The 72089-nt window shown below is 32.1% G+C and overlaps 2 protein-coding genes and 1 long non-coding RNA gene across 3 annotated transcripts; 2 read left to right on the top strand and 1 right to left on the bottom strand.

Annotated features, from left to right (window-relative positions):
• Positions 1-44528: 44528 nt before the first annotated feature.
• On the top strand, positions 44529-63219 carry LOC123655968 (synaptotagmin 1). The gene is made up of 11 exons (XM_045591702.1): positions 44529-44672; positions 51633-51743; positions 51862-51999; positions 52511-52653; positions 52909-53007; positions 53291-53485; positions 53576-53752; positions 57790-57907; positions 58618-58751; positions 59832-60037; positions 63028-63219. The coding sequence occupies exons 2-10, from the start codon at positions 51638-51640 to the stop codon at positions 60024-60026; spliced, it is 1305 nt and encodes a 434-aa protein (XP_045447658.1). The 5' UTR covers positions 44529-44672; positions 51633-51637; the 3' UTR covers positions 60027-60037; positions 63028-63219.
• Positions 54600-56253, top strand: LOC123655969. Its single transcript, XR_006743477.1, has 2 exons — positions 54600-54912; positions 56093-56253. It is a non-coding gene; the product is annotated as an uncharacterized LOC123655969 (long non-coding RNA).
• Positions 63220-64910: 1691 nt separating the features above from the next.
• LOC123655600 (electron transfer flavoprotein regulatory factor 1) lies at positions 64911-66690 on the bottom strand. Its single transcript, XM_045591366.1, has 2 exons — positions 66474-66690; positions 64911-66391 (listed from the first exon to the last, which is right to left on the bottom strand). The coding sequence occupies exons 1-2, from the start codon at positions 66516-66518 to the stop codon at positions 66182-66184; spliced, it is 255 nt and encodes an 84-aa protein (XP_045447322.1). The 5' UTR covers positions 66519-66690; the 3' UTR covers positions 64911-66181.
• Positions 66691-72089: the final 5399 nt, after the last annotated feature.

Here is a 72089-nt window from a genome sequence, read left to right as displayed (position 1 = left end):
AAATCGAACCTACTCAAAATATTTTACCGAAAACTCATTTCCCTAATAGTTTCAGTGTAGAAGTGTAGCCGAGCGAAAGACAGAAATGAACCAACATAATGTAATTTCTTCATTCATGTGTTATAACTATCGTATAGGAAAGGCTATTTATGTTTACGACAAGCATTGTAAACACTTTTACAATAGTAATGACATATACATATTTCAATTAAATTATTTTTCATTTTTATTTCATCATTTACGGAGTCTTCTTAGATATGGAATTATGATTCAAGCGTCTTTATTTTTCTATCTTTTTTTTCTACAACTAGGTTTGCAAACAAGTGTACGGCGCACCTATGGTAAGCGATTACCATAGTCTATAGACGCCCGCAACACCGAAAGCATCACAAGTGCGTTGCCGACCCTAACCCTATCCCGACTAGGAGCTCTGGTTACCTTACTCACCACAGGAACACAACACTGCTTGAAAGCAGTATTATTTAGCTGTGATCTACAATACTCAAACTGCTGAAAGATATTAAGAATTGGTTTACCCACACGCTTCCAGAATCTATGATATGATTCCTTTTTCATCCTTGTCAACTTGTCGGTCTCAAATGAATTTTCATAAAGTAAAGCGATATTTGGCTTCTATAATATGTATTAGATTGTATATTTGCCCATACCTGAATAGCTCTTTTGTAACTTCGTACTGTCGCGTTAGCTTAATCTTGTACCAGTAATTTTGCTTACGATTTCTATTCTTTCCGTTAGGTCTAAATGCATCTAAAAGCGTCTACATTTCCGATTAAAGTTTTATGGTAGTGCTACTAACTTTTCAAATACCAAACCAATAAGTTTGAAATATATAAAAGCCGTTAAACATGTTAATGAATCAATCTTGAAATACTTACAAAATTTAAATACCACTTTATACAAATAAAAATTATTTAAGTTCGAATTGAATTATTTATTTATTTTTTTCAAATATTAGTAAAGATTTTTTTTTTATTTGATTTATTAATCAAATATTTACTTAGAAATAATAATAAAAATTCTTTTTATATGATTACATTGTAATACATGTTTTATTTATAAGAACCGTATTAGAGGATATTAAAATGAAACAACGGTATGTTAAGCTCTTTTTATATCGACCACTCAAATGATAAGGAAATATTTCGTTTAAATAAATATGATTCATATCAAGACATGAACTAAGGGTCCCAACAATTCAGTTATTTGAAGTCAACAAAATTGTCGAAGTAGATATTTTGACTTTCATCCCGTCTCTCAAGGAAACTGTGCTCAATTTCGGAATAAAAGTATCCAATGTTCATGCTCGTAATGTGAACTCAAGTTGTGTAAGTTTTGTTCAAATTTATAAAAAAAAATTGTGCCACGATAAGTTTGCAAGATACAGATAAACAGGCAGACAGATTTAAAAAAAATATATGTCTTTGTTCAGTATCGACTACAGAGTATCCCTAAAGAAGCTTTTCAAAACTTTAATGTTTATAATCGAACCTGCTCCAGTCCAAGTATTCTTTCAAATTTTATATCGAATGAAACAATCCTAATTCGGTGCGTTTATATGTAAAATGAAGCTAATGTAATCAAAACAATACTTTACAGCAATTTTAAACTAAAACTAATTAGTTACTCGATTGACTTACAGCAATCGATAATTAATTATTGGGCAGTTACAACAATTACTGTCTTCAATACTTAGCAAACGATACTATAGAGAGTATTTTCTCTCTCTCTAGTCAAACAAGAGACGGCTTCAATCTATTTTTTAACGAAAAACACAACGAAGAACCGACATATTTTTCACATTCATTACGCAAAATGTCAGAGCTATCTGATGCGGTACCAAAAGTGAGATTTGAGCTCGGAATGGCCGTTACGGCGAGCAAATGCAAACATGGGTCCTCTACAGGAAGGTATTTGTCGTGCAACCTTGTCGTTCCTTTCTTTTGCCGTTATGATTAATGACACGTTATTTTTCATTGAAACAGCTGCCGCATATTTTTTCCCACTTTCAAGTCTCCTGTCCCATGACGTGCACCTATTAGTCAAGCTCTGAATAGGTTTTGATTCGTGATTTGACCTTGTTTTTCAAGTTTTAGCGCCAATCGCGACGGGGATTATTAATGTTTACGAGTAAACAAATTTATAGATTATTATATAATATGAAGAAACTTGTTCTTATTAACTTTTCGTTTTCAGATTTCAGTTTTCAAAAATAGGCTTTCATTATATTTGAGATAGTTGAAGTGTAATAAAAAGAAAGAAGATTGAAAGTTATTAGTTTGCTAATATAAATAATTCGTGATTGCTATATTACAATAAGTGTTATAAAAATTATGCATAAAAACCGTAAATTACCGATCGTAGAAGTAAAGGTGTCATTATGTTTATTTTTATAAGTACACATACTTCGAGTGTAGTCATGTTTTAAATATGAATTAAAACTACAAGTAGATGATTTGCATTACTGCACTCCTTGCCATCTGCTACGTCACTGCCATGTGGTATATACTATGTGACTTTTAGAAAAACAATTAAAAAAAAAGAAAAAATGTTCAATTTTTATTTAAAAAAGTTATTATTAAATTTTGACATTGACTGAGAGGCAGGCGGCTATCTAAAAATTTCATCCGTTTAAATAACTTTGAAAGCATGCTGAGAATATACGTAAAAATAAAATTGAAATTCGCTTTCTATTAGAATATTCGTATGCATACAAACGCATCGTATATTTGTAATTTGTGTATTCATTACGCATATGTCACTGATAGGTAGGTAGCAATAAAATACTATGCTACACCAAACCAACCACGTAATCAAATTACTTTGATAAGATATAATATAATCCGTAGTTCCTTTTTTATGAGATACCAGTTAGCCATTAGCGTAACTGGAGTTTCTTGCCAATTTTTCTCTGCGGGATCTACATTTCAAAGAAAGCTTCGCTTTTAACTATAGTTGATTAATTTAAACAAATGTTATTTAAATTTTTAAAATGACGCTTGAAAAGTGCTCAAAAGCCATAAATAATAATTAAAGTTATTTTTTACTTAGATTTTTAATTACCTATATCTGATGCCTAAGATACGAAGTCATCAAGTAATACATACATATTACAGTACATTCTTTAAGAGAAGCGTGATATTCTATAGTCTAAGCTTTTTATTTAAATTTATTACCATTATGACACAATAATAATAACATTAAAAGCTACAATACTTACTTCCAAACTACAACGAAACGACGTCCCAAGTTAAGTAAACTTTATCGGTCTTCGTAATTTAAATCACATTACGTGATTTCAGAGTAATTTAAGCTCTCTATTTTTTCGGACAGAAACACAGTTTTTTGGCCTTTTCCTAAGTAATCTTTCATAAGTAGATTGATGTTGATTGCTATGTTTTTTTTCAATTACAATGACTTCGTTAACGATTGCTATCACGTTCATTAAACCTGTAATATTTGCTTGCAGTTTGTCGCTAAAATGTATGAAAAATACAGGGTTTGTATTGGTAGCAATTATGTTAACGTTCAACTTACAAGGTAACATATTTTCTAAAGATATTTACCTGACTTTTGTGTTCATGTATCCATGTAATATCTTATACATGTTATTCATGTGTAAATAATGACTGACATTAATAATTGCTATAAACCTAACATTTTGATGGTAAAGAAATGAAATTTTGCATGTAAGATTCTTTTACTATGACATTGTAAGGAATAAAAAATTACGTCTAAGATCTACTTTCACCTGAGATAAAAAATCCGCATCTTTAAGTATGAAACTTAACTATTGCGAGTTTTTCATTTTAAATCTCGTTCATGAGGTGAATTATAGTTGGGCGATCGAGCTTAGTTCGGTATTTTTAGTAAATCAAAATAAGGTTTATAAAATATGAATAACATTTTTTTTACCGACAATGATAAAAAATATAAAGAAATATAAAAAATCAAAAATAATTAAAAAATAGTAATGATAAAATGAAAATAATATTTTTCGATTTTACATACATTATTAAATAAAAAATAACGAGTGCAATTAGAAAAAAAAAGAAAAAATAATAATCGATCGAGGATTTGAACCATGGACACTTCGGTCAAGCGCGACTGGCCGATTTCCCACCTGAGCTATAACAACTTAACTCACATTCGCAAAATTTACCTTAGTATTCTAACGATATTTTTCATTGTCTAAAAACTAGAATAAAACGACATTTTCTAAAAATGAATCTTAGCTAGATTTATTTGTCTCCTCCGAAATTCCTTGCATATTAAATTTCATGAAAATCGTTGGAACCGTTTCCAAGATTCAGATTCTATATAGTATCTTGTATACTATATAGAGAGTTAAATCAGAACGCTACTTAACGTAAACATATTAGTATAAATGTCTTAATAACCATAGAAATATATTTTACCAAAAGACATCAGAATCTAACTACTAGGTATACTCTTTGTTTTTTTCGCCCGCTCAGTAAAATATAATCTCAAATTTAAAGTATACTTTTTATTCGCTTTTAATTTTCGTAACTCATTAAGGAATGATAATTAGAATTTTTGACTTGCTTGAGTTTACTTGATTTTTTAAATGATAAGGTCATTATTTACTATATGAAAATGAAAAGCCGGGAAAAGCAAGTTATGTTGAATCTCTTCAATGCAGAAAAACAGCAAATTCTTGTATATAACTATATATACTAATACTTGATATATATATATATATATATATATATATATATATATATATATATATACAAGAATTGCTCGTTTAATAGTATAAGATAAAGGACTGTAAAAATTCAATTTATATCAAAAATATTTTTAAGAAGAAAACTGCTTAAAATTTATGTACATTATACATTTATAACAATTTATTTTAAACGATAAAATTAGAAAAACAAAAACATTTAAATACTTATACAAATTATATTAGTCATATTATATATTATCTTTTTAAATCATTTGTTTCGAAAACGCTGTTATTGTTCGATACGATTTTGTCCTGTCATTGTCGTGCCTTTTTAATATACTTAAAAAAAATAGTTATGAGTAATCTAATAAGACATTGTCAATGAATTAACAAAGCCGGTCATGATCTAACTATTCGATTAATTTCACTGTTGCAACGGTACCAACACAAATGAATTGACGCTCATTGTCGAAATGCAGCGAACTTTGTTTCATCAAATGGGATGCTTTTGTATCGAGACAGAGCTTAATCGCTTTTAATGTTCGTAATGAGACATCATCAGTATTATACTGATGTATAATAGTTTTCCTCTTTTCTACTAAAGTCATAAAATTTAAACATTATTTGTTACTTGTATAATTTAGACGAAGCGTTGTTGCCACAGTCATAACTCTGGCTCATGGTTTTTTCCGCCGGCGGTCGCGGGTTCGATCACACACGGTAAACATGTGTATTGGTCATACAGATATTTGCCACGATCTATATTCTATATCGTGTGTGTTCCCGGACCCTCAATACGGTAGTAAATCCTAGTGCTCTCACTACCGTTAAGTTCGTTTAAAAAAATGTACATAACTTGTATATAATGTAAGGATAGGAAACTTACCGCCGTGTTTATTTGTCAACACATTTCTGAGTGATGAATAGCTTTCAATTTGTGGTGACTTCTGTGTAATTGAAGAAGTTTTTGAAAAGCAATAAGATCTTGTCGCTGTTAGAACGCAGTATATCTTTGCTTGCCGTAAACGATTAAGAGTGCATAGCATCTACAGGATATTTATTTGATATCAAAAAATCAAATCTTACAGTGAAAAAAGTTACTTAAATAAATTAGGATTATCATTGTTTTATTATCACTACTAGCGCACGGGTGCAATGCTGATACTAAATATACTACAGAATGTCTTTATTTATAGTGTGAAGCTAGCTTATAGCATGGTTATTAACATAATAACAACATTCAAATATGCGTCGATAGATTACACGTTGTTACAGAATGCGTTGAAGAAATAAAGGTTCACTGCTCGTTCCCCGTAGGTGATAGCGTGATAATATGTAGCCTATATATTGACCCGACTTCTTGATAATATTCGTGCCAAATTTGAAATAAATCCATACAGTACTTTTTGAGTTTATCCCGGACATACATACAGACAAACAGACAGACAAAAATTCTAAAAACTATATTTTTGGCTTCGGTATCGATTGTAATTCACACCCCAAGTATTCTTTAAAAAAAATATTCAGTGTACAGTTTTTACTTTCCTACCATTTTATTATATGTATAGATTAGGGGCTTGAAACATATCATCCTTTGTATATCGTATGATATTTGGGGTAAATACGTCGCTCATTTATTTTTAAATATAAGTAGTCGACTGCGATAACAATCTTAAGTGAACTTGGTCCATTTACGATATTCTTTATTATCTTACAACCAGCACAATAAACAGTAACTACTTTAAAATGTAAGCGGTTCTAGAAAGCGTATTTAATGTTGGACATAAAATGTTTTTAACGTGTACATGGGCAAGGTTTTATTTATCAAACAAATATAAATAAAACAAAGGGTATTCATAGTCTCACAGAGTATAATATAATTGATTTCGAGGTTTTAAGCAAGAGTGGAATTTTGGAGGGTTTAAGGCTTGTTAATCCGATAATAAAATTGATTATTTTCAAGTTAATAAGAACTCCACTATTAACAGTTATTATTTCCTTTCTTACCCTTTTTCAACGTTTTGCTACTTCAGCACTCGCCAGTGCTCATAAGATTGCAACGATATTCATTTAACCTCTTATGAACCTTCCCAAACGTTAATGTTCCCGTAAAGCTTTCATCGTTCTTTTTAAGAAAATCATTGATATTTTACGAAATAGTAACGTTATAAAATGAAACATATTTCAGTTTAGTTATGTGTATACATTTTAGTGTACTTTAATTTCATCACTTCAGCCTAATGCAGTCCACTGCTTGACATAGGCCTCCCCAAGTTCACGCCATACATCCCGGTTTTCCGCAATCCTCATCTAGCCTACACCGGCAATCTTTAATGTTCTTATCTGCTTTGCCAAGACGCGGTCTCCACTCCAGGACCCGTCTACTCTAACGGCCATCGGTCCTGCATAGATGACCAGCCCACTGCCACTTCAATTTGCTAATTCTGTGGGCTATGTCGGGTACTTTCGTCCTCTCGCGGATAGTCTCATTTCTAATCCTATCTTTGAGAGAAACCCCAAGCATAGCCCGTTCCATTACACGTTGAGCGACTTTAAATTTGTGGACCAGTCCCTTTGTCAGTGTCCACGTCTCGACTCCGTATGTTAACACTGGCAGGACGCATTGCTCGAAGACTTTTGTCTTCAAGCATTGCGGAATCTTCGAAGTGAAAATTCGACGAAGCCTGCCAAACGCCGGCCAGCCCAACCGAATCCTCCTGTAAGCCTCCTTCTCGATGTTGTGGCGGCCTAGCTGGATGGTATGGGCTAGGTAAATATAATCCTGAACAACTTCGAAACTCTCGGTATGACTTGGTTGTTAAACATAACTTTCGTTTTGTCCAAGTTCATGCAGAGACCGACACGCTGGGAGGACTCGTTTAGACCGGCCAGCATGTGGCCTAACTCATCCAACGTCTCCGCAAAGATGACAATATCGTCGGCGAAACGAAGGTGAGAGATGAATTCACCACTGACGTTAATGCCTCGTTCTCCCCAATCTAAGGTCTTAAAGCCAGCCTCCAGCGCAGTAGTAAACAGTTTCGGTGATATTACATCTCCCTGTCTTACCCCACGCCGGAGGGAAATAGGTCCTGTTCACTGGCCCTGGACATGAACGGTCATCGTCGCCGCGTCGTACATACATTTCAGTATCTCGATATATCACCAGTCGATATGACATCTCCGCAGAGAGTCCAGGACAGCCCAGGTCTCGACAGAGTCGAAAGCTTTCTCGTAGTCCACAAATAAAAAAGCTATAGATTTGTATAAATATAAACGAGACGTAAAAATAAGTTTGCCAAAGAAGTTTCACTTCTGACATGTATACTTTGTACGCATGCACTTTTTTTACAAAATAAGAGACTCCAGGAAAGCTCAGTTCTCGACAGAGTCGAAGGCTTTCTCGTAGTCCACAAATGCCATACACAGCGGTTGATTATATTCTTCTGTCTTTGGAATAATCTGCCGAACAGTATGGATGTGGTCCACAGTGCTGTAGCCATTTCGAAACCCAGCCTGCTCTGGTAGTTGGAATTCGTCGAGTCTTCTGGCGAGACGATTCGTAACAACCCTCGAAAACAGCTTATAGACGTGGCTCAGAAGTGAGATCGGTCTGTAATTCTTCAACAGAGACTTATCGCCTCTCTTAAGAAAAGCACCTCGGTGGATGATGGCGTCAAAGAGTCTTGCCAAGGCTTTTAGGACAGGTTGCCCTGCGGCTTTAAGGAGCTCAGTGGTAACTCTGTCATCCCCCGGGGCCCTCCCGTTTTTAAGCTGCCCGAGCACTGCACTAATCTCGCCCTCTCTGAAGTCCAGGATACTCTCCGAATAATGGCTCAAAAATTGTGCCCGTGGATCTTCGGTGTCACAAATCGCAGGCTTGCGTGCGCTCGACGAGTACAGCTGTCCATAAAATTCTCAACCTTTTCTCGGATCTGAGGGCGAGAGCAGACGGTTCTGCCATCCGCTGTTTTGAGCTTTGCAAGAAGGCTTCTCTCCAATGGTCTTTGGAAAACTGTGGACCCCCCTATTCTACTCAATCAGAGTAGCAATCTCTCTCGTATTACGAGAGAAATACTACTCTGATTGAGCAGCGGATGATTGATGCAGCGGAGGTCTCGGCGTACAAGTTCCCGTATCCTCTTAGAAAGAGCCCTCTGTTCTGGCGAAGCAGCCGGCAACTCGCGTCTCTGCCGCATCAGATCCAAGGCTTCGGGAGAAAGTTTGGTCTGCTTCGTTGACTTTGTTGGTGGAAAGTGCCTGCGACCCAATGTCTTCACCACGTTGTCGGTTATCTCGTCCACGTCGCCAATAATTTCCAGAGAATCGAATCGGTTTTAGAGTTCAACTGCACGGAGCCACATAGTATTTGGAGCAGTGTAGGTCGGAGGATAGATCTCATCAAGCGGGCTCGCTCTTTTCGGAGGCATATATTCAGAGTGCCCCGTATTAGCCAGTGGTCACTGCCAGTGTTAAGACTGTTAACCACTGAGACATCTCTGAATATATGCCTTTTATCCGCTATGATGAAATCTATCTCGTTGCTCGTCACAGTATCGGGGCTTTGCCATGTCAACCTCCTTAAGTACAAGGTACGCTACCCGGGTCGACACACTGCTGACTTCCACAACGTTGCTAGTGAGAGCCTTGTGGACCAGGAAACCGACGCCACCTTGGGAAAGCCCATCACCTTCACGGAAGTAGAACAAGTGCCCGGAGTCCAGGATCATCGTGTCCTCACCCTCTCTTCGGACTTCAGACAACCCCAGTATGCTCGACTTAATGTGACTAAGTTCTACCTTAAGTTCGGTAAGTGATGGTCGAACCGTAGTGTGCGTCCATTATACGTAGCCAGGTATAGTTTTGTATGGCAGCCTCCCGTACCCCGGTGACTTTTAGCACCCTCTACCCCATTGTTACCGCGGGAGCTGCCGTAGCCGGATATAGTGGGGCTGCCGGGAACTAAGGGCCGAAACTTTAGGCTGATCTCATGGGGATTTTTGCCCATAGTCAGCACGCTGGGCAGGCGGGTTGGTGACCGCAGGGCTGACTTTGTCGCACCGAAGACGCTGCTGCCCGTCCTCGGTCTGTGCATTTAAAAAGCCAGCTGTAGGATGGCTATCTCGCCATCGGTCGGCTTTTAAAGGTTTTTTAGGTCAGTACTTTAATTTAAAATGTAGTTAGTAAATTTTTTGAAACATCACATTTTGTAATGATCCAAATGTACAAAAACATCCGACTTTAAACGCTTTTAGACAGTCAAACGGACGACAGACTTTCACATCTATTATATGAAAATGGGCATCTAGTATTAGAGTGATCAATCAAAAAAGCAAATTATTTAAAGTGATTAATTTTTCTTATATCACCGGAAGGAAAGAGAAGTTTAATTTTTAACTTTCTCTAATTAACCATTACCGCGCTAGCATTCAGAAATACTTTAGTAGCTGCTTCCGTGATAAAATTAAACAGTTCCTTGCAAAATTATGAAAAATTTTCCACGTTTATAAATTAAAAAACTTTTTTTCTCTTTGTTTTAATATATTCACTTTACACATAAATCCAATATTGACTAGCCGGTTGGCGCGGTTTGTAGAGACCCTGTTTTCTGCTCCGCGGGCTGAGGGTTCGATTTCCACCTGAGTCTGGGTGTAATATTTGTATTTATATATGTATTATTTCCATGTATATTTATAAAAAAAAATATTTAGCTATATCAGCCGGCTGTTACCTATAATACAAGTATTAAGTTGCTTACCTTAGGAACAAACGACTTTGTATATATATAGATATATATATTGACCCAATAATTATCTGCAAGCGTAAATAATCTCATTATTATATTCACTTGAAATAATTTACTATAACATAATGTATAGGTAGTTCGTCGGTAAAAATCTCTCTAAGCGAAATCCTCGTCTTCGATCAGGATGATAGATTGAAGCTTTATCCATCACGATACTCTACAGCTAATTAGCGGATATTACTTTTCTTTAAAATTCTTTAAAATATGTAGATTTTTCTCACGTTGTTTTTTTTTTGTTGTTGTTTTTCCTTTACCATCGAATACCGGATGTTTTTAAACCAACTAAGCATTTAAAATTATATATATTTTTTGTACACTATAAATACATTATGTAACTTAGTTTAAGATAGTTGCAAATATTGCAGATTATGTAGTACAATGGGTGGACTTATGGCTAGTAACCCATTTCTACCAGACGACCCAACATACCTCTTTTCCTTTTTAAAATAATGAAACACAGAAAAGCTTATATTTAAAAAACATCATTATTATTGGTTGCGGAACAGGCAGTCGAAAATAGGTTCGAAATGGCGTGATAGCGTTTATCATATTTGTTAATCAGACCATTGAAATGAAAACGATATAATACGAGACCAATCTAGATTACGATGTAATTGCACCAATTGTACAGCATGACGTTAAATTAACTTTGAATTATTGGCCAGACGCTTATTAATTTAGACCTTTCATTATTTATGGTAATTACAAATGTATAGCCGGTAATCATTTTGTTCGATTACCGAGCGGATGCGACTCTATTAGGTGTTTAACTAATATTGATTGCAACCGAATTTATTATGATATGAATAATACAAGCATTTATAATTGATTTCTGGGTTAACATAATATCATTCTTCGTATTGTAAAATTCCAATCGAATTGTATAATTTTAGAAAATAATTTAGATAATTCAGTTATAATACAGATTATTCATACAAATCATTAGCTTTTATATAAAATACATCTAACGCAGAGAGTCGTTTTCACCAGTACATACTTTTTTTTTATCAATGAACAGTAGATAGTGACAAAATATAATAATAATAACACGTTTATTTTTGTCATAAATATTTGTAAAATTGACACTTATTTAAAAATATATATATAAAAATTAAAAACATTTTAACTATTTTTAAAATAACAATATATCTGGTTGTATATTACTTATCGTGTATATGTACCGAATATCTTTAAAAACGCGAATGCAGCAATGTGCATTGTAGAATAATATGAATAAATAAAAATATTCGAAGACAACTGAACAATACACAAAGAACTTGAAGTCTGATGTTGTACTCTCGTATGGATAAAACATACAATAAGTAGCTTAGCTGTTCACTCGTAGTCCCGACATTTGCTTTTATGTAGCAATATATTATTTTGTTGTTTTAATACTATTATTAACACTTGAATCCAAATAGTAACTTTGTCCTGTATACAACAGTTCATGTTCTTGGTAATAAAATTGAAATAAACAAAATAAAAGTAAAAATTCAAAAAGTAAAGTAATTTTAAGTTTGAGATTGTAAAGAATTCTGATAGAAATATGTATAAGTAGTTGAATCCGAAAGCGATTTACAAAAAGTAGAGTATGTGTTATAGTAAATATTTTTTTTCAACAGACAATATACAAAGTAATAAGCACATAAAATTATAGTATAGATAATACAAAAAAAAAAACGACATCGAAGCATTTTTACAGAATGATTGGTTTTTCCATGTTTTGAACAATGTCTGTCGAAAAACTCCAAGATTGATTTGAATAGGTTGTTCGGCAAATATTTTTTCGTTAAACCAAATAATTTGTCAAACGTTAAAAATAATTTAGATTGGTTTATATATATAAAGGTCGGTAAACAAGCGTAGGATTCACCTGTTTGTAAGCTATTACCGTAGCTTATAGACGACTGCAGCACCAGAAGCATCGCAAGCGCTTAGCCGACCCTATCCCTAATTCCCTCCAAGAGCTCTGGCCATCTTACTCACCAACAGGAACACAACATTGCTTAAAAGCAGTATTATTAAGCTATGATCTTCTGTAAGGTAAAGGTACCACCTCAGTCGAGCTGCTCCATATTTTAAGTAGGAAATTTCCTGCTGTGCCCTACCTCAGTTATTATTATACTTTTTACATATTTAAATAAGAGCAAAAATTTTTTTTAATGAGATAACTCCTCGCCTTGTTGCCTCCACTGGTAACAAAAGAGCTGGTGCATTTTAAGCCCAGTGAATCGGCATAGCGATTCAACGGGGAAATGCTGCCAGCATTCTTGGCACAATTCCACGCGGACATGATTTGTACCAAAACTATCTGTAAATATTTAGTTCTTAAGTTGTGAATTGTAAATATGTATGTTTTTTTATAGAATAAATGCAATGTAATACAAGAAAAAAGTTGTTCCAAGCATTTTGTTGACTCTTAATAAAAAAATTAATTAAATGAAATTATTTTAGTAAAATATTATTTATTCAGACTCGTAACTCATTCGTATTCATTAAGTTAGTGTACCTTTTTTGGGGTAAAGTTATCTTATCTACATATCATAAAATGCCGCAGACCGTTTAACATTTACCACCCTCGAAGTTTGAAGATTACGTTAAAAATCTTAAATTAACAAAACTAATTACACTGTAAAGAATTATCTAATTAAATCTGTAACTTGTGTGCGTCGTTATGTTCTAAGAAAAGTTTGAAATATGATTCAAAGATCTTTAGAATATGAGTAGAGAAGATTTTTAATAAGTAACTGCAGAACTTCGAGCAGATACAATATAATAGAAATGAGCCTGAGAAATGTCTATTCAGAAGTGCTTTTTTGTATTTGAAAGTATATTTTGAGTTGTTTTTTTTGTTTTGTTCAATTTAGTCAATCAATCACAATCACAGCAGCCTTTCGCAGTCCACTACTAGACATAGGCCTGCACAAGTTCACGCCAAAAATGACGTTCAATTACTACATATTAATATAACATTCTTCTTGTACTTAGTTACATTAGGAGTCTGGTCAAAACATTATTGTTGAGCTGTACCACTTGTCGAAACAGGAATCATCAATTAACGAAAGGGACGTTTTGTCTAAAATACGAATATACCGTTGTATTTGGGATTTTAGTTATACAAATATTTCTTTATAAGTGTATGTTACACTCAATTTTTGCAATAAAAATATATGATATATTGTTATCATCAAATATTTTCCTTAATATGTTATAAATAAAAAATCACAAATTAGTTTAACACTAACGTAAGTATATATATATATATATATATATATATATATATATATATATATATACCTATACCCTATATATATATACGAGTATATATTTCAAAATTTTGAGTATGATAGGTTTTAAGTCTCTAACAGTTTCTCATATAAAATAGTGTCTATAAATAATTGACAGAAATCAAATAGCATATGCTATCATGTCGCTTCATGAAAACCGCGTTTCAATTGTCTTTATCGCTTGTATAATGAGGTATATATATTCAGTGAGATCTGACAGGATTCATGCTCCATTGTGATATACCTAATCACGTGTAGGTATCACTGCTGCGCTTAGATTATAAATATGTAAATGTTGATTAAACTAAATTATATAGTAACACTACTGTTACAACTCTTCGAAATGAGACAACTAATCTGAGATGTTAAAGATGAAATATTTATTATTATTTCGGCATACTTTCACTCAGTTTTTATTTATCAAAAACGAGTGTTGTATGTGTATCAAAAAAGTAGTTTTTACACACATATTGTTTACTTAATATGACTGCGACAAGTTAAACTATGGTGTATTTTAACAATATCGGAGTATTGTAAAGTGTTGTCGGAGAATTGTAAACAAATATGTTTACTTCTCTTTTTGAACAAATGTCTCATAGTTAAACGTTCTTGTTGATTATAAAAGAAAACATAATTTATCTGATGTAGGTAAGCTAGTGATCATTGAATGAGTGTAGGACTAACAAGCTATAATTCAAAAGAAGAGAGCATCTCGCGGGCCATAACATTCAATCGTCCGCACGAGGGGAGAATTTTGATGACCTGGACGGAAAGTTTGCGTCTGAACACTCTGTATAAATCCGTGCGAGTCATGTTGGGATTTTCTAAATCGCCTATTTTATTTATAGCACGGCTACTACTCCAGGCAGCCGTTTAGCAAAACGTCGTGTTATATGTACGTGATAGTTTTTCTCTGACGCATGAAATATGATTATTGTGCAAGTAATAATGGTAAAATTGAGAATAAAATAAAATAAATGTAATAGCTACATACAAGTTATACGTCTGCATGTAGATGTTGTTGTGTTTGTTATATACTACAAAGTTTTATTATCTATACAGATGAATAAAATAACAATGTCTGCTAGTAATTATATATAAAAATTATTTTATATTAGCTATTTGTATACGTTTGGACTCACTGTACTTATTCTACGTCTTGTTGTTAGTCTGTGATGCTTAGTGTGATGGGTCATGTATCTTTTATGTTACTATACTTTATGTGGCTATCCTATTAACTTAATTTTGTTTTGTTTTTCAAGTCATTTTAATATCGGCTCTTAATACTGCCCTTTTGTAACAGTACTAAGATGTATAGACAGGAAAACCTATTACTGGCCTTATTATTGTTAATATTATGTTAAATGTCATATATATACGAATTGTAACGCTGTTGGTTTTCGAATAAAAAAATAAATAAATGTTCCGTCATAATTTATTTATTATATTATATGATAATATTAATTTACGATCAAAAATAACGTTGGCGCAGTTTGCAGTGATACTACTTTCCGCTTCGGGGGTTCTGGGTTCGATTCCGCCACGAGTCTGGGTGTGATATATATGATGGCTGCTTGTACTCGTATAAAAGCCAGTTCCTGAGACCCCTACACTACTACTAACTACACCAATAAGTCGCCACACAAATTTGACTCACTAGATGTAATTTTTTTACGATCAAATATGATTTTCTAAATTTTTGCAACCGGAATCTAAAACAGAGTTTATCAGTGGATACATATGTATATCGATAACAAATCATAGTACTCGTATGAATTTCTCGGTACACAATCTAAGTAATTCTACTTTAGACTTTTGCTCTACAGGTTCAGAAACCAGGACTCATTTTGCGTAACAACATTCAGACTTTGTTACAGGAGACCAAGGGTCTTCTGAGACCCTTATAATAATAAAACTCCTGGGGTGTGACAAAAAAGTTTAAAATGTTGTCAGAACTTGATTATACTAATGTTTCTCATATAAAACCTTAGAGCATGTCGTTTCATACTAATACAACATCCATACATACTATTCAACACTAAACATCTGATTGTAAATTTAAATTTTTACATGCAAAATCTGTAATTTACTAATTTACGACTGGATTTACCGATCTACATTTACTAAGTCATTACGTTTTACGTCGTGTTTCTGACGATTATTATATGTATATAATGAATATACACGATTATGGATTTAATAGTTTATTTGAAATTTTGTCAAAATGAATAAGTTTACGTAAATAATCATTAAATAGAGTTCTATCAAGTAATATAGTAAATAGTAACTATAAAAATATATACATATCTTTTTTTTCGTCAATTATTTTTCTAGCGAATATAACTGAGAAAATCGTATTGAAAATGCGTTCGAACTTCTGCTTTTGCCTTGTGAAAGTTTCATAAACGATTGAAACTGTCAAATGCAAATATGCGTCGCTGTTTCAGACATTCTGATAAAAATTTATTTATAAGAAATACAATATACTACAGTAATGAAAATGTAGAATTTTTGAACATAATTTAAAATATTTAAAGCATAATATATTATTTATTTATATTTTAATTACTAGTGGTCACAATTTAATTTTCGCTGTGTGGCTACGGTAGTAAAGAATATAGCCACCCTCATGGGTGTTGTAAGAGGCGACTAAGGGATAACACAGTTTCACTGCCACCTTGGAACTTAAAAAGCCGACCGATGGCGGGATAACCATCCAACTGCTGGCTTTGAAATACACAGGCCGAAGACGGGCAGCAGCGTCTTCGGTGCGACAAAGTCGGTGCAAAAAAGCTACAAGCACTGGTCCTATACATGATTTCATTATGAATAACACACAAGCAGTTTCACTTATCGTAACGATAAGACACGTTGGCGCAACGGTCACAGCACTGGCTGTTGCGCTGGCGGTTGCGGGTTCGATCCCTGCACATGACAAACATTTGTATTGGCCATACAGATGTTTGTCGTGGTCTGGGTGTCTGTGGAGTCCTTATGAGTCTCCCTCTCCGCTCTGGAGAGCACGTTAAGCCATCAGTCCTGGTTATTATCATGTACACCTGATAGCGATCGTTACTCATAATAGGTAATATATCCGTCCATTCGTATTGGAGCAGCCTGGTGGATTAAGCTCTGATCCTTCTCCTACAATGCGAAATAGGCCTATGCCCAGCTGTGCGATATTACAAGCTGAAGCGAAGTGAAACTAAATGTAAGCTTACACGATTATACGAGCATATACGTATCGTGCGTATGACGACCATGTCCATGTGCTAAACCCTTATATGACCTCTAATCCTTCAAAAATAAATTGTAAGAGTAGCCTTAAAAACCCGGTGTGTGCTACACTTACTGTCAAGCTCAGTCTTATCCACTTTTAACCATAAAAAGAAGCTTTATTACGAGTTAAAACTTTAAGAGCTCCACTTAAATAAAGCTCTTGCTTGCGCGATGCGCTTACCTACAAAATGTGAAGCTACAGATACAATCTTATATTTTTTTTATTTTTTAATGGAGCTTTCTAGTATCAAAGTTTTAAGTAAAGTGGTTACCGTCAAATAGTCGTACTATTTATCATTTCTTCAGATTACGTAGACCAGAAATAAAATTTGTGAAAGATATTTATTTGTTTATTTAATACTACCTAGACAAAATATATCGTTATTTAGTACATTTCTTTGAAAAGACGTACCTTTGTATAAGATCAATCTTCCCGTAGCTGTTTAAAACATCCAGTATTTAGTTACGCAATTCTTGTTTTTTTTTATTATGAAAAACTCAACTTATATAACTCGTGAACTCACAAACTGCGAATAGATATATCTGTCAAGTGCAGTTTCATGACGGAAAGAAATATATCATAAACGTTTATTAATTGGGTATCATCAAACTATATCAAGCAGCGGCTGCGCTTATATTCTTAATTCTTACATCGAACTTCCTGTCACATGTCCTAAACTTATTTTTTACTAGCTGATCCGACAAACGTTGTCTTACCGCTAAACGCTATTAAAAATAGGGGTTGGTAGTAAAAGGGTGAAAATTTTGGATTATATGTATATTTAATGGAGAATCATAATATCATTATCATTACAGCCTATACAGTCCACTGCTGGACATAGGCCTCCACAAGTTTACGCCAAAAATAACGTGAACTCATGTGTTTTGCCCATAGTCACCACGCTGGGCAGGCGGGTTGGTGACCGCAGTACTGGCTTTTTTCGCACCGAAGACGCTGCTGCCCGTCTTCGGCCTGTGTATTTCAAAGCCAGCAGTTGGATGGTTATCCCGCCATCGGTCGGCTTCTTAAGTTCCAAGGTGGTTGTGGAACCTTGTTATCCCTTAGTTGCCTCTTACGACACCCACGGGAAGAGAGGGGGTGGCTAAATTCTTTAGTGCCGTAGCCACACACAATCATAATAAAATAAAATTAAAAATTTTGTCAAAAAATTAAAAAATATTAACCCTTATCATTTAGATGTATGAAAAACAGATGTTGGCCGATTCTCAAACCTACCCAATGTAAACACAAAATTTCATAAAAATCGATCCAGCCGCTTCGGAGGAGTTTGGAAGACCGGGAGGGTCAGACCTTCGTCATTTCAAAAAAGCTGAAAATTTCTCAACGTATGCTCCCAACACTGGTAGAAGCAACGGCTAAATATGAAGTTTTTTAGACTATAGACGGCTGCAAACACCAGAAGCATCGCAAGCGCTGTGCCGACCCTACACAAATTCATGGATATTAAAGTATTGAAAAAAAATCTAATTAATTAAAATTTGTGATTCACAGATAAACTGGCAAGTAAATTACGGGTTTGTTTATCATTTGGTTGCTACTCGAACAAATGTTGATATTCGCATGTCTTTAGTGGTGATTTAAGTACCTAGTTATTACTTTAAGTGACACTACGCTAGGTTGGTGAGAAATCAATTTAATATTACAGTAACTTACATGGAAAAATACTGTACTCTTTTACTTTCTTTAAAACACATAGTAATTTATATGATCCACTATCATTACTAACAAGAACGTTTCATGATTCATATTAAGATCGCATGTGAGATAGTACGATCTCTCAAATCACATAATGGATGAAAATGACATTTCGAACATAAACCGGCGTTTGTCACATCACTAATGGTGCGGAAAATCGGAAAACTCTCGCTTAACAACAAAAGCACGAAAACGATTCATATAACGCATGTTTAAGCTCTTGCAAAATCACGGAAAGGATAAGATCAACAAACCTTAACTCTTACTCATATTTTATTATTTTGTTTATAAGGAGAGTTGCTACTTTGTTTAATTTATGGTAAACATAAATGTAAACGTCTTTTTAAACATTTTAAATATTGGATTTTTATATGACAATTATAATGAAGTATCTAAAATCCAAAGCATTTTCGTAAAATCCCATTTTTTTTATCCTATTTATAGTTTTTAATAATTTATCCTCGTAATTAGTTATTTAAAATTTATACCTTAGACATTAATGGATCAAATTTATTGTACATAGAGTATACATAACTGCTGTCGCGTTTTCAGTTTAAAGAAATACTTTTTTAAAAGACCAATAATAACTTTTTTTTGAAAGGGTAATAAACAATGTATATTGTGACTTAAGTCATCGAAAATTATTCTCTATTAAATTTGTGATTAGATTCAATTACGAACAAATACCATTGTAAGTACAATTGGGAGTATATGTAGGTACGAATATTCTGAAGAACTTCAAATAAAAATTACTATTCGACAAATGGTATAGCCAACAAAACTGTTAGTGGAAAAGTTTATCAGGATGCGCAAACAGAGAGATGTTTATTTCAACTTTTTGCCAAAACAGTAAAATAATTTAGATGAAACCTTACAGCAATAAATTATGAGCAGCATTTTTTCAGAATATTTAATATACATAGGTTAATGGTTAGTATGAATTGTTTGTGTTTCTACGAGATCTTAAATTAAGCACTATAAATACCACCATTTACGTTCTAACATATTATATATGTAACCCATAACAATCCCTATTTAAGTCATAAAATTATATTTAATACTTGCCTAATAACATTTTAACCCTACTAAATATAGTGATTTTATTAACATTAACGCTTTAGAAACATTTTTCTTTACACTACTTACATTATTTACATTTTTACTTACACTATATTTTTAACACATCTATATCATAAGGGTGTATATTTTTCACACACAAACCAACATAAAATTCACAGAACCTTGACGAAAACGTATACATTCATACCACAAAGGCGTAGGGAAACGCTAAGATTATACGCCTGATTAAATATTTTCGCTCCAATGCAAATAAAGGCTTTTGGAGAAAATTTTCTTCCCGCGAATATTTCGATTCTATATTTATGTGTGTACCTACTATATGTGTTGCGTAGTCTGTGCGTGTGTTTGCCCACGCTTTGTACAAACACACCTCTCCTATAATATTATTGTTTACTTATAGTTTGATGTTTCACATTGTAATAACAATGCATATTTAATGAATTCACGTATGTATTTATAAAGTTTTTGGATTTATTAATTTATTTGAAGTTAAAATAAGTACTGCGGTCACCAACCCGCCTGCCCAGCGTGGTGACTATGGGCAAAACACATGAGTTCACGTTATTTTTGGCGTAAACTTGTGGAGGCCTATGTCCAGCAGTGGACTGTATAGGCTGTAATGATAAAATAACTTGAAAATGTATTATGTTTATTGCAATGAATATCTATCTACTCTACTCGTATAAAAGTTGTGTGATACAAATAAGGTAAGGGTTGTTATTGGTCATCACAGAAGAGTAACGGGAGAGTTATATGTATCGCTAACTTATCTAATCGTTATGTACATAGAAAAGTGATGAAGTATATAATAATTCCATATAACAACATCCTTGTTTTACTATAGAAAAAATTATATTCAAAATTGTCAGATCTATTTACAAAATTTTCTCATAGCAACACTTTTTGACATTTAAGTTATATCTTAACGTAAAGAGCTCGTGATTCTTTTAGACAACTATCGTAAGCTAAACTAAAATTATTTTTAAGAATGAGTGTACAAAGTACATAATTTCTCCACTGAGACCTTGCTGAAAATAGTTTAGTACATCATCAGAGCTTATGTTTTTATAAAGCATTAACACACTTAAAAAGATAAAACCTCACTTTGATTTAGAAATTTTATGACATATTAAAAATAGGTATCTAAACTCAATAGATATAACAGCCAGTCATTGAGCTCACGTTACGACTCCACTCACGCTCTTAAACCATCCTTCCTCTCGCCTGTCAAGTACTTACGTTATCCAGAACCCCTGTCATTATATCTGAATCGCTCACTCAAATAAAAATAAATTTGAACATTACAGAAGAAAGTTTCAACTTATCTGTCGGCTAATTACTTTATCCAATATTTTTTTTCTACAATCATAACGAATAGGTAAATTATATACATATATTTACAAACTTATGTCGAGACCGTTTAGAATATTACATAAAATATATTTAATACTCAATACAAAAAATCAATAATTTAAGGATACTAGGTATAAATCAAGTCCGCGTGGATTACACTAATCTTAGGAATTATGAAACCGATTTATCCAAAGTTTTTTTTTTAATTAGAAAACCTGTTTTGAATCCCTACGTAATAAAGCAATGCGGCTATGTCTCAAAGTACTTTTTATTAAAATAAAATAAAATTATAAAACTAATTTTATTGGTACCTAATTATAAATGTGGCACACGCATCACTTAATTCTTTAATAAGTGCCGTCATCATAAAAAGGGTAGACGAGGGTCACAAATGTCATATTACTTTAGCATGAAAAGTAGCAGGAAAAAAATTAACTTTCGTACCGTCCAAATGACAAATTAAAAGCGCTACAGTAAAACTCCATACTTGTGTCTCTCTCTATCCCCCTGTGTGTGCGCAAAAAATGCTTGTCACCTAGATAACGTTTGCTGTTTTTCAGTATCTTTCATGGTGAAATTAACGCTACTTAATTACCTTTCGTTACAAAAAAGTAAAGTTAAATATATCTAAGACATAATGACGTGTACGATTTAATATAGCTGTATGATATAGTTGAAGTTGATTTTAGGCCAAATTAGGGTATAGTAGTCAGAGATATTTTTAATCCTTAAAATGCCAAATACATTGACAAGGCACATTCATCAGTATCCTTTATATTTTTTATACCATCCTACGGTTTGATAATGTAAGATAACGCTGTAAATATTGAAAGTACATATATCATTCTACAAAACTACTTGATTCCTAGAGGGGGGAAACCCTATTATTCTGAGATACAGTTATCTTACTAGTTCAGATAACAGGTGCACTTTAATTGTGAATACATTTATTGATATCACCTTAATTGTAAAAGTGTCAATTGTACTTTTATTTGTTACGAATAAAATACTTTTTTTTAAAGAACTATTCGCAGCATTACTAATATTGGAGCTTGACTTTGCCTTCATGATGTATTCTATAAATTATGTATAATGGACGTATATCGCATGTGTTACGTGGATGCACAATAAAGTTCTACTTATTAATTATTTTGACGATAACGAAAGCAACCACATTATTTTTTGAAATACAATAAAATTCCTGGAGCATACATACGGTTATCGATGTATCAATTAAACTATGATAAACATTATTCGGTTGAGAAATAAAAAACTATGAGTACATTTCAATAAGATTGGCTTTGTGAGATATTTTTATAGATCTATAATTCGTAAAAAGTTGTTTTGATAACTACTGAGATACTCGCCAATTCTTCTAAACACTTTATGTACACTAACTTTAGTATAACTAATATTGTTATTAAATTCACTACAAAGATAACTTTTTAGCGTAGGCTTAAAAGTTATCAAGATATCTTTTATTATAGTTGTATAGTAAAATGTTTTAAATTGGCTCGGACACAAATGTAAGAATGTAGAGACATTTTAGTTTATTTATAACAATATCCTTGAAGTAAAAGTAAATTGAGGTAACTAAACGGTTTTACAATAATTCAATGAATATTTCATGAATCAATCAATTTTATTAACTTTATTAAGATTCAATACTCAATTAATACCTACTCATTTTTTTTTTATTTAAAACTACGAATGTTTAATACCATACCAGTAGTAGGGTAAGGTATCCCATACTTACCACGAGATAGTAAAAACTTCTTACATAGCAACAAATACAATAATTTTGTTAGTGAGGAAATCACGACATAAAGGAAAAAGGACGTGACAGATCAATACAGAACACATGAACACTTCAATTTACTCAGTTATGATGTTGTCATGTGTCATAATAATATGACATTCGTTATTTGATAACAGCGTGGCTGTGCAGTAATCCCGGAAGAACTTGCCGTATAAGAGATGTACCTATATGAAAATATATTTTTACTAATTAATTACCTTATTATTATTACTTACTATTTACTTAATATATATTATTTAAGAATGTCTTTATTTATAGTGAGAAGCTAGTTTATAGCATGGTTATTAACATAATAACAATATATAATATAATAATATGCGTCGTTAGATTACACGTTGTTACAGAATGCGTTGAAGAAATAACCTGTGTGAGTGAACCTTTCACTGCTCGTTCCCCGTAGGTGATAGCGTGATAATAAGTAGCCTATACGTTGACCTCACTTCTTAAAAATATTCGTGCCAAATCTGAAGTAAATCCATGGAGTACTTTTTGAGTTTATCCCGAACATACATACAGACAAACAGACAAAAATTCTAAGAACTATATTTTTGGCTTCGGTATCGATTGTAGATCACACCCCAAGTATTCTTATTAAAAAATTTTCAATGAACAGTTTTGACTTTTCTACCATTTTATTATATGTATAGATAACTCAAAAAGTTTTTGTCAGATCTAAATTAAATTTAAATATGACCACATGGCACGCAACACCTTTCGATAAAAAAAAAATTGTCGATATCAGTCCATCTGGTCAAAAGTCTGAGTTAAAAAATACAATCGAATTGAGAACTCCTTCCTTTTTTGGAAGTTAGTTAGTTGGTTGGTCGTTGTATTCGTATTTTTTAGAGTATACTCGCTGTAAAAAAATTAGGAGTGAAATTGTGTTAAACAGCGAAACAACAGTGACGCTGAGAGTGATGCTTTACAACGCTTTTAGTTACAGCAAGATTTTGATTTTCAGTCAATTTATGTTTCAATTTGAGACTTTTAGTTAATTTTAATTTGAATCGTTTCATTAGAACATTAGCATTCTGCCCCGGCTTCGCGGAGTTATTTAAAAAAATCTATTTTTTTTTTTTTTTTTTGTATAATATAGCCTATGTCACCCGCGGACAGTGTAGCTTCCCAACAGTAAAAGAATTTTTCAAATCGATTCAGTAGTTTAGGAGCCTATTTAATGCAAACAAACAATCAAATCTTTCCTCTTTATAATCTAACTAGCTTCTGCGCGCGACTTCGTCCGCGCGGAACAGAGGCGGCCGCAATACTTGATCATTGTTTTGCTAAAAACATTAGGTTTAGGTTAGCATAAAAAAGGTTATAGTGAGCCAGCCTTAAAAGATAGATATATGCTGTCGCGGACTTTTTTTTAGAACTTTTAAAGATGATCAATTCTTTCATACATGATTTTTGCGAAACTTTAACTGTTTTAACAGCGCACGCAGCGGAAGCTCTCAAAAGGAAAAAAGAACCCCCGATTTTAAAACATTATTCATTGGTGCTCCGCTCCTTTTGGTTTGAGGGTGATGAAACATATACTCGTAGCTTATAAACCTTCCCCGATAAATGGGCTATCTAACAGTAAAAAAATTTTTCAAATGGGACCAGAAGTTTCTGAGATTAGCGCGTTCAAACAAACAAACAAACAAACAAATAAACAAACTCTTCCGCTTTATAATATTAGTATAGATATATAAAATTCTCGTGTCGCGGTGTTTGTAGTTAAAGTCCTCAGAAACGGCTTGACCAATTCTCATGAAATTTTGTATGCATATTGGGTAGGTCTGAGAATCGAACAACATCTATTTTTCATCCCCCTAAATGTTAAGGGTAGTCCACCCCATTTTTTTTTTTAATTTTTACATATATTTTTTTTATGATACAACATTAAAAAATCCATACAACCCTAAATTTTCACCCTTCTACCACCAACCCCTATTTTTAAATAGCGTTTAGCGGCAAGACAACGTTTACCGAGTTAGTTAGTATTAGTATAGAATTTAATTGTTTTAAATCACAATTCGGTCTAAGTATTTAACTGCAGTCGCGTGACGGAGCTGACACGCACACATTTTACAATTATTTTCTTACATAAATAGAGTAATTTTTTATTTTATAATATACTGTTACAAACATTTTGCTAATGAACTCCTATATAAAGTAAGTTGTCAAAGAATTATGTCACATAAAATGTGATAATTAAGATACAGGAAATTAGATTTTCCGTTTGAAAGTCATTGATCATTTTATTAAATAACTTTTGGGAATAATAAATTAAAATCCTATTAAAATTAGTTTTCTAAAAGTGACATATACATATATTAGAATATCATCGTTGTATGTATATCTACAAATAAATGTTATATTTATCGGTAAAACATTATCAGAATAACGGCGTAATACAGAGAATAACCATAGATAAACAGGAAGGAAGCTATGACGTAACTACTCTGCTGTACAAAATTGCTCACTCGATAGTAAAGGGTTGCGAAAAGAAAAATAAAAATAAAAAAGAAATGCCTGCAAATAATTATTTTTCAATTGCCAATACACTTATATATCTTAGGTGTGACAAAGCCAGCCCCGCGGTCACCAACCCGCCTGCCCAGCGTGATGACTATGGGCAACACACATGAATTCACGCATTTTTGGCGTGAACTTGTGGAGGCGTATGTCCAGCAGTGGACTGCAATAGGCTGGAATGATTAATGATGGTGATGACATTTATATTATATATACAAATATATGCAATACACCCAGATTCGAGTTGGGAATCGAATTCAAAAGCCCCGGAGCAGAAAGCAGAATCACTGCACACTCCGCTAACGGGCAACTCAAAGAATAACTTGGTCGGATTTAATATATCTTTTATACATCCCTTTATAATATTTTTATAGTTATAGGTAAAGGATTATAAACTAAATTACTGCTATTTGTATCTTTAAAATTTGACTAAGGTTGTAATCTCGACCGCACCGATCAATCTCCTTCGTTTATTTTCCATTATTCATATCACGTACATTGGCAAAATCATCTGTGCTCTTTTAGTACCATTGGAACCCATTCAACCAAATTAATGAATAAATTAAAAGTTAAAACTCGTAATCTTTATTTTTGATTGATATTGTACCCACACGTATTATCGTTTTCAAATACCGTTGTTGAAAAGTTGGCAAAGAGGAACTTATCTCAAATAAAGATTTGTTCTCAACTCATAAATTATTAATTAGTATAATATTACGTCGTGTCCACTATTACAAACTATGATCACAAATATATTCAATTTTATGGCTATTGTTTAAAATAAGGCAAAGAAAACAAGAAAAAAACTCATTTATAATTGACTATTTGATTTATAAATTATTTTGCACTCTATATACTTTATATACATACATTGTTCACCTGACTTCATCAAAGTATTCCATCGAATGTCTTAATAATTGAATCTTGAAAAACTTGTTACACTATATCGTCAACCCTACGTGGCGTCTCAGATATTACGTCATAAATCTGCGCTGCGCGTTGGATCGCTGTCGCCTGTCGATTATCACGGAGGAAACGGTTTTTACCTCTGAACGGTTCACAACAGAAATAAGAAAAAGCTGGAACAAATATTACGATATAATGTATATAGCATAAAATATAATTTGTGCGTGTTTTTATCCGCGTAAGTCCCCATCCCGAAGGAAATTCAGGATACAAATGTAAGGCTTAAGTGTTAAATCCGGCGTTCAAATCTTTACATAACAAGTATCACTGCAAATGGTTCAGTAGTTTTAGCATAAACGAGTAAAAACGTATTGATTATTATTATTATTTATTTTAAACGTATTTTGATGTACACATTTTAACAGACTTTCGCATTTATAAATTGTAAATAAATTCAAATAATGTAAAAATATTGTACATTAAATAACAAAATTAAATTGCTTAACCACGTTATAAATATTTTTTTAATTATAATAGATGCAAAAAACACATATTTAACTCAAATGCTATTATTTAGGTATAACGTACATTGTTCATTAGTTAATGCCATTTCTGATATATTGCTTATCCTGTGGAACAGTTCCACTGCGACGCCATTTGCAAATGACAAAAGATTGCGATCGCCGTGTCAGCAGTGCTCCAATACAAGACATTATAGCTACAGGCACCATGAGATCACACCTAAAACAAATTTACATAGAGTCTAGTGTGATATTCGAATATACTCGTATTTTCCTCGTTTCACTATACTAGTTACTACTTCTATATATGTAAATAAAAATGAACCGACAAAAATGTACGTAAGCTATGCAACTTCCGAACGACAGAACAAAATTGTATAATTATTTTTCTTGTGTTCATTAATGTCAGGACAAAGGTTGTTCAAAAAAAGATAAAAATACAAATCATAAGAATATCTGAGTAAGGGAGCAGGAGGAAATATCCTGTTTAAAATCTGGAGCAGCATGACTGGGGAAATACCTAAACTTTACAGAAGATCAGAGCTAAATAATACTGCTTTCAGCGGTATTGTGTTCCTGTGGTGAGTATGGTGGCCAAAACTTCTTGTGGGGGATTACGAAAAGGGTTAGCAACGCACTTCCGATGCTTCTGGTGTTGTCTTTATAGCTTAGGTAATCGCTTACCATCAGGTGAGCCGTACGCTTGTTTGCCGACCTGGTTGTGTTAAAAATGTCGAAATATTCACGAAGTTCACTTTCAATAATAGTGGTAGAAATAAAATAAAAGTTGAAGATTTTCGCGTCATTAGAAGCGATTCCAAGATGAAGAGGCAATGGAGATAAATTATGTTTTGCCACTTTTAGATTTTTTTTATTCATTAGTTTATACCACTTATATTAATTTTAACGACACTACGTAGTTTGTAAAATTAGTACAAAGTTGTTTAGAAAAAATATCATAAAAAAAACACAAACTTCCCGTTAATACTGCGTTATATTAAACGCGTATGACTAAAGGTAATTAAATTAACAAATTGTACCACACCCTAAAGCTTTTAGAACAGTACAGTTGATAATCAGATAGCAGCTTTGAACAAAAATTTCACACTCTCCTTAATATTACTTTGATCACAGAATCTAATTATAATTTCAAGTATTTTTAAAGAAAATTATCGCGCGTTTTATATTCAAATAACATACATTGCTATAATCAAGAGCCGAAATGATGTAAGTAGATGATATGTCAAATTATCAAAATCTTTGATCACGCCATAAAAACCTAGCTGTTTTTATGTTAATTGAAGGTAGCAAAGAGAAACATTTTATTGTAATCGTCAAAGTCTAGGAGAAATTTTGATATCTGCATCAGAGCAGTAAAATGATCGTAAAAATTCATCATATATCAACTACCTTATTTATTCGATGAGACTAGCCGACTACTTAGCGTATCGCGTTTGTTGTTGTTATTAGCTTACGTCTGAAAACTAAATGATTTCTATTAAATACTAAAACATTTAATTTTTTATTTAGGAATCAAACTTGAATTATATTTAAAGTGTACTTAATTGCAAAAACAAGAGGTTGATAATTTTCTGTAGTGCATTTACACCGTACCGATCTACTAACAATATTACTTCCATCACAAGTTAAGCAAATTCTCTGAAAGCTTATTATGCTGTCACGTTTGACAAATTCACTTAGATTTTGTTCATCGCTCGCTGCCGGCGAGTGGCAACTTTATAACTCTGTTAGTACTAAATCAACTTTAGAAGGCTGGATGTAGGTTGTAAACATCCCATGTACTTCGAGATGAAGATTCAACAATTCATCGGAGATTTCCATTACTTGAGTGTCATTAATGGACTTAAATATATTTATTAGGCTAATAATGACTAAGTTTATGTTGACGATTAACAACGACGTTTTATTAAACTATAATAACATATGTAAGACAACTCGGCCATCACATTTTTAAACTACTAAAAGCTGGTATCAATTTGATTTGTGTACCTGTGTGTCCGTCTGTCGGTGTCGTATCTCTTAAACGGACGAACTTGTTTAGATTTATTTAATACTTTACTAACTTTAAAAAAATATAAGTAAAAATATAATAAATATAATATTTTAAAGTGCTACTCCAATAAATTATTTCCAAAAATTGTAAAAAAAAACCTGATGGTGGAGTAGAAAAGAAAAATGAGGAAAGTTTTGCTAGCGATTCCTAGTCACTTTGAGTCATTTAATCGACTTGAAGTTTAGAGTGGAATGTTGAGTTTTTAGCTGACTCTTCTCAGTAGAATCTGCATTCTGAGCTGGTGGTAGCTTCACATATTCATGAATTACTAATCAAGTGACGATAGAAGAGTATCAACACGAACCTTACTTGTTTAAATAAAGTTATTTAGAGTGCAAATGTAAATTTGAGTATACAATGTATCACATTTTGTAGCGAATTAGCTTAGGAATAAGTGAAGTGACGAAAGGATAAATCCAAGAGTGAATAGCTTTATTTTATTATGTTACGTGCGAAATCATATTCACAATTTTATGTTTTGTTCCGAAAATATAGGTACGAATGAGATGGTAAAGTGTAAATTAGTTTTAAAAAAAATGCTATACTTATACTAAAATAAAAAATTTATTGACTTGAAAAATTGTCTGTTTGTTATTATAAATATAAATAGAAACATAATGCCAATTTTATCCCTTAATAATGCTTTATCAAGTCACAGTCAAAAGTAACCGAACTTGCAGAGGTTTCTCTTTTAGACTAAACAGAGAGCTTTGTTAGGTTAGGTTAGGTATGTATATACCTAGTATTTTTGTCGTAGATACCTGTATTAAGCAATGCGGCAAATGCATATTTTGCCACAATTAGCAAATAGATTCATACGTTGATGATACCATCATTTACCTTCATCTAAATTTCGTCTAGATAACATTTATTATAGGGCAAAGTTCCGCTCGTTACGGGCCTCTATTCAAGCAGACCTATTTGAAGCGAGCTTGATTACATATTTCACATGGTAATATTACAATTTAAACGAATGCAAAATCTCAATACCACTGATTATTTAAAAATAATGAGAATATTTCAGAACAAACACAAGTTACAAATATAAAATAAATGGTCCAATCGCTGGAGACGTTAATAGAAGAGTATAAATGCTTAAAGCTGCGTGAAAATCCTTTTTTAATGCAAATCCCTTCTCAATATGATTGCAATGAAATCCAGCTCAGTTAAATGCCGTTGAAGATATCGCTACTATGACCATGTTTTAATTACGAATGCGAATAGAGTTGTAATTCAAATGAATTCATTTAATAAAAAAGTAGTACTTTCATTTCACAGAAGAAATTGATAAATACTTTATCACGGAGAAGTGAAAACATAAGGCTAAAAGGTATTTTAAATATTTAAGCAATCATCATCATGGCCCGTGACGCGCCAGTGAAATTTTTATCGCAATAATTGATTTTATTTACTTAGATAACATTATTTAAACTTTGATAAATCAAGTCTAATCTCATTCTGTATTCAAAACACTACTGACATAATTTAATGTAATGTATATGTAATGAATAATTAAAAACTTTTTGGATTTAAATTTGATTTTAAATTATAATATTAAAATATAGAATTCTTTGTAACGATACTTCAATAATTTGAGTGTCATGCCCAAGTAAGTACCTTAACATAATTATGTTGATTGCTTGATTGATTTGCTCATCATTGCATTGATTGATTGATTTGATCATAATTTCTACTAAGATGAACCTTTGTCGCATTTAGATTTTTAGCGTCTTACAATAATTTAATTTTAAGGCCTGTGAAGTTTCATCCTGACACAAAATCAATGATATTTTGGTTGATATGTATACGCGTATTAGTGTGTTTAAATATGTGTGTATGTTTCTATTTTTGTTTGTTTGTGGGCAACTCAAAGTTTATTAGAGTAAGATCGCAAAGTATCTTAAATCCCACATTTAGCCAGACGCAAGCTTAAGAAACCGAATGGTGTTCTGGTAAAATCCGGGATCACAATTAATCTTAGCGCCTTATCTTAAAAGTATGGTGTTTTAATTTGAATTTGATATTTAATAAACATTCGTATTCAAATTAATAATATTCAACTGAGAATTTTCTTAAAATATATAATATCAAAGTATGCTTACCGGATTTCAACGTTACCTCAGTTAAATACAAATGCATACAATCTATTTTTGGTCTTCTGTTAAATAGGTGCTTTGTGCGTTTGTGAAAATTCTACCCTTACAGGGGTAAAAGAGTAATAAAAATTTGTAGAGTAATTCATCAGTGTTAAAAGTATAAAATTTTGTTTCAATGATTTGTCATCAAAGATTAATGTATACAAGTATCAGTATTTTCGGTAATTCAACCGTTAATGGGAGTGAATTAATGATTGAAGATTTTATAGAAGTACATTCGATTGTTTTAATGTTAGTGTATAAAACTTTTTTTCGGGCTACTGCTTCAAAGTTAGTAAAAATGTGTTTCAAGCTTTGTGAAAATTCCACCCCTAAGGAAGTATATAACAATTGTAGATTTATATAATATAGGTTGATTATTAGTATAAAGGTTAATGTGAAAGTGCAGTCGGCAGTTAAACGTATGAAAATTTATCGGCAGGCGTAAGTAGGATGACAAATACATTAAAATGTATTTCAGTATTTTCAATCTCTAACGGAATAAAATAAGGCTTGACTTGTAGTACTGGTTAGTAAACAAATGAATGTTCCAGCCTTAATAGAGTTTTACCGCCTGATATCTAAAAGCATTTCCGTCATACCGTAAGTTAGAAGCTAGAATTTTGTTTAGGATTTTGATTGCATTTTAAATAAATTAGTATTCCAGATTTTGCAAAAATTCGGGATGATAAAATATTCGATTAGTTCGCGTCACTCGAATTACCTAAAAATGGCCGAAATAGATGTAAGGGGAGACGATTTTTCATACAACTCCTTTGTGGAACCTGATCGAGATTGAGCTCTGCGAGCAGTCTGGTATTTCTAGTACACGAAAGTCAAACCACAAATGTGGTATAGAAAGAAGTTTCAAAATATTGCAGGATAATATTTAGGTACTAGTTTAGCACATTTTAGTAAATATAATAAATTTCTACATTTAACAGCTAATATATGACATAAATAGCTAATATAAATTACCAAAAGACAGTTATAAAAATAATTTATAAATAATAATTTGTCTTAATAAAACCTTAACTATTTTCGGCTACCATTGTTACTGTATTCGATCACGGCAAATGTAAACCAATTTCTCTCTATGCCGCAAGAAACAATCACGAAAGCAATATACAGAATACAGTTTTGCCATACGTTTTGAATGGGCGCTCGTAACAAAGGAATCACAAGACGCGTGTCAAAATCGCCGACAATTGATCGGCCTGATGTTTATTTCGTTCGAGGAGATCAGATTCCCTTACGGGCACTATGATAAAGTGAGGTGCTCCTTATTATTAGCAATGATTTTACAAATCGAATAAAAATACTTTTTATTTATTTTTCGTCAAGTCGAATGTATTTATTGATAACTATGCTATATAACTATGTTGGATAAATAAATTATTTATTACAGACTAACTGAATTGGCAAACTTCGAACTGGCATTTTTTGCGTGAATATTTGTACTGTGTAGACTTTTAATTAATTGTATTTTTTAACCGACAAAAAAGGAAGAGATTACTCAATTAGATGATTTTTTTATGTATGTTCGGGGATAACTTAGTCGTTTATGAACCGACTTTGATAATTCAATGAAATTTAAATTTTTTGTCGGAGAGGAGATATCCCAAGTGTAGTACCATGATAAAGAAACCAGGATCTGATGATGGAATCCCAGAGAAATCGAGGGAAGCCCTCGAATATCGTAGTGACGACTAATGCGTTTGTTAATTTTTTTCGTCTATTTGCGTTGTATTACTTGTCGATCTAATTGAAGTCGGTTTTTTTTTTCATTTGCGAACAAACACAATGATAAACAAACCTTATTCTGACAATAACGAATACAAATAATGGTGTTGATTCTTAAACTGAAAAATCCGACGTCAATTTAAACATTACCTAAATGAATATAAGCACATAATTACACGCAGCCTTGGGGGAAAATGTAGTTTTGTTTCGATCTTTCTTTACCTTTCAGGTCTACGCATCATAACGCCACTGCATATATACAAATAAATAAAATGGGTGTGACTGTTTGAAATATTAAAATAACCCCTTTTACAAAATGCATATGGATGTGTACACGATACATATACAAAAATAATATTTTTTTTACAATTTTTATCTGCCTGTCTGTCTACTTGTTCTGGCTAATCGTTGAAACGGCTGGACCGATTTTGATGGGACTTTCACTGGAGTAACATAAGCTTTTATTTTTTATTTTATTTTTTTATTTTATAACTGTGCTATTCCGTTCTGTTCAATTCTGTTAGTTTCTGTTAAATTCTGTTCCGTTTTGTTCCATTCTAATCTGCTCTGTTCCGCTCTGTTCTGCTCTGTTCCGCTCTGTTCTGCTCTGTTCCGCTTTGCTCCGCTCTGTTCCTCTCTGTTCCATTCTGTCCCGTTCTATTCCATTCTATTCTTTTCTATTCTGTTCTACTCGGTTCTATTATGTTCTATTATTCTTTATTCTATTCTATTCTTAACTAAATAGCAAAATTATTATTTAATCTGATTTTTGATGGGAATTTCACTGGTAGATAGCTGTATGTAATAAGGAGTATTTTAAGCTACTTTTATTTTAGAAACGGGCACAGCTAGCTATCAAATGACGTACAATTTTAAATATAAAACTACTGTAACATTCATCCGATCATAACCGAAGATTGCAGAATACGATTATTATTTTTTTCCAATTTTTACAAGATTGGTCAAAAATTTATCTCATACTCAATGGTGAAAAAAGACATCATGAGAAAACATTCATGATTTGGATTCTTGGAATCCTATAACGTACACTCGATCACTAAAGATCAAACTGACTTTTACTGTATGATATTCTGTAGAATTTTCTATGTAAATATTTTTTTCAATTTATCATGTTCTCATAATATACAATGTTGTTGTAATAAAAATAAGTTTGTAATTAATTATTCAAATTTAGAAATATTTATTTCATCTTTGTAGCATTTAAATAAAGAAGTGGTCACCCAGTGATCGAAATTTGACCTTTCTGACTTTGACTAGCCCGTTGGTGCAGTTTGTAGTGATCCTGCTTTCTGCTTCGGGGGTTGTGGGTTCGATGCCCACCCCAAGTCTAGGTGTTATAATATATATATATATATATATATATATATATATATATGCGTGTGTGTGTGTTTAAGTGTGTGTGTGTGTGTGAATTATTTATAAGTATGTTTATCGAAAAAAATATAAGTAGCTATACCATATTCATAGAAAAAATAAAAAAAATTTAGTTACATTGTAAGTTTGAACATTATTAAGGTTATGTTGTCAAAGATTATAAATAATAAACAAAAGAGTATAATGCGTGTGTGTGTCTAATACATGGTAGTGTGTGAATTGTGAATGTAAGTTGTGTGTGTGTGAATTTTTTTTTATTGATTTAATTTAAAAAATATATTTATATAATTTATAAGAGTGCAAAATTTCATACTCCTTCGTCCGCGCAACTTTCGTAAAAAGAGGCACAATGTTTGTTTTGCATTATACTATCTTTTTCTATATTAATATATAAAAAAATTGATTTCATAAAATTCTTGTAATGTTATTGTTTTCATAAGATATAAAGTAATGTAACTAAGATTTTAATATTTATATTTTCTGAAAAGAAAATGTCAAAAATTATATGAAATGTTTTATATGGCAAATTAGGTTACTCATAAATCACTTAATCTTCTTTACAACTACGTTCGCTCTGTACTTGAGTATGTCTCTATGGTCTGGAATCCTCACTATGGCGTTTATAAGAATCGTATTGAGAATATTCAGAATAAGTTTCTGAAGTATTTGTCGTATAAATTTACTGACTTACCAAACAATCCATTGAGTCTGTCTAGACGCCGTTCTGTTCGAGACAAAATATTTTTATTTAAAGTTGCTAATAATCATATAGGTTCTTCATTTATACTTAGTAATGTACTTTTGAACTGTCCACGGTCTGGTTCACGTCATCCGAGGGGTTTTCATAATCCAACTTGTCGTACTTCCTATAACGCTAATTCGTTTTTAATCAGAGCTTGTCGTGAATAGAATGAGCATTTTGAGAATTTAGATTTATTTCATTTATCTTTAGCTGAATATAAAAAGCAGTTATCGAATTTCATTGAGACAATTTAATGTGGAATGAATTTTATTGATGATTTGTGCTTTTTTTTTGAGATCTTGATGTTTATTCATTTATTATCATTACTTTGGAGTGCTTTTATGAAATAATAATTCGTGGAAACTTTGCTGGATTTTGTTAAATTAATTTACTCTGATCTGTTTGTTTCCCAAATATTAAATAAATGAATAAATAAAAATAAATTTTACGAAATTTCTGTTGCTAATTAAGTTTTGTTAAAATATACAAAATATTTCAGCATGTGCTTATCAAATTATTTTTATATTCTGTAGCGCCATCTTTCGAAGCATCTCTTTAAATACTGAAAACCTGAAAGAGATAAGAAGGAAAACTTACCGAGATACAGTTTTCCCAAATTGTTGATAGAGGTCAGTTTATTCAAAGAAAAGCAAATGTGCATAGGTGTCTGAATGAAATTCTGGAAACTAATGGCAGAGGGCACTTTAACGTACTTTCATATGGGCCTCCATTAACTTTAAGCCAATGTTGTTATGATAAAAATAAATCGTATTAATACAAATTATTTACTTAAAACTTTGCGTAGCTTTCGTATAATATAGATATAGATCTTAATAGGCTATTATATATATTACTATTACTTATTACTATATATACTATATTAGATGAGAACGATAGGTGTGTCTTTTTCGGAGCATAAAAAACATTTTTTCGTAAAGGGGCTTTTAAGGTCGCTCTATATAATGAATGGCAACTTGCCAATAGTTTCACTTAAGAGAATCTATAACCCAGTCAAAGACTTCAGGAACAAAGCTACAAAAAATCAATGAGGTTTGGCAACATCTAGAGACTTGGGTCAACATAAAGGGATTGCAGCGCTACTTTATATTAATCAATGCTGCGATTTTTTATACAAAATGACATATTTTAAGAAAACGTAAGGTATCCAATCATTTACGTGTTTCGATTCATTTCATTTTGAAATTTTAGGTACAACTAACATGTGTTACTTTACACATAAATTCTGAAAGCTTAAACTATCATTTGTAGAAGTCAAGATAGCATTTCAAAAAGCTTTCAGAAGTATATATTACAAAGTAAAACAGTTTAAATATTAAGACGATCATAATATACATAATGCCTGATCATCTGAATTACAAAAATATTTATGTAATTTTGCTAAGCTCTTTAACGTATGAAACTTTTTTATTCATTACATATTTTTATGGTATCAGTTCTGCGTATATCGTAATATCTGTTTAGTTCGACATGAAAACGTTTTTACTCTGCAGCGCCACTGTCACTTTTAGTTAGAGGCGTATCCTACGCTACAACGGCTGTATGTTGTAGAGCCTTTGCATTTTTTCGGTGATTTTTTATGATGGAGTATCTAAACAAGAAGGTTAAATTATTTTAACTGAGTCGTAAAAATCAGGTAAGTTTTGTACTGTATGCTTTTGTTTGAGAATATCATTTTAATTGTACCTATACGATATAGATATTATAGTTTGTACAATTATTATTAAAACTATTTTATATCATAATTAATTAAAATACATATAAGTAAATATATAATATATATAATATTTTAAGAACTTATTTATAAATTAAATTATTTCTTGTTTTTATTTCACATAAATTAATAATTTTTAAACCAAAAATAAAATAAACATTAAAAAAAATTAAAAGAACATTTCCTAAAAATTTTAAAGCAAATTGTTTCGAACGGAGGCAATTTTTTGGAGAGTATTGATTTGTTTTATGTCTAACTCGAGTTAAAATATTTCTGCCAAATAAAATAGAATGCTAAATATTCAATATTTATTTTATTTAATTATTTATGTACTTCAAGCATTATCAAATACGCTTCCGTCAAATAAACATGTTTATCGCTACCAACGCCACAAATAAATCCACAATAAACACAGTTCGTTGTTCTAAGACCCTATATTATTTATTTAACGATTCGGAATGTATGATATATGTATATGATAATAAAGTTTTAAACTGGTAAATAATTAAATACCAGGTATGAAAAAATAGTCCTAATGATATGAAATTTTCAATTATTTTAATTTCCAAAAATTATTTTTCATTTATTTCTTGATATTAAACGCAAATTAACATTGCCTACGTTCACTAGACTATATTCTTCTTCTGCTTGACGCTATTAATCCCAATTATTGTTGCCAAGGTCTACCTTCCAAATAGCGCTCCTCCTTTTCGTGAACTTTTGCATCATTCTCGGTTAGACCATTGGGTTAGACTATATATGCTAAGGAATAAGTAAATAATATGTCATTAAATGCCTAGATGAGTTGCTAACATTAATAGTTTTTTAATAAATCTTGATTGTAATTTTAATGCCTCATACTCAATTGCCCCCTGTATATAAATCGCTTTCTCCTACAAACAATGACCTGCGGGGCCAGCTAGTCTAATATATAAAATTCTCGTGTCGCGGTGTTTGTAGTTAAACTCCTCCGAAACGGCTTGACCGATTCTCATGAAATTTTGTGTGCATGGGTAGGTCTGAGAATCGAACAACATCTATTTTTCATACCCCGAAGTTATAGGGGGGGGGAATAAGAAGATTAATAACATACATGGCAAAACAACGTTTGCGGGGTCAACTAGTTTCGCACTAAAAATTAAAAATAAAAAAACTAATAAATAAAATAAATAAATAAATTTAATTGGAATCGCCCTCAGTATTAAGGTAATGCTTTTTAACTAATTTTTTGAACGTTGGGAGTGATTTGGCTTCTTTTATATATAATGGTAAATTATTCTATAGCTGAATTGCCCGAATGGTGAAAGATTGACTGAAAATTTTTGTTTTATGAACAGGCAATTTTAACATTAATCTCCTAGAAGATCTTTTAATTTTTTTTTTTTATTAATATGCCTCTGTTAACTCGATCTTTGCATCAACGCAATAAAATATTATAATTTAATGTGGTTTCATTGATTTTACTCCAGATTTTAATAAAACATTACACATTATATTTAATGAACATATGATAAAACATTAAACATTGTATTTAATGAACATATGAATATTATGTGTAATATGCTGTGTCGAGAACGATTTCTGGAAACCACTTTGAGAATAGGATACTATATAGTAAGAGCGGATTGAAAATGTACAAATATTAATAAAATAGAAGAACAAATATTATAACTAGGTCGGCAAACCAGCCTGCGGCTCATCTGATGGTATGCGATTACTACAGCTTATAGACGCCTGCAATAGCAAAAACATCACAAGTGTGTTGCTAACCTACTCCCTATCCCTCCAGGAGTTCTGATCACCTTACTCACCAAAGGAACACAACACTGCTTATAAGCAGTATTATTTAGCTGTGATCTTCTATAATATCGAGGTACTTACCCAGTCGGGCTGATCCAGATTTTGAGCAGGATTTTTCCTGCTATGCCCTCAGCTATATACTATTTTAGACTTTACTGATTTCTACAAAATCGTTTTTTTAACCTATTTTTGAATATCAAAGTAACTAAGAATCTAACAAGAAACGGAAAACTTATAACTCATTCACAGTTTTATTTAGTAACTAGCTGTGCCCGCGGCTTCGCCCACGTTGAAATCAGTGTGTCACAAAATTTTCCCGACAACTTCCAGTGAAACTCTCATCAAAATCGGCTTAGTCGTTTCGTAAACCTTCCTCTTGAAGCCCTCTCTCTATTGGTGAAACCGCATGAAAATCCGTTCAGTAGCTTTTGAGGGAATCGATCATATACACTTTTGGGGACTTTGTTTTATAATACACTAACTGTTGCCCACGACTACGTCCGCGTGGTTATGAAGATATGCAGTCACTTGAAATGCTTATCATATTGAGTAACTTTTCAAAAGGCACAATTTAATATAATTAAATATTTTTTTTATAAAACCTCCCTATACACCACAATCTTAGTTTTATTCGCGTCGCGTCGAACAAAACGGTTCGTTGAATTCGTCAGAGTTGTGGTATGAAATAATGTAGTAATAATTAAATAATAGTATTGTATTGTAAATATGTTTAAAATATACTGCATGAAATTTAGTTTTTAATATGGTTCTACGTAAATATATGCCACGGAATAGCGTAACGCACGATCCTCCGTGACTCCGTGACGACACAGGTAAATAAAAAAGTATTTTCGTAACGTAAAAGTTAGATATTGTAGATTTTTTTTTGTACTACTTATAAGTGATCAATATAAATGTTTCTTGAACACATAGGGTTGTAAACGCCGTTATTTTCCTTTAAACCGACCCTGCTGTATATGTTTCATCAACCCCAATTAAACCCCCGTTAATTAAAGCGGTGGAATATCACAAAATCCGTTCTTAGCGGACGTCTACTAACTATAATCTATCTCCCTGCCAAATTTCATCTTTGTCAATCCTGGATGGATGGACCTTCCAGCGGTTTTTGAGTTCTCGTGATGAGTGAGTCCACCGACCTTTCCCTTTTATATTTCTAGATTACGATGCATTATTTGGACACCTCTTCACCGTCTATAGAGCATACATTTTAAATTTCAAGTCTCTTACATCAAAAACATAGAACTTTAATACAACCTACCATCCCCCGTTTTAACCCCAAAAGGGAGTTGATTTCTAAAGATGCATTATTTGGATACCTCCTCACCATCTATAGAGCATACATTTTAAATTTCAAGTCTGTTACTTCAAAAATATAGGACTTTTATACAAACTTCCAACCCCCGTTGGGGTGAAGGGGTAGAGTTTCGTAAAATCCGTTCTTAGCGGATGTCTATGTCCTATAAGAAGCCTACCTGCCAAATTTCAAGTTTGTAGGTGTTATAGTTCCGGAGATTTCGTGATGAGTGACCTTTCGCTTTTATATATATAAGATAGATAGATTAGAATGGTATTACTCTATACGATTGCATTTATACAAATACATTTTAGTATTTCTGAAATCCAGAGGAATATCTTCTAAAACTAAAAGAAGCTTTTACACCCACTTACAAACTAAGTAACCAATTATATAATGATATATTATAACAGGTTTCGACGCCATTCAACTGCGGTTTGATGGGGATGTTTATTATTAGACCCCAATTTTTCGTACTAAATAGATATTTTCAAATATACTATAATAGAGCCACACTTTAGGTACGTAACTATAGCTACTATAGTCAGATTTTGCACTATGAACGGTAGAACCAAAACTTTAAATTTCTTTTGCCGTTAAAACATTTTTGACCCTTTTATATTGCAAATTTTTGAAATTTTCTATTAGTTTTTATAGTTAGTAAGTAATTAATTTGCATGTGTCCTTGGAACTCAAGCCTGGTTATCAATAAAGTTTTTAATTGAAGTACCAGACTTATAATTAGGATTTTATATAATCATAACGACACCGTTATGTTTACACTTCCTATTAATCTCCTCATTTATGTAATGGAATCTTGTAACGCAATTTTTACCCACTTCCAGATCTCTAAATAATTTAAAATTATGTAGACATTATTAACTACATCTGTGTTATATATTTATTATATAGCGCCTGAATTCTTGTAACTTCGTTTTAACAAAGTATCCTAACCTCTCTCTCTCTCTCTCTCTTCTAGTTCTTAGTTATTTATATTTTTGCTTAAAGTATTTGTGTGAGTTTTGTTTCGTAATTTCTTATATTTCATAATACCTACTATGAATACAAGTAAATCAAAGTGAAGCCTTAACCCTATCAAATAACAACATCTTATTAGTGGACATATTACTAAAAGAGATTTCTCCCCAGACTTATTCTATGCAAAATGAGTACTTACTTGAAATAGTCTGTTTTTTAATCATCGATGTTGATATTTTAAAACATATCATTCTAACATTAAAGGGCCATCTTTGTGCCAAAATGTAATAAACAATTACAAGTAATAATTTCACTCAAACCATTTTTGCAAACCATGTACCTACTCAGTTTATCCATCCTTTACAAGCTTTGTCGGCTCGATACTTATTAGATTACTATGTATTCAAAGTTTTTTATTCACAGTAATTCTACTTTTTACTATCTGACCCCGCGAACGTTGTTTTACCATACATGTTATGAACTCCCGTAATCCCCCGCCCTTATAACTTAGAGTTATGAAAAATAGATGTTGGCTGATTCTCAAACTTTCCCGATATGTACACAAAATTTCATAGAAATCGGTCCAGCCGTTTCGGAGGAGTTTTTTAACTAACATTGTGACACGAAAATTTTATATATAAGAATATCAAGATGAAATCTATACCACACTACCACACATTTAGCCTCATTATAGCCTACAATTTATTCGGTTCGTTTTTGGGTGTAAAATGTGTTAATTTGAAAACTATATAAATAAACAGATTAGTTGAATTATTGTCAAACAAAAGCTATTTCTTTACCCATCGTATCAACTATTTATACAAGGTCCTCAAATACGAGAGAGAGAAAGTAAAATAAGTAAGTTTTCATCATAATAATAAAAATATCCAAATTAAATTAAACAGTTTTCTTTCGTAATGAAAAATAGCAAATTAATATAATTACTATTAGTAGTAGTAAGTAAACTTCACAAAAAAATTATTGGGCATACTAACAATTTCGAAAGAAATCTTTAGGGGTTTCATGTAACTGCTTCATTTTATATTATTTCGTATAATTGTTGTACTTTATTTTGAATGTTAATTTGTTTTTCGTTTGTTTTTAGTCAGCACGATTTAAAAAGCGTTGCTTTGATTTTTCTAAGAGTATGTTTACTTTATAGATTTTAAGTCTCTTTTTAAAAAAATTTTTTCTGATTTACGTAGTTTCGTAACATTTATTAATATTTGTTATACAAGCTGTATTCGTCAGAACGTTCCTATTCAGTATTTCAGCTCGTATAGACTTAAAATTACGTGACGCTTTATTAGTCACATCATTAATTATTATAGGAGTTTTACCGTTATGCAAGGTCATAATACAGCCAGACGGACGAAATTAAGAAAAAAAAACAAATACAGCTTTTGGCTTCTGTATTAATAATATGGATGGGATCCTTAGAGTCATCAAAGTAAAAATGTCATAAGATTTGCATCATTTGTAATAAACTGTTAAATTGGTATAAACGTGAAATATATAATTGACGTGATTCCCTAAATTTTTAACATAATTATAAGCACATTTTCAATATTCTTATGTAAGAAAATGATTTCTTGCTTGATTAACAATCCTAAGGAGAGGCCATCCACACATTACGTCACACCTTATCGGTCGGGGGTGGGGTCAAAAAATCTTACAATTCGTGTGACGTAATTTATGGATAATCTAATACCTGACATAAATAACTACTATTTAGCCTTGTTTGGATTATTATTCACAACATTAAAAATAAAAAATTAATACGAAATTTTAAAAAGTAACGGGACATTTTAAATTATAAGAATATCATTTATCGCAGGTCCGGCCAGATCCGTTTCTTTAGAATTGTAGATAAACGACTATTCTACGGCGGCTATAATGAAAATTATGGAAACTATTTTTTTTCGATTATTCTAAAAAAATAGGCCAATGGCAAAGATCCTGTGACTGCGTTCCGACTACGACAGACATGTAAATGATGTATAGTAGTAGTATAGTTTTCATAAATGTGAATCGAACCCACGACCGAAAGTGCAACAGTCACTGCTGTGATCATTGCGTAAACACATTATCATTTTTTTTTATGTCACTAGGTCGGCAAACAAGCGTACGGCTCACCTGATGGTAAATGATTACCGTAGCTTATAGACGCCTGCAACACCAGAAGCATCGCAAGCGCGTTGCCGACCCAATCCCCAATCCCCCCCAGGAGCTCTGGTCACCTTACTCACCAACAGGAACACAATACTGCTTGAAAACAGTATTATTTTGCTGTGATCTTCTGTAAGGTCGAGGTACTACCCCAGTCGGGCTGCTCCATATTTTGAGCAGGAAATTCCTGCTGTGCCCTACCTCAGTTAAAAATCAATGAATTAATGTCTATGGATGTAGACTTGAAAGATTTTACATCCATGCGTATTTCTGAATTGTTGATTCTGAAGAATAATTTAAATGCAAACGAAACATAACAATGTTGTTAAACAAGATAAACGAAACCTGAAACTCAGCTGAAGTAAAACCTCGAAATTATGACAATGACTCTACATCTCCACTAAGATTTGCATGATACATTTTTTGAGTAATATAACATAAACTTCGAAATATTTGCGTAAAATTATAAATAAACCGTCATACATTTTTATGTCCTATAGAAAACGACTTGTGTATTATATTTTATGCTTTACCTTTGAATTTGACGCTTATATGAACTCTTGTAATTTGTTAACTTCCTAATGTAATTATTTATCTTTATCAAAGATAACTAAGTCTATAAACTTTTTTTGCTAACCCAAAATCCGTTGTTTTGTCATACAAAACATAAAAGGTTACAAAACTTTGGAATAAAAATACGCTTGTAGTGGCAACATTAGTAGTTTTCGACAGTATTTGTAAAGTTATATTTTTCTATAACAACAACTTAGCTATTTTTGTTCTAATAGTATTGATATTTTTTAGGATTAGTAAAACAAGTACTCGAAAATACAACGTAAGTGATATTTTAGAATATCTATTGCTGCCCTTTGATTCCCGATGGACGACGCGTTAGCGCAGCGGTCACAGCACTGGTTGTTGCGCTGGCGGTCGCATTTGCGATCCCCGCTCACGACAGACGTTTGTATTGTCCATATAGATATTTGTTGTGGTCTGAGCATTTGTAGTTTGTAGTGCTTTTGTAGTGTGTTTTTCCGGACCCCCGACACAGGAGAAAATCCTACTGGGACTATAATTTTAAGCAATTTTAATAGCTTGTGATTTAAAAAATTTGAATTAATTTCTAATCTTACGATTGAACAAATTTATTTCATATAACATTTTAATCATCTTACTATAAAATGCAAAGAAACGTTGAAACCTTAAAAATATATACTTCATTGGGCATATGAAATTTCAGTATGTACTTAAATTCATACATTGTACGTTCTTTTGTTTATTTAGCTACCGTCGATGTCGATTTCCTCTCTTTGCCCATTCAATGCTTTAGCTTGCATTGCGAACTCGTCAATGTACGCAATTTGTGACGTAAACGTCATGACTTGCCCAGAAACAAACGATGAGGCATCGCAGCGCGCAGCGACAATCGATCGTTTGCGCGCGCATCTCTGCCATCCTAGCTTCAATACAGAGCCGAACCTCCATTCCAATGTTTAATTCGACAGAAATGAAGCAAAGTCGTGCTAAGTGACTGCCGATTTAGGACTTAATAGTTACAACTTGGGAGCAATTCGCTAGGGAGCAAAGAAGGTCAGTGGTAATGGAACATTGTAGCATATATCTTACGGTGTCGTTTTAGTTTTATATTCAGTCATTTTATTATACGAGGTTGATGTAAGAGGAACTAGGCCGTATGTAGGTAAGCACGTACTTGAGTAGCCTCTTGTGAGAGTGGAAGACATTGACTGTACTTAAGCGATGAATGAAGTTTTAACATTATTGCAATTAATCTGATCCATTTTAGTAACATCCATAATAATTGGGGTGCGAAACTATACAGGAGGTGGAAGCGTCTAAGTCCTTAGTTATTTATTCTAATTCAAATGTCAGTATTCATATTGCTTTTCTTTACACCAATTCTCATAATCTTCTTAAAAATTTAATTGCATATTTTTATACATAAAAATGAGTTCAATCTATTCGAGATATGTATGATATAATCACTTTTCATCTTAACATTTTCTGTCATGACATTTTCTTATGTATGTAGATTATACCTATTCATTCATATACGTACCAATTGGTACCTGTTCGATGACAAATTATATTTATAATATAAATAAACTATAATCTATAAATTGCATATCTTGCATATATTTATTATTAATGAATTTTATATAATAATTTAAATTATCTATTTATTTATTTATTTATACTTTATTGTACACCACGACTACATTTTAAACAATAAACACGTTTAAAAAAAACATTTACAGACTGTGAAGTACAATGGACGGACTTATGGCTATTTAGCCATTTCTTTCAGACAACCCAATTTCTTTCCAACAAACCCTATATCATGAGTCAAATATTGACATAATAAAATGTTTTAATGATTAAATGATCTATTATTAGGGCGTGTCTTTTTTTTGTTTCTGTCTATAGAAATTAATGAAACATGAAATTAAAATGTGCAACAGCCTTAACGTTTTCGATTACGTTTTAAAAACATATAAATATATTATATTGCACGTATCCATCAAATAAAATATTTTATTTATATATGAGTTTATTCTATTTATATATAAGTTCATGTAGACAAATAAAATATTAACCTAAATATTTTTATAATGCTTTAATAATCAAAGAATAATGACAATAATTGTGTTTGCTCGCAAACGAAAAAAAAACCGACTTCAGTTACATCGAAGAGTAATACAACGTAGATCGACGAAAAAATAGTAATACTTTGTTCGTATTCCATATAACGCGACATTATAAAATTGTAGAATTATATAATGTTCTACTGTTATTTCTAACATTTTGTTAGCGATTGTAGGCAGAAATTTCATAAAAGGCCCGTCGTCGATTCGCGCGAAGCGCTGACATCGCTTAATACGGCGGGTTTTTTAGTTGAAGCGGATTTATATTGAATTACGGTTTATGTCTTTTTTATTAAAAATATGTAATGTTCATGTTTTCACACAGCTCCGATGCACGACTGGAGTTTACCCCTTCAGATCAACTGTCTAAATAGGCACAAAAAGGCTTACTAGTCTAAGAAATATATTATTACTATATCAAATTGTAAATAAATGAATGCAATAACGCCACCTATCGGAACCTAATTGCGTTATTAGAAAACGTCTGAACGCCATCTCTAACAAGGTCATTCGTTCAGTAGATTTTACTGTTCAATTTTTTCATTCCGGGGCCTTAAATGAAAATCGATTCTTAAGGAGAAAACTCCAAAAACAGTCAAGTAAATACGCCATATCAGATATAGCTCAAAAAGTTCGAGTCAAATCTCAATTATATTTAAATGGGACCACATGACAAGCACCACCTATCGATTAAAAAAAGAATCATCGATATCGGTCCACCCAGTAAAATAGTAATGAGGTTAATATAACGTTGGTCGACGTAAAATAGCCAAGTAAATACCCAGTATTAGCGATAACTCAAAAATTAAAAGCTCAAATATATTTATAACGAATAAACTGCTACTCTCTACTCTAGTGGAATATTGTAATTTGATCGATAGTGAACGAAGTAATTTCATTACATTTTGATAGATGGCGTTGTGGCAAAGTATTGAACATGACCACAGTCGTCTTAACATCGTCATGTAAATACGTGTCATCAAAGATTACTCAAAAATTGCTCATTATATCTCAATCATATTTAAAACGGACGACATGACAAGTATTAGCTTTTGATTTATACAAAAAAGATCAAAATCAGTGCACCCAGTAAAAAGATATAACGTATAATACAACGTAGGGTGACGAAAAAACCGTCAAGTAAATACGCAATATTAGATATAACTCACAAATTACGAATCAAATCTCAATTAAATTTGAATGGGACCACGTGACGAATAGTAGCTTTTAATTTATATAAGAAACGTCAAAATCGGTGCACCCAGTAAAAAGTTATGAGGTATAATACAACGTAAGGTGACGAAAATAATGTCAAGTAAATACGCGTTATCAAAGATTAATCAAAAAGTAGTTATCAGATCTCGATAAAATTTATATGTGACCACATGATAAACATCAGCTTTCGATTAAAGTAAAAATTATCAAAATCGATACACCTAGTAAAAAGTTATTGCGGATTTTCAAGAGTTTCTCTCGATTTCTTTGGGATCCCATTATCAGATCCTGGTTTCCTTATCATGGTACCAAACTAGGGATATCCCCTTTCCAACAAAAAAAGAATTATCAAAATCGGTACACCCAGTAGAAAGTTATGTGGTATAATACAACGTAGGTCGACGAAAAAAGCGTCAAGTAAAAACGCATTATTAGATATAATTAGAAAAGTAGTTGTTAGATCTCAAATAAATTTAAATGGGACCAATCGGCACACACCACCTTTCGATTAAAACAAAATTTGTCGAAATCGGTCTACCTGGTCAAAAGTTCTGATGTAACATACATAAAAAAAAAAAAAAAAAAAAAAAAAAAAAATACAGTCGAATTGAGAACCTCCTCCTTTTTTGGAAGTCGGTTAAAAAAAACAAGGACAACTTAAATGTGTAGTTAGAAATTAAGCTATTCGTATGCAAAACTTATCGTTTTTTGAATATTAACCTTGCAATTTTTTTTTTTTTGCAACCGATGTTTGACCCAGTGAATAACATAGACAAACAAAAAACTTTGCAAAGTTGATTTCTCTCCTCGAGTTCTCGTTGTTCGTCGCAGCTTAGAAGAAAGATATAGCTTCCTTCCAAGGATCCCAAAGTATTTAAATACTAATATTCGATTAAAAATAACTTTATAGGTTTAGCTGAAAATGTAAGAAAATACAAACTTTTTTTTAATAACGAATACAATTTGTTAATACGAACGAAAAAAATAACACAATAAACTATTTTTTTTAATGTTTTATCGCCAATAAAAACCGTGTAGTATTAACTGAGATGTCATTTCCTTAATCCTAAATTTTTTTTAATATTTATGTTCCCTTCATAAATGTATTGTAGGAATGTCATAAAGCTCCGAGGCTAAGGTTTTTCACTAATGTGCTACTTAATTAATTGATATATAAAGTACTACAAACTTTCATTCTTAGTGTTCAAAGATGTAATCATTTATTTGTAAGCAGATAAACATTATAATGACGCCTAATAGACTGTTAATATAATTTTTTCAATCGAGTACCATCGTTACGAGTAAGCCAAGATGGTTCAGTGGAATAATAATACCTATAATACATACATGGATCATCCTCGTAAGGTAGCATGTTTAAATCAGAGCTGTTACTGTTAAGTTTTTTAAGTAAAAAATTTATTTAACATGTAACGGTAAATCCGTCAATTAGAGTTCAACGTAAAGAAAATTGCACGTGAAAATTTAACGATACACTAAACATTCGCTTATCCGTATTGAGGCAGTGAAGCGAATTAAGCCCCTCACCCTTTTGCCAGTTAAGAGTAAGTTTTCTAGTAACAATAAAATTTACAATTAACTATACTAAGTCACGAACATCTACGTTATTCGTAACTAGTTATAAAAATAACCCCAAAATTAGGGTTAATGACATTATATTAATTAAACTTACGTAATGTATTATTTGTTCATTCATTTGGATTTAATGGCTTTCAAACATACTAAAATGATGACAGAAGTGACAGTTGAAGTCACCAATATCACGTAGAAAAAAATCTATAATATTAAAGTTGTCTATATGCTTATACCTATCTATGCGTTTTATCGTATATATTAATACGCAAAGGTTAAGATGTTTGCCTTCCTTTTTAGAAAAAAAACTCACAATTTCTCCACATAAATTATATATCATTTTATAGATAATTGCTTGATCTACCGGCGTCCACAACTAAAAAATTTTTAATATTTAAAAAGGAAGGTTAGGTATGCTTTAAAAAGAAGGAAGGTTATTTTTTTCCTCAAATCAACGCGGATGAAACCGCGAAGCCTAGCTAGTTTCAGATATTTACATAATCTTATCTCTAAGCTAATTTATAATTATAGTAAAAACACAATGACATAATTTTTTTTTAATAAGAAGTTATTTTTTATATATTTCTTTTTGAAACGTAACAGCTTTTGTAAAGAATTAGAGGTCAATCAGAGAGCGGTTATAAATGGTTTCGAATTTCTCCTGAGATATACAAGTTTCCTTGAAATTTTGCATTATCTTCCTTATATGTTATCTCTTAAATATTCCGTATAAGACGAACTTTTGAGCAATAAGTCACAATTACTTCAATCAATATCCATGAGTACTATCTAATATAGTCATATATAAGTGTGAAATTTAAACATAATTTAATTAAATTATATGAGTTGTAAATATTATTTATTGATATTAAACTGAAACAGCGTCATTAAATATTTAATAATAAAATTACGCAAAATAAAAAACCACTATACTCGTATAGTTAGTAGCAATAATAAATATATTATGTTTTTATTTTTATTATTATTACAGCCTATTCAGTCCACTGCTGGACATAGGACTCCACAAGTTTACGCCAAAAATAACGTGAACTCATGTGTTTTGCCCATAGTCACCTCGCTGGGCAGGCGGGTTGGTGACCGTATTATGTTTAATTATGTTATAATCGTTGCGACTACAACAGGTCTAATCGAAAACACTAACGGCAGTTCTTGCCGCAATAGTAAAACCTTTTACGAATTTTCATCTTCTATAATGTGATCCATATCAGGCAAAAATTGATGTTTTAATTTTAAAATCTGTCTATAGCCCATGTCGCAATAAAGTGCACAGTTTATGATAATTAAGTATATATGCATCCAGCATGATAGATTAAATTCAGTGTTTTAATTAATTTTTTATATACATTTATTTAATGACGTCAGTATTGTGGTTTGTAAAATGATAAAAGTCAATATTATTAAACAACTTAAGATGTGATCCGTATTTCCTTAGGTATTTACTTAAAAGTATATGCTCATTACTGTCCTGGTCCTACTGTCCTGGTAATTTTCCGAACACACTATATATTTTCGCCTTAGTTAAAGTAAGGTTACCGTGATTGACATAATTAAATTTCAGCAAAATTTTCACAACCTTTAACTTTGATACTTTTTAACCGACTTCAAAAAAGGGAGGAGGATACTCAAAAATATATATATATATATATATATATATATATTCAATTAATTATATATATATATATATATGTGTGTGTGTGTGTGTGTATGTATGTTCGCCGATAACTTCGTCGTTTATGAACCGATTTTGATAATTCTTTTTTTGGTGGAAAGGAGATATCCCAAGTGTAGTACCATGATAAGGAAATAAGGATTTGATAATGGAATTCTAGAGAAATCGAGGAAAATCCTCGAAAATCGTAGTGACGACTGGTGCGTTTGTTGATTTTTTTCGTCTACTTACGTTGTATTACTTGTCGATGTCATTGAAGTCGGTTTTTTTCATTGTATATGTATGTATTTTATTTCAACTGTATATATATACAGTTATTTCTTACATATGTTAACATAATAATGAATTCACAAGAGCTGCTTTATTTATTATATATTATGGTTAGTGGTTGTTTTTGGTTAAAATATTTAAGAGGTATGTACTCGTACTATCGCATTAGGTAATAAACCTGTAATAGTAATTTATTTATGGCAATAAATAAATAAGAAATAAATTAATGTTTCACACTCAAAGGATCCCTCCAAAAATGTTAAACTAGTAACAGGATACAAGTACAAAGTTATATAGTTGTGTTTGCAGGCAAACGAAGAAAAACCGACTTCGATTATATCGACAAGTAATACAACGTAGGTAGACGAAAAAAATAGTCAAGTAAATACGCATTATCAAAGATAAATCCAAAAGTTGTAATCAGATCTCGATGTAATTTAAATGTGACCACATGATAAACATCGGCTTTCGATTAAATTAAAAATCATCAAAATCGGTACACCCAGTAAAAAGTTATACGAATTTTCGAGAGTTTCCCTCGATTTCTCTGAGATCCCATCATCAGATCCTGGTTTCCTTATCATGGTACAAACTAGGGTTATCTCCTTTCCAACAAAAAAAGAATTATCAAAATCGGTTCATAAACGACGGAGTTGTTGATTTGAACATACATAATATATATATATATATATATATATATATATATATACATACGGTCGAATTGAGTAACCTCCTCCTTTTTTGAAGTCGGTTAAAAATGGAAAACATCTGCGGTTGGTTACTGATTCATCAGTGAACATTAATTTTAGGCTGAAAATATTCTCATAAGCCCATTTTATATTCTCGATTAACGATAGACGATGACACACAGAACTAAACTGTAATATCTAATATACATAGTGCTAATTTTTTGTGATTTTTTTAAGAAATAGGTCGTATCATCGATTTATGTTAGATTTTTTAGACACCGGCTCTTTTCAGTGTTGTTATAGAGTAAGTAAAGAAAGAGAGTAACTAAAGAAATCTTTGTTTACTTGTCTAAACTGAAGTATGTATATACTCTTCCATTAATTTTTTTTTTAATTTCAGTGGTAACACGCTTACTTAACTTTATATTTACAGCCAATATGTCGCCGTCAGCACACTTACGATGGCGTCGCGAGGCGGATGCCAGCACCGAGAAAGCCGTTACCAATGATACTTCTGCTGCCAACAAGACTACACCGACTCCAAGTAATTAACCCGACCAAATAAAAAATAACTAACATTACGATGTACACTACTATCGTATACTACTTAATTAAAAAAGTGTCTAATTTTTATTAATTAATTTAATTACCCTCCTATGCAGTTGGGTCTTCTCTCGGTCCTCTATCGTCCGAATCGCCGCCGCCTGTGACAACTACCCAAGAATCGATTGGGGAGAAGACTGCCGAAATTGCAAGAAAGATGAATATGGAAACTTGGCAATTAGTTGCAATTCTCGTTGGTAAGTTTAATTATGTAAAAACCGATAATTATGAGATTTGTACAAGGATACTAAAAGAAATATTGTACTGTCACCTAAATAAGTATTATTAGTACTCGTCAGATCTTCATCAAATTCAAATGGCACCACATGAAAAGCATCAGCTTTCGGTTCAAAAAGAATAATTAAAATCGGTATACCAAGTAAAATACCACCCAGTATAAGGTATAACAAAACGTATATCGGCGAAATTATAGTCAAGTAAATACGCAATATGAGAGATGACTCAAAAAGTATGTTACTTATCAGATCTCGATTAAATTTAAATGGGACCACATGACAAGTACCAATTTTCGATTTAAAAAAATGTTCAAAACCAGTCCCACCTAGTAAAAAGTTATGAAGTAACACATATAAATAAATGCAGGCGAACTAAGAACCGCCTCCTTTTTTGAAGTCGGTTAATAATGTGTTAAACGTGCTTCTTACGAAAGTATGTAAGATAAAAATTAGTAAATATATTTTACTTCAGGAGTCGCAGTAGTAGTACTCGGAATATGCTTCTGTTGCATTCGCCGGTGTTTCCGAAAGAGACGCTCCAAGGATGGCAAAAAAGGAATGAAAGGAGTCGACTTCAAGTCCGTCCAACTCTTAGGTTCAGCATACAAAGAAAAGGTAATGTAGCTTTGTATGAACTAAAATTTATCAAATGCAATTTTTCTCATTTTCTTAAAAATACTAATCTTTATGCAGTTTTTAAAGAATAATAATAAACGAAAAGATAATACGAGTATAAGGTAAATATGTCATATAAATACTCTATAATTATATATATATATATATATATATATATATATATATAGGGTATAGCCTTGTTATTGATAAGGAATACGATATTCATGTGAAATTTGCCGCGGGACGTGCATGTAGGTTCAGCCGGACATGGAGGAGTTGACAGAAAACGCTGAAGAACCTGACGACGGTGACTCTAAAAAGGAGGAACAGAAGCTAGGAAAACTTCAATACAAGGTAGGTTACGTGACTTGCTGTCGATTACGTGAAGAAGCGGGAACCAGCTACGCCCCAGTTTACTATCCCTTTATAAATATCAAAAAATTTATATGTCCATTAAAGCATTCCTGTTTTAATTTTTATAAAGTTATAACATTTATCGCTGTCGATATTCCACGTCTTTTTTTTTTAAATCAAACCATCCGTTAATTTTGTATTACCAATCAGATTCATTAATCATTTAGTTTTTAATAATTTTGTAATGCATAAATTTGAATCTATTTACTGTCTCGATTTACAGCTGGAATACGATTTTAATAGCAACAGTCTTTCTGTAACTGTTCTCCAAGCAGAAGAGTTACCGGCTTTAGACATGGGCGGTACTTCGGACCCTTATGTGAAAGTATATCTTTTACCTGATAAGAAGAAGAAGTTTGAAACAAAAGTTCATCGAAAAACTCTTAACCCCATTTTCAACGAAACCTTTGTTTTTAAGGCAAGCATCTACGTATAAAATAGCAAATGTAAATTATTTTATTTATATAACTGTGTTAAATGAAAGTATTTCAACGATATTTTTGTACAGAACGTGCCCTATGCTGATGCAATGAACAAAACCTTAGTTTTTGCAATCTTCGATTTTGATCGGTTCTCCAAGCACGACCAGATCGGAGAGGTGAAGGTACCGCTGTGTCAGGTCGATCTCGCGCAGACCATCGAAGAGTGGCGTGAACTGCAAAGCGTTGAGGGCGAAGGAGGCCAGGTGCGGTTTTCAAAAACAATACAGTATCTACTTTTTTGTTATTTTAATACAGACTTATATTCTTTTTAAAAATATATCTGTGTATTTCTAGACTATTAAAACATCGCGTGACAACTTTATTAAATCAATATGGAAGGACAAATCGTTGCCGGAACTCAGCGGTTTTTTTTCATTCGTATTGATTTTAATAATCAATAAAGTTTACTTTTCAGCCTCCTACACAAATATAGGTCCTTCTTGGCGCGGTTACAGCGATTTTAGTTATTTTTGTGATATTTTTTGTTTAGTTTTTCAATTTGATCACATCAATCTTTCCTTATTTGATGTATAGGTAAATGGCGTCGCTTAAAGCTCTATAATTAAGGAATATATTTAGGTATGTTGCAAAAAAATCGTAATTGGTGAAGTAACGAAGTACATGGAAGTTAACAGTTACACCCAGGTCACATCAACAATCCATTTTGGTAAACACACATTTACCATCTAGGTACATGTATGGTATTCTAACATTACTCTCATGAATGCACATATAAAAAATATAATAAATTAAGGGCAAGAAGATATACATGTAGGTAACGCAAATCAACTGAAAATACTTTATTATTTCTTTTTCTTAGCTTAGGCTACTCTGGTAAAACATACCCAGTTCTTTAATTCATTACGTAAATATATATATGGGTGTGGTTTGCTAGCACAGCGTTATTTTATTTTCTATCCTTTTAATAAAATTAGTTTTCAATAATTCCAATATATATATTTTAAACTAGTTCGGGAAATATATTAAAAATATATTAAAAATATTATTTAAATTATTTTTATAAAATTTTATTGAGAGGGTAGATTTAATTTTAAACTTATTGCACTTTTTATACAGAGGATCCTTGACAGCGTAGAAACTGTAAATATAAAAACTATAAAACATTTTCACGATTATAATCTACATAAAACGCATTAAACGTTATAAAATACGAACATCAAGTCAAGGTACCTTGAAATGGATTGAATCGTCATTTATTTTCCGATAAATTAATTTGAAAAGCAAAATTATATTTACTTGGTTTTTTCTCTTTTTCTACATATTTTCTCTGCTCTGCTTGGCTGTGTTTGATTGTGTCCTGAACAATCTTGCATGCCGCTTCAAAAACGAAATGATCATTCACGTAAGTATTATTTTGAGACACATCAAAATGTAAAATGTGTAATGTTATAAACACGTTTCATTACAGTTATAAATACACCATAATCTTCAACTAAAGTTAATTTATATTTCGGCCTAGCTCTGAAGAAAAAATGAAAATGGGCCGCCAATAATTTAAATATACTTTATAGGTAGGACGCATTTTAAGAAGAAAAAAAACTGCGTTAATAATAATTATTATAATCATCCGTTACCTGAAATCATCCATCATACCATTTTTACTTTTATTTATTTTAAATTATGTTCATCCATCCGACACTTAAAAATTAATTTCTATAGCGGCTGGGGAATGTTGCATGCACTTTGTTTACAACGCTTGATTTGCTTGGCTATTGCCCTTTTTAGGATTCCGTAGTCAAGACAAAACACTTCATACTTTAATCATATTATTTTACAAACCGTCACAAGTTTGGACTTTTACAGCAATAAATTGACGTCAAAGAAAGGCTACCAATCAAAATTTCGATGATATATATAGATAATAGAAATTTGTCTTAAATAACCATTTAACAAAATACGTCCATACCTTCCTTATAATTCTTGTTTTATTTGACAACAATTTGGATTTCCTACCTTTATAACAATATAAAACATTAAGACTCGCTCATTTTTCCCACTTGCAGTCATAATTGAAAAATAATTATTTGTACAGACAGATATTTACATATAGGATATATGGTTTAATTAAACAATCATTACAATTAGTGCTTAATTATACAAACATATTTTCTACTTCGTGACCGCATTAATGATTTCAATTTACATTTCTATGTGGTTTACAAATCTACGGAATCCTAATATTTGAGACTTAACTGGAACTTGAACTAAATGCAATAATCTGCCAAAACATTCTAATTGACAAAATGACAATTAAGAGCTAATATTATCCCTATAACAGTATATACCTTAAGTAGTACTTAAACATATTTTCATTATGTATTTGTGGCTTCTGCAATACTTCATTAATGCTTTACACTACGATTTCTAAATAATATACTTAATTTTGACCTTAGCTTAAATTGTATTTTAGAATTCAATATTGTTTTTCTACAGACCCTTTATAACTTGAAAAGGTATATTTAATATCAATGCTGTAACAAAACAATTTAATAATAACATAATATTAATAAAATATGTTACAGATCACCTTGTGACCGACGAAAGAAGAGCTGTGACAGTTTGAGTCAAAGCAAACTTCTGTTAAAAAAATACATACTAAAAATATACTTCTCTTGTTGAATAATAAGATGTTAAAGCTACGAAATAATGAAAACATGTGCCTAAATAGAAAAATTTAATAGTGTTTTTTTTATTATTTACGTCGCTCAAATAATACCTCTATTCAATAAAATTTAATAGATCCTTTAATATATACATAAAACACAGAAGTAAAAACCAAAACATATAACAAGTCTGTTAGATTTATTAATAGTTTTTAAATAATTCAAAAATGGGAAATTTTCCATAAACAATAAAAATCGACATAATATATCAAGTTCCACAAAATAAAAAATAGGAATCATTTTTATTGTTCTAGTTGTTTTGCAAATTAAGGAAATAGTATCACTTATATAAAGCTAGCTTCAGCACATCATGCTCAGTGGAAACTCACCTGTAGAATGTCCATTTGTGTTATAGTGTGATGTTACGTCCTTTACGTGGAGTGTACTCCTGGAATGTATGTATGTATTTCTATGTATTTATATTTTAATCCATCAAAGAAATGCATTTATATCTTATATTAAATTTTTTGACTGCAATATTACACGTAGACGCAATAACGCAATACAGTAACTCTACGTAACGTTTTATAGATCAGATTTGCATTAGCATTTCTTACTGGATTATTTATTATAGAAATTAAACGTTAATGATGTCTTTGTGTGAATTATCTAAATGTTAAAACATTAGATAATTGCGATCTGTTTCTAAAATGGTAAGTTCCATCCTAGGCGATAACTCTTTTGACATCAGGGGCGACATTTTCTAGGTCCTATACAAGGTGAGCTGAATAATAAATACGCTTTGATGATCTGAGCTGGGTGTTACAAAACAATAATTGGCATCATTTCGGCAACAGATCGTAATAACTCGTTTCTAATACTACTACATATTACAGCGGACAATTGCTTTATAATCGTAGGTTTGATGTGTTTTTATTTGTTTTTCCCTTCCTATAGATTTATGTCAAATGTTTGTACCGTGTTTAATGTTTAGATGAACTGTCATCTATGTGCTAAAACGTTATATGTAACGCAATGATAATGATTGAAAATAACCTGACTAGTTGCAAACCCCATTCTGTTTTAAGCTACTTTATACCTAAGTCTGTGCTATGGCATCCTCAGCACAAATCGATGAGCCTGATCATTTGACTCGATGAACTTAAAACTTTTTGTCTAGTGTTGAATAACTGGAAAAACCAGGAAATTCTCTAACTGACCAGGCTTACCGACTAACCTACGACCATAAATATGCTTCTAAGTGACTACACGGAGCTATTTTTTTTTTCTATTTATTTTCCCTAAAGAGTTTTTACCCTTGTCCGCCCAAGCCGCGTTATTATTAAGCCCGTATATTATTTATATATTTTATGAACAGCTTATCAAACCTATATCAGATACTATATTCCCAACACAACTTTTCCTTATTGTCTTCCATATTATTCACCTTACCCTATGGATGAACACAAATATACATTTGAAACAATAAAACCACATAACAATAATTCAAATTTACCTACACTCAATAGTTACAAGAGTTGTATGGCAGCCTACACAGAAAATTTGTCCTTCATAATTTTAATAACAATGTTTTAATATTTCTTTAAAATTTACAGGACAACAAGCTGGGAGATATATGTTTCTCTTTGCGTTATGTACCGACCGCTGGAAAACTTACTGTGGTAATTTTGGAGGCAAAGAATTTAAAGAAAATGGACGTCGGTGGCTTATCAGGTAACTATGATCATGGATAGGAACATGACAAAATATTTATTAACATGTACGTACTTATTTACAATTGATTTCTAACATTATATTCTACTTACAGGCGTCTTAGGGTAAATAAATAAAAGTACTGTCTAATATGCTATTATTCTTGCCATATCGCAATTTCATTTGCATGATGAATTTTTTATTCGTTATTTTCATTCGATCTTTTATAAATTTTATGTGTAAAACCGCAAAAAAATAGGTATTTTGTAGAAAACATGTAGTTAGATACAATAACTTTAAATAAGAAGACATTGTATTGTTCTTTTATTTTCATTTGCGGCCACAACTACCTGCACATAATTAATTAATTTATAAACATTTAGTTTTTAAACATAAATTTGCTTGCAAAAACGTTCTAGTAGCACCCAATCGTATATTTTAAAGACACTGCTATTGCTAAACGAACATTTTATTTACTATACATAATTATGTATATCATTGTAGTTATAACGAAGTAGACATTTATCATAACATTTTAAACAAAATATATACATGTATATATTTATATTTTATTACTCTCATAAGCAGCAAATGAAAAAAATGTAGATATATGATTGGATTTCACCAATTTCGATAGGGAATAAAATTATATATTATGACATATATGTAGACAAAACTAATGTGGAACTTCTCATTTTTTCATATCCTGATACATCGCTGCGTGACAACAGATCCGTACGTAAAGATTGCACTCATGCAAAATGGCAAACGTCTCAAGAAGAAGAAAACGAGCATCAAGAAATGCACACTGAATCCATATTACAACGAGTCATTTACTTTTGAAGTACCATTCGAACAAATACAGGTGCGAGCCGAGATTGCATCAAAATTCAATGTTGTGGCACACTGCGTGGACACTTTTATGAATGAAGAAAATCAAACCATTAACTTTCCTCTGACTGATAACTCATTAAATTTCTACGAGAGTTTGTTTTCTTCATTCCGATATGTCCTAGTAATGTGTAATCGATGTTGTGCTCTGTTTGTTGTAAAGTTGGATATACACCACTTAACCCAATTATTACCTCTACCTTAGCGTTTTCCTTAAAAACAATATTGGTATTCCTAAATCCATGTATTTTCTCTCGTTTTATTTTATCGTACCCTTTTTATTTTTATCTTTAACCTATATCTTCAATATTCTCTGATGTTTTCCATTACTTCCAGTTATATTTTCATAGTGAATATTTTTAGGTATTGTCTTTTGTAAACGTTGACCTTTAGTTGTAACAAATGTTTCGATTGAAGGTTATATTTACTAGAAATACCTAAATATGTCGCTCTGGTAATATAACATAGCCCAAAATTGATTTCCAAAAAAAACAGTGGTGTCTGAAAATCTCCCCTCGTAACTGCATTACAATTTGGTGACTTCAAATTGTAATTACCCAGGCATATGGTTTTCAGGAATCCAGTCTCTTGTTCTTCTTGTGGATCTTTCTTTTTTTAATTTTCATAACTATTTCATCCTTATCCCTAAGCTTGATTTTATTTTTATCATCCTAAAATTCATTATACGGTGACTTAAAGGTAAGTCAATTCACCCATTAGTTAGTAATTTGGTCATTTGCATCAGTGCTGCCTGTTATTGTTAAATTTATTTATTAATTATATCAAGGCTCAAAAATGTTATTAAAACCATAACTTACAACGCAAACACCAATATTGACCACCAGATTTTTACGCACTTAATTTCATTTTTATAATTTTGCAAGCTTTGATATTAACAGGCTTTGGAGTAGTGAAATCGTTTTTGTACTTGTATATTAATAAGTAGGTATGGTAAAAGCTAAGTAAATGACTAGCATATACCTACATGTATAATTCTAGTTCGTGTGGAGATTTTTTCAGATTTTAATGCTTTTGATTATGAATCGCATAACAGAAGGTGAATCTAGTGGTAACCGTGGTGGATTATGACCGCATCGGAACATCGGAACCAATCGGCAAGGTAGTACTTGGATACAACGCGTCGGGCACTGAGCTGCGTCACTGGTCGGACATGCTGGCTAGTCCGCGGCGCCCCATCGCTCAATGGCATACTCTCAAAGATCCCGAAGATGGTGAAAAGAAAGATTAAAGACGAACAAGGTATTTATTCTAGACGAACAGGGTATTATTATTAAAAATTGCATTAAGACTTGACTAATTATTTATTTATTTTTAATCAATATTAAATGTGTTAAAATAATATTTATTATTTCAAACGCAGTCCAGAAATAAAGGTTTACGCAAATATAAGACGACCTTTCATACAAAATGTCAATAATTTTGCATTAAGTGATTTTGCCTTAATTTCAAAAACGCTGAAATACATAATTATTTATGTTATGAACAAAAGCCTAAGGAAAAAGTGTCAAGCTTCTAATTCCAGACTTCATGGACTACCATACAAATTTCATCCCTTTTCCACAAAAGATGACACAATTATGTTTACTTATTTTTAAGCACTAGCGCAAAATTAACATTTGATATTTCCAGCATCAAAAATGATGAACTTTCCATTCAAATTTTCAACCCCTATTTCATCCCTTTAATAGTAAGTTGTCCGCAAATGCTGAAATACGAATAAATTCATGCTTATAATTTAAAAAAAAATCGGACTTGTCATAAAAACTTTCAAAATCCTTATCACTCCTGAAGTATAATTTTTCGAAATATATTTTAGTAGACATCTAATAACTTGAGAAGTCTTACCTACTAACTGTAAACTTTTACATTCCTTAAATTTTTATGACACAAAAAATTAAGGAATTTCATATAAATTGCAAAAGCTCTTAAGGTGGCCATTGATGATCAGTTTAACTGATCAGTTTTGCGCGGTCTCCAAAATTTAATCGTGAGTGTAGAACCATCGCTAAAGAGTTTTAACTGACGACGCGCCACGTAAATCCATCCCGGCGCGTCGCGCCGACCTAGGACTGTTGATAAAATATCGATATATCGAAATATCGATATTTATTACTAATACTTTTTTGGACGATATATCGATAGTTCGATATTGAAATTTAAATATCGACACTCGATATTTTGAAGTCAAACTTCTTTACGCACGCTTGCCTTGGGAAGTAAGTAATAATTACTTAAAAGTTTACATTTTTATACACTTATAATTTAATTTGCTTAACAAATATACTGAATTATAAACTGTGTAAATTATTTTTGAGCCGACTTATGATTGTTTTTTTTAAACAAATGCGATTAAATCAAACCGAAAAAATATCGATATATCGATATTTTAAAAAATATCAATAACAGCCCTACGCCCAACTGCCCGTGTGTGTGTGTGTAGTGTGTGTGTCATCGTCGTTCCAACATCCAACCAATCGTCTCATTTTGCTCGCAGCGTCCGCGGTGATTGAGAGTGCACTAGTGTAGTTTTTGTATTTAAAATGTCGGCGACGGTGTCCCCTAGACGAGTCATAATGACAGAATTTATTGTTAAAAATATAAAAATTTAGAACGTTTGTGAAAAACGGACGAAAATTATAAAATTAAACAGCATCGACAAAAAGTTTTATTTTACTCACCTACTATTTTTATTTTATTTTTTTATATTTATAACATATACCTACACACTCAATGGAATGCTTGTGCTATAGGTAACTGTCGGCTGATATAGATACTTTTTTTATAAATACATATAAATAATACTTAGAAATAAATAAATATGTTATTATTAATGGCATTTATAATTAATGGCGTTAACGGCACCGAGCATGATCGATTGACTATTGACATACTTATTACAGATGAGGTACAACTAATAATAAAAACTGTTTATATAAAATTATAGATCATTGTAGACCAGTATATGGCAACAAACAGTAGCCGCTTTAAGAATTAATGTTTCTTCTTTGGAATCAGAATCCATTTTTTTTTTCTCAACAAAAATAGGTAGTACCTACACGTCCTTTAAACAGCCCGGTCGGACGAAAACTGAAAGGCCGGAGTGACGCCAGTCAATGGGCAAATATTTCAACTGACGCGAAAAACTGATCAGTTTAACTGACGCCAAAAACTGATCAGTTAAACTGATCGTCAATGGCCACCTTTAGACAACCTCGATCCGGTTCTCACACAAAATCCGTTCTTAGCAACGTTGTTTACGTTCCAAATTTCGACTTTATGCGTCCAGCGGTTTTTAGATTTCGTGATGAGTGAATGACTCGACGATTTTATACCTATAACTAGCTGTGCCCGCGACTTCGTTCGCGTGAAATTTAACAAAAAAGTTATTGTTCAGTTCACAGAGTTATAAAATAAAGTAGCCTTTAATTAATCCTTATTACTTATTAAAAACAACTATTAACCTCGCCAACATGATCAAATTTAAATTATTTATATCCAAAAAGGGATTGATGATTATGTTTATGCAATCTCATAGATGGCGCTGCTTTAAAAATGTCTTGATACTACTTATATTCATTTAATTATGTTTATCGGCCTAAGTTACTTATATTGCGTGATTTTTACAGTGTGAAGCTAGTTTATAGCATGGTTATATGCGTAATAACATTCAAATATGCGTCGTTATAAGTATTACACGTTGTTATAGAATGCGTTGAAGAAATAAAGGTTCACTGCTCGTTCCCCGTAGGTGATAGCGTGATAATATGTAGCCTTTATGTTGACCCGACTTCTTAATAATATTCGTGCCAAATTTGAAGTAAATCCATGCTGTACTTTTTGAGTTTATCTCGGACATACATACAGACAAACAGACAAAAATTCCAAAAATTATATTTTGGCTTCGGTATCGATTGTAGATCACACCCCAAGTAGTCTTATAAAAAATATTTAATGTACAGTTTTGACTTTCCTTCCGTTTTATTATATGTTTAGAAAGGATTAAGTACACATATTTTTGAATTATTGTTTTTATACTTGAACTACCACAAAACATGTAGGTATTAAATAAAACCCACAGGACTTAAGAATTACTTAACAGTTGTTATAGATACTCATGCTATGTACAATACCTACTTTAATTATTAGTCACCAAATATTCATTATTTCTGTAAATTTATATAGATTAAAATAAGAAAAACGCTCTGAGATATTTGATATTGACGTTTCAGAGAATCGTCGAATCAAGAAAAAGAAGATCAAGAACGAAGAATAAACGCCTTATTCAATATCTTATCGGAATTATTCGTCTTACTTTCTTCTTTAATTTTTAGCTCATTCTCAGATAAATTGAAATGGGTGTAATGTTCGTTCGAGCATAACAACTAAAATCAATGGTACTGTCAACACAATACACCGCCGTCAGTTTTTTTAATTTAAAGTTAATAAGTATATTAGGATCATCATTTATTTAAATTGGATGTTTGTATTTTTATAATTATACTTAAATCGGCTGTGTACTTACTTATTTTAAATACATCAAACTGTTTATATATTATTTTATATACTTTACCATTTCTTCATGGTAAAATACCATTTTTTTTCTTGTTTAATAAATTTAATTTATTAAATTATTAGGAAAAATTAACTACATATTTCAAACTCATCTATTATATTTATATCGAAGCTATGTAAATAAGTTGAATCCTGTTAAATTTATTACATTCTATTTTATTACCAAGTAAGTGTTACTGAATCGATACATTTTAAGTATTAGGTTCCTCGGGAGAAGGAGAGATATAGGAATATTTATTTCATTATTATCGTCGGAGTCAAAAAGGTCCCTTCTTTAGAGGAACCATTGGCCTATATTAAGGTATTTTATTCTTTATTGTTTTACTTAATTATTCCATGACATTTTTAATGCAAAGATATTCTCCCCTCCTTAATATTATTGAAGACTTAATCGTCACCAACAATAGCTTTTCTTTTAAATATAATTTTGAAATGGAACATGTTGCACCATATTTTTAATTTTTGTCTGACCTCCTTCTGCTATTTAGGTATAACAGACTAGTTTTCTTCGTTTAAATGTTTAAATTAGTGTAGAAAAATATTTATGAAAATAATACCTAAGTAATTATTGTAATATACACAATGTATAAGATAAGCTATATAACACGATATTCGTAGAGTTTGTATATCTTGTTGCATACAATTGCTCCATCGTTTTAAAAACAAAAATCTATGACTCAACTTATGAAACTAGAACATAGAATCCTAAGTAACAATATAATATTATAAATGTTCATTATATTTTTCTTTAAATTGATATCAAAAATATATAAAATCTGAAGTTAAAACGTCGTTGTATATTAGCTTGCTATTACATTTAAATGATAACTTCTCAATATTTTATTTAATTATGTAATTAGTCAATAATGAAAATCCCTCTAATTTTGGTGTGAAATATATACTTCTATACAGTGGCGTAGCTATCATAGGGCCAGGTGGTGCAGTGCACCAGGGCCCCGGAGCTCAGGGGGCCCTCTAACCTCAGCTTTGAAAAAAATAATAATAAAATAAAATAAATTAAAAAAAAAGGCCAATACAAGTTCAAACAACGCGGAAAGAGGGGAGGAGGGCCCGATTCTTTCCCTATGCACCAGGGCACTTGTCCCCCTAGCTACGCCACTGCTTCTATACCTACTTAGCTAAAGCTTGACTGTTGTTGATCTCAAATGTGTATGTTATTATGTATATAATGTAATCACATGTTAAATTTCACAATCACATCTAGGAGTAGGAGTTATGAAGTCGGGCTTCAAATATATTAAACTGCACGAACACGAAACATGTAGACTTGTGGTTTCAATGCTTTATTTATCATTAAATTTGTTATGTTAATGTACTTATAGTTTCTACTTATTAAAGCATCTAGTGACAGATTCACAGTAAACAACTCCTATTAACTTTTCTCATTATATTTTCAATAATTCTGCTCTGAATCTGTCAAAGCCTTTGAAAGTAAAAATTACATAGTCATTGCTTGTTGCTTTTGCATATGTTCAATCAAGGAGGTAATTATTGACAATATAGAAAACTGAAGGCGCTATTTATATTGATATGATTATTTTAGTAGAAATGATAAAGGAAGATACATTAACATCTCAAAACACTAACTGGACATAGAACAAAACCTAATTTGATTGAACAACAAAATTATTATGGATATTCATTATAATAAAAAAAAAAAACCTCGAATGAGATGTTAAGGATAATTTCTTCAATATTACTGAAAATTTAAAAAATTGTAGTACAATACTGATTTTACTTGGTGGACAATTTTTTAAAGATTAGCAGTAATAAAAATATTTTGACAAAGGTGGTGTAAATTATAGTCAGTATTTTTACTTTAAGCATAGCCAAGTATATTACTTCTTATATTTTTAAAGTCATAAAATCAAGAACCATATGTACATAATAAAAAATCATGAAACTCATTAACAAAAATTATCATATCACTTGCCACTTTAATGAAACAAATTTCTTATAACATTGTTATGATTTATTTAAAGTTAGACATCTTTTAGTAAACTGTTATTATTTAACCTAGTTTAAAATAATAATGTATTGTGAATTATAAAAATTATCTATAATACAAAAATACATAGACTTCACTAGTTTTATTTACATGTATATAGTTCATTACAATTCAAAAAGAATGTCATTTATAAGTACAATATATTCTTATATATTATTATTATGATTTGTTAAAAATTTTACATAAAACTGAATGCAAAGAAAATAACAAGTAACATTAATAGCCTGTTTCACCCATTGCAGACAGTTTCTATCACACGTAAGTTACTTATATAACAATAAGTCTACAAGTGGAGTCTGCCTGCTCATCATGACTTGGCTATAAAAGTGAGATTACCTGAAGTGGGAACTACAGAAGGCCAAGCGTTTAGGAAATATATTAATTTTTATCTTGTTACAACTGTTTTAAGCCTACGTGTGATATGAATTTCAGCAAAATCTGTGACGATGAGTAGGCAGCTGCCCCTTGTTAGATCTATCAAGAGTCAAATAAACTGGTTCTTAAAGCCTGCTCAAATTCTACTACTTAATATATTGCACAATTTGGATTCACAAGTTTCAATTAGAAATATCTGATAAAATATAAGTTTATGGTAATATAGTAAGAAATGTCATTAACTTTAATGTTTTGATTATTTTTATCTGGTAGACAATTTTATTAGAAACTGGTGAAACAGGTACTATATCATAAAGAACTTTTACTTTTTTTGCGTGTTTTCATCTTTATCGGTAAGAGAAGAAGTATACAAATACCCGTATCAAAACCTGCTTACATAATATGTACTAACTGTCATCATAGTATCTGCGTTTCATAGCTCTGTACTTTTTTAACTTATAAAGAGCTTCAATTTCTTTAACGACGAATTGGCCGTGTTTTATCATCAAGTCAATCTTATTTGGATCAGTTTCTTCACTATTCCTAACAAAAACTTTGTGTAAACGTTTTTTGAAAAGGTCATAACCCTGCGGCCATTCTCTTCCTAAATGCAAAAGCTGCAATGTTAATGATTTTCTGTTAAATAGGGCAAAACTTTTACGTTAAAAAAACTTTAAAGACCTTTAGCGTTATACCGACCGTTTTGTAAAGGTTCAGTACTGCTCTTCTCTGTGGTTGTGACATTTTCAACTACTAATTTTATTTAAGGAGTGAAATCCATAACACTAGTAACGTAGTCTGTGAAAACAACTGCTTTTGTTGACATGTTATCAAGTTTTGACATGTAATAGAAATTATGAATGAATGAATGAATTTAGAATTAATGGCTTTCACTAGTGCCGAATAGCACTGATGATTTCGCCAATGTCACGTAAGAAAGAGATTATTAATATCATACCTACAATCGGGGTAACTTTGACAGATCATTACTATATTTTTTTTTAGCTAACTTTGACAATTTTAAGGCTGTGTTCCGATATGCACTGCGACCACTTTACAGTGTGACGTCAATTTAGTATACTGTAAAGCCGTTCCTATATAGCCAGCTATATAATAATAATAATAATAATATTCTTTATTAAAGTGACCAGTGACTCATTTTGGTTAGTTAACAATATTACTTACATACTATGTTAGTTTAGTTATTACAATTTTTTTTTAATAAATAAATGTTACAGAACACATGAATCACCGCTGCACCGTTCCATTTGCAACGGCACAGCAATGATTCATGTATATGCAATCCAGTCTACTGGATATCATGCCCAGAATTCTGTTGGCACTACCCCGCACTCTACGCACCAGAAACCCACATCTTTTTCTTATGAGAGCGTAAAAACAATCAACACGCGCTTCTGCGAACATCCCTGAGGCGCTGCAGTATCGAGGTAGCCCCAACAACACCCTGAACGCGTTATTGTATTGAACGCGGAGAGCACTATAAGATTTTTGAGTATATCTCGCCCATAGGCTGCACGTGTAAAAAGATGTACAATATGCTCTAAATAATGTTATCTTAACGTTGGGTGAACTACGTGCAAACCTACGAGCAAGCATATTCGCTCTCACCGACAATGCTCTCCGCTGTCGTTCAATGTCAGCATCATCTTTGAGATCGGAAGACAGATAGTGTCCGAAATATTTAAAATTATCCACTCTATCTAGGATACAATCATTTAGAAAAACCGGTGGTAGTTCCTTCGTACACTTGCCTCGGACGTTAAACACCATTATTTGGCTCTTTTTTACATTATAAATTAAGCCGTGTGACTTAGCATACGACTCACATACTGACAATAATTTTCTTATGCCACAGACGGACGCACTCAGCAGCACCATATCGTCAGCGTAGCTAATGTTGTTCACACATACACCATCTATGTAACAGCCAACTCGGGTACTGCTGAGCTCCGCTATCAACTCATTTATATAGATGTTAAAAAGCGTTGGCGAAGTCAAACCCCTTGTCTCACGCCACACTCCAGGCCATACGGCCGAGACAACGCTCCTTCCCATCGTACATTATTGACCTGGTTCCCATACCAATACTTAAGAATGTTAATGAGATCTACAGGTAACCCGCTCTTCTGTAGTTTCTTCCATAAAATATTGTATGAGACCAGGTCGAAAGCCTTGGAGAGATCAAGGAAGCAAGCAACAACTGGCGTTTCCCTCTCTACGTAGTAGGTGACAGCACTCTTAAGACACAGCACTGCGGTTTCTGTTGATAAACTCGGCTTAAAACCAAACTGATTGTCGTGCTGTTGGACGTACACGTTAAGCTGTGTATTAAGAATGCTGTCAAATACTTTCGAAATTACAGTTGCTAACGAAATGGGTCTATAGTTATTCTTATCAGCGTTGTCGCCCGTTTTATTTTTGATTATAGGAACCACCACCGTACGCATCATATCATCCGGCATATAACTATGATTTAAACATAAGTTTAATAACATACATAACATACATATACTGATAACTATTTAAAACGGAACGTAATCCCGTATTCTGTCAGCCGCATTTTTTAACGCGGCATTCAAATTTCAAATGAGAGTATTAAAAAGTTTTATAGCTAGCTGACTCGGCAAACGTTGCCTTGCCGCTAAACTCTATTTAAAAATAGGAGTTAGTGGTAGAAGGTCAAAAATTTAGGGTTGTATGTATTTTTCAACGCCAAATCATAAAAAAAATAAAAAAAAATAATTTATCTAAAAATCAAAAAAAATAGGGGTGGACTACCGTTAACATTTAGGGGGATGAAAAATAGATGTTGTTCGATTCATGAGAATTTTATATATTAGATTTAATTTATATATTTTTTTTTGTTTGTTTTGCTTATTATACATTTTTAACCGACTTCAAAAAAAGGAGGAGGTTACTCAATTCGACCTATATATATATTTTTTTTTATGTATGTTCGGAGATAACTTCTTCGTTTATGAACCGATTTTGATAATTCTTTTTTTGTTGGAAAGGAGATAGCCCTAGTTTGTACCATGATAAGGAAACCAGGATCTGATGATGGGATCCCAGAGAAATCGAGGGAAACTTTCAAAAATTGTAAGGTGACTAGTAAATTTAATCATGTTTTCATTAAGTACTATAAAGCACTACTATTTAATAAAGGTCTGGAGTCGATCTGATGATGGAGAAGAAAGATAGTCGAGGGAACTCTTCAACAATTTATAGCAATTACCTGGTTTTTGGATTTAATTCGTTTCTATTGATGAGAACTTTGCACCTGTATGAGTTATAAGTGCCATTACAGTCTGACGATGGAGACAAAAGATAGTCGAGGGAACTTTTCAACGATTTATTGCAATTACCTGCTGTGTGATCATCTGTGTCGCAGGACCAGGTTTGATGATGGAGCCCATAAACACTCGAGGGAATTTCTCAACAATTTATAGCAGTTACCTTTTGCTGTTTGACGACCGCTTTGATATAATAATGCATGTGCCGTGTCGGCGGCGCCTAAACACCGACGGTCACGGGTTCTATTCCAGCTCGGAGTGGATATTTATGTTTATATAAATATTTATTTTTGGTCTAATTGTTAATCCTTGTGGTTCTCCCAACCTAGCCTCGGAGAACACGCTAGGCTGTCAGTCTCGGTTGTTATTACGTACACCTGATAGCGAACTTTACTCATAGTATGTCGACGCGTTAGCACAGTGATCACAGCACCGGCTGTTGCGCTGGCGTTAGTGGGTTCAATCCCCGCGCACGATAGACATTTGTATTGGCCATATAGATATTTTTCATGATCTGGGTGTTTGTGCTTGTGTATTGTGTATGTTTCCGAACCCCCGACATAAGAGATTACTTCATAATTTTACTTCCTTATATAATCACACGCTTATCATGGGCGATTTTAACACCTGCTTGGCCAAAAACAACCACCGGTCTACCCGTCTTAATACTATTGTTAACCCTGCTAATTTGCAAATTTTACCCTTGTCTGCTACTCACATCGTTCCTAACTGCTCTCCTTAACTTCTAGATTTAATTATTGTTTCCTCAATTGACCATGTTACTAAATATGGTCAATGTACTGCTAACGCTTTCTCCTATTCTCTTATTTTTATCTTATAAACTTAGGCCTCCTAAAATAAAATCTAGAATTCTTCTGCAGCGAAATTTGGTGGAATAAATCTGGAACAAATACGGGAAGACGCAACTAAAATTGACTGGTCTGGGGCTTATAATGCGAGTACAGTTGATCAGCAAGCAATAGTTTTTAACGCATTATTAACCCAGCAATATGATGTTCATGCGCCTATTCGTCCTGTGAAAATGAAACATCTTCCGGCGCCGTGGATTACATCTGAGATTAAAAAATTACAGAACAAAAAGAATCGTGCTAAGGCGAAGTACAGGATGGACCCCAGTGAGGTTAATAGGGAAAAATATGTAAGGGCTCGAAATCGCTGCAATAGACAGGTGTAAAGATGAAAAGCGGCGCTATAACTATAAATCTGTCTCATTGGATGATTCCGGTAAAGTCTGGAATTTTCTAAGATCACTTGGAGTTGGTAAATCCCGTCAAATTAGTTCTCAACATTTAGATCTCAATTCTTTGTAACTCCACTTTTCTTCTTCTGTTGTCATAGATGATACAACTAAGTTACGTACAAAAAATCAGCTTTCTACGATGATAACTCCTGATGTTCCTACTTTCTTGTTTAGCCAGTTTTCCGAATGTGATGTTAAGAGCAAATTATCGCAATTAAATCCATTCTCGCAATTAAATCTAATTCGGTTGGATCGGACAGCATTAGTCGTAACATGATTATCCCTCTAATTGATATTCTATGTCCAGTTATTACATTTATTTTTAATTTTTCCATCCCTACTAACTGTTTTCCGTCAGTGTGGAAAGATGCTGACATTATTCCTCTACCTAAAAAAAGTAATCCATGTTCTTTATCTGAATATCGTCCCATTTCCATCCTTCCAAAGCTCTTGACCGTCTTGTACATCAGCAGCTTAGCCGTTTCCTTCTTAATAATCTCCTTAATCCCTTTCAATCCGACTTTCGTCCTAGACATAGTACGACTACTGCGTTAATTAAAATCACCGATGATAACTGTTAGATTTTACTAATGCATTTAATACCGTGGAATTTGACTTACTGTTCGATACTTTGTATACTCTTAACATATCTCCTGAGGTAACTGAGTGGTTTCAAAATTACTTGCGAGGTCGCCGGCAACGTGTCAGGGTTAACGACTTTTTTTCTAATTAGAGTGCGGTCAGAGCTGGCGTACCGCAAGGTGACGTGCTTCCCCTCTCTTATTTTCTATCTTCATCGATTCCATCAGCTTCAGCATCAGCAAGTTATATTTTCTCTCTACCATCTTTATGCTGACGATCTCCAAATCTACACACAATGTACTATTGAAGAATTACCACGAACTCTATCTGTCTATATAGTCTCTATTATCAATGGTGATTTATTACGATTTGCTAATTGGAGTAAATCCTTTGGTTTAACAGTCAATCCAGGGAAAATGCAAGCAATTATAATATCATTACAGCCTATACAGTCCACTGCTGGACATAGGCCTCCATAAGTTTACGTCAAAAATAACGTGAACTCATGTGTTTTGCCCATAGTCACCACGCTGGGCAGGCGGGTTGGTGACCGCAGTACTGGCTTTGTCGCACCGAAGACGCTGCTGCCCGTCTTCGGCCTGTGTATTTCAAAGCCAGCAGTTGGATGGTTATCCCGCCATCGGTCGGCTTCTTAAGTTCCAAGATGGTTGTGGAACCTTGTTATCCCTTAGTCGCCTCTTACGACACCCACGGGAAGAGAGGGGGTGGCTAAATTCTTTAGTGCCGTAGCCACACAGCACACACACTTATAATACGAAGCTCTAAATTTATTTCTCGTATTAATAAATCATAACTACCTCCTACAATTTTTGATGGCGTTGAAATTGCATACAGCGATAAAGTGACTAACTTGGGTATTATATTGGAGCAAAATCTCTCTTGGTGTCCACAGATGTGTGAATTAAGTCGAAAGTTTTTTCAGCTGTAGGATGCGGATGTGGAGTGCCGCAGGCTGCAGAATTTTCTTCCTACTTCCACTAAAATTACGCTTGCGCATAGCATTCTTTTACCTTTGCTGGATTATGCTGACACTGCTTACCTTGACATTACTGAGGAGTAACTTAATAAGCTTGAGCGCATTCAAAATTTATGTATCCGTTTCATATTTGGGCTACGCAAATATAATCACATCTCTGA

This window comes from Melitaea cinxia, chromosome 8 (assembly GCF_905220565.1).
Source record: "Melitaea cinxia chromosome 8, ilMelCinx1.1, whole genome shotgun sequence".
Lineage (NCBI taxonomy): Eukaryota > Metazoa > Arthropoda > Insecta > Lepidoptera > Nymphalidae > Melitaea > Melitaea cinxia.
Note: the sequence above shows the minus strand (reverse complement) of the source record. Positions and strands in the feature narration are given on the sequence as shown.

What these genes read in the sequence shown, in the direction of transcription:
- LOC123655968 (XM_045591702.1), top strand. Translation starts at nt 51,638, where the DNA reads ATGTCGCCGTCAGCACACTTACGATGGCGTCGCGAGGCGGATGCCAGC. An exon ending in ACGAAACCTTTGTTTTTAAG is followed by an intron (nt 53,486 to 53,575) that starts GCAAGCATCTAC and finishes ATTTTTGTACAG; the next exon opens with AACGTGCCCTATGCTGATGC. An exon ending in TTGAGGGCGAAGGAGGCCAG is followed by an intron (nt 53,753 to 57,789) that starts GTGCGGTTTTCA and finishes TAAAATTTACAG; the next exon opens with GACAACAAGCTGGGAGATAT.
- LOC123655600 (XM_045591366.1), bottom strand. Translation starts at nt 66,518, where the DNA reads ATGTCACAACCACAGAGAAGAGCAGTACTGAACCTTTACAAAACG. An exon ending in TACTGAACCTTTACAAAACG is followed by an intron (nt 66,392 to 66,473) that starts GTCGGTATAACG and finishes TTAACATTGCAG; the next exon opens with CTTTTGCATTTAGGAAGAGA.